The sequence below is a fragment of the Paroedura picta genome, chromosome 10, assembly GCF_049243985.1.
Source record: "Paroedura picta isolate Pp20150507F chromosome 10, Ppicta_v3.0, whole genome shotgun sequence".
NCBI classification, from domain to species: Eukaryota; Metazoa; Chordata; class Lepidosauria; order Squamata; family Gekkonidae; genus Paroedura; species Paroedura picta.
Window position 1 is genome coordinate 48,052,131 of NC_135378.1, and position 72,089 is coordinate 48,124,219.

The following is a 72,089-nucleotide window of genomic DNA, read 5'->3' on the forward strand; positions in this document are numbered from 1 at the left end:
AACAAAGGTGAGACAGGGTGAGTATTTGATTTCCTCCAGTTCCTGTGACTGCAGTTGTTCCACAGTATTCCTCAATCCTCTGAGATAGCTATTCAAAAAGGCTCAGGTAAATGCAGTGAAAAGTGATCAAAACAACAATATGTTTGCACAGTACAAGTGATTTCATCAAAGAAATCACTACTCAAAATTTCTGTATATAGAAGGGTTTACTCTGATAGTTGTGAAGAGAGGTCCTCTGTTCTCTGCTGTGATGAGTCAGATACCTTTAAATTATGTGGACTGCATTCACTCCAAGCGACAACATTGCCACCTGGAGTAGAGAAGGCATTTTAAAGAGATCTCCGTCTCCTTAAATGCTTGGGCTCCAAATTCACCTGCAACTTCCAGTATGCCCTGCTGGAATGCAAAGGTGGCAGCTGATAACTTCACAAGGAACAGCTACTTACCAGTGGTCGCTTTGACCCATAAACTATGTTGTGGGTTCAATTTAAGCAAGTTTTTCCATTGATGGGGATTATGCACTGTATTATCTATTAAAGAGCTGCCAAAACCAAATATTCATTCCCTGCTCTCCTGGATTGACTCAACAACAGTAAGGAAGGAAGTCAGCAAACATCATATATTTCTCTTTCTATAAAAATGTTTTATGAGGCACAGCTGAATTTCTGCACACAATTCAACTTTGAAGCAAGAGCTACAAACAGAATAGCACTTCATGCTCTTTTAACGAATTTCTGCTCCATGGGACCTCTTCCTGGTTTTAAAGGACAGTGCTAGATGTATTTTTTAAAATAATCATTCAAGATCTCTCACCGGTAAGACAGACAGAGGCAAAAGCATATATAAGTTAATTGCTTTGAAAGGATGGACTCTCTTGCTGCCACTTTGCTGGAGTCCAGATGGCAGCTCTTCTGTTTGAAGCTTTGTCAAAGGTGGGAAGCTGAGCTTGCAACCTGTCTGGGCTTGTTCTGGAAGCTGGAGGAAAGAAAGAAAATGATGCCGTGAGTCCTCCCCCACTCCCATCTGAGTTATAAGGATGGAAATGTCGATGTATGAGAGGTGCATCAGGAATTCTCCATGGGGCAGAGAAGAGGCATGTTCATGAGCTACAGCAATGTAGTAATGACCTAAAATAGTTCCAGCAAGGAAAAAATGTATACTATAGGGGTTTTGGAAAGGAGTACCATACCATGAGCTAAAATTGCCCTGATTTTCAAAAATTAATTAATCAACCAAGAACATAAAAGCGGGTCAATCCAGTGACTAAGATGGTATAATTGCCAATCACAGGCAATTCTAGTCTTCCTTAGATAACAGTGCAAGGAGGATCTTTTGAGTGCTATACTTGAAAATCTGAAAAGGACTGTGGGGAAGCTAAATATAATATTTCCTGCACTGACTTCTTTTGCCCCCCCCCCAAAAAAAATGGAATTTAGTAATATTTTCCTATTGTGTGACATAATTATGTTCTACATCATTGGCTGCCACTGATAGAGGCAAGGAAACAATAGTAACAAGAGTATTTTATAGTGTATTTAGTGTTCACTAATGCTTACCACAATCCTATGAAGTAAGCCAATATTAACCCCATACAAGGGTTGATACTGAAGGACAATGACATCCTTCAATTCCCCTCCCCAATAGGCCTTTGGCTGAGATTAATTTGAACCCACAACCACCCAGATCACAGCTCATTTGCTTAGGTACTGTGCAATGGTGGACAGTTGAGATGCCAGCAGTAAACACCAGCAAAAATGAGCAGAAGTGGAGCTAAGAAGCATGTGTAGTAAGAATAATATATGATGCTGGAAAGAAAATGGCACCATTTGTGCTATGCAGGATCCATGTCCTGGAGAACATGAAACACAAAGGAGTTAGAGGAAAGCAGTTCAGTTTTAACACACTGATATATTTTGATGTAGTAAGAAATTTCATCATCTGAAATTGGATGTGTGTGGGTGAGAAAGCCAGCTGAAGCCATGGGAAAGAAAATGATATATCCATTCTGTTTTTCCTTGTATTGTTTCTGTTTCTTTCTTATCAGACTATGACTTAGTGAGGAATAGGTTTGATAGCCCAGGGCCTGGTCTGGGCATTTTGGAATCATTTGCCTAGTGTGCAGCACCCAAACAGAGTGACCACTAGACTGGAAAACCTTTTCTAAATTTTATTCAACTGCAGCAGAACAAAATGACACAGGAGGGTTGTCCCAAAAAAGCCTGTGTATCAAACAAGGGATTACATGAGATTTTATAATATTCCATTGAAGGCAGGGAAAGATGATGCTTTTCAGGTCAAGCCAATAACCTGTGGTCTCCACCCCCTTGCACATCCCACAGGACCACCCCTTGCCATTATGCTAAGTCATGGGGAAAAGGTTACAAAAGGTAATTTCCCATTCTTTCTCAATCCTCTGGTAACATAAACAATGGCATGATATAAACAATTGTCTCTGGCCTTGAGAATAGAACATACCAGCCTTCGTAACATTCCAAAATACAATGAAGAACAATTTTCTGGGCCTTCTTTTACAAAACAGTTTGGTACACTACGCTTTTCTTTACAGAACAATAATAAAAGAAATATTATTTCATGCTCCTATACATCAGGTTCTCGCCTCCTGAAGGTAAAAGGAAAATATTTTTTCACAATCAATTTAATTGAAAGAGTTAAATCTGTTCCATGTTGCTACACACAACCTTTACAAGCAAAATATGACTTCAACGTAACACGTACTGAGCTGAAATGGCATCCATTAGAAATGTAGTGGAGACAAGTGGGGGACAGGATTCAGCCCCCTAAAATCTTCAAGGTTTATGTGATTTCAGCTTTAACAAAAAGTACTGTAGCATGCAAATCCTCAGTGGTTGGATCAGATGAGGAAACTATCTGGGTAGTGCTTGTTTACATGCATGACTCTCCCCACTCCCCACACACAGATATGCCATGCAAGGTGCTGTAGCAGTATGGAATCAACATAAACTGCTAATGACCATTTACGCACAGGGAACTTAACTGCCCCAGCTCCCATTCAGGAGCACAAATCAGGGGAGAATGAGGCGTGCCAGGCCAAATGCTCCCCCGTCTGAGTACAGGAAGAGGTGGGGCAACCTGCCACGACTAAAACTCCAGCCTGCAGCCCGGCATGAAACCTCCAGTGCATAAACAGTCATTGTGATTCCTATTGTCCTTATACTTTTTGAATGCATGCTCCGATCGATTCTTCAGTGGTTATGGGGATATGTTTTTTTCATAGATCCAGAAACGTAAGGTACTTTACAACTCTGCAGGTGGATTCCTAGTGCTCTGGTAATATTTTGCTTACTCAGGGAAGAGCCATAAAATCTCAAAAGTGTCAGCAAAAATGTGGATGTGTTTCAGTGAGAAGACTGTCATTTGTTTCACATACCAGGAAAGGCAGGATGGATAGCTATTGTTAAAAATAAGCTGGGTGTGGGGGCAGACAATCTTTAATGATTAGGAGATGGAAATTCACCATTCCAATGAGGGGGGAAGACTCCCTAGCTCTGGATTGGGTAAGCAACTTCTATCCAGCTAGGGATGGAAGGGTTAAAAGTTTTGAACAACCTGTTAACATAGTTCAAATGCCAGGTATTGGATTCCCCTGCATGGAGCAGGTGAGGTGTCAGAATCAGCATTTACACCACAAGCATCCTTAGGAGGGCATCTTGAAATAACTACTATATCATTAAAGTTAGCCAGAAGTTTGATTTTTCTTGCTCATTTGCTGGATCTGCTGCAGTTAGTAGATATGATAGTCATTTCCCCTTGTTGTGTGCTCTAGTTTGATAACCTGTAGTTAATCACGCTTTTCCTGATTAAGAAAGCAGACTGTGTCTTGACAGTCATGCAAGCATAGGGGAAAGGCTGAAGTAAACAGGAAAATCTGCCCGCTGTGCATGTTCAGAGGCAGCCTTTACTAGTGTTTACCAGTGTTTACCAGTGGTTCCTAAAACCACTGGTAAATGTGGGAGCCTGAATTTAGTTTGAGCTGGTGGCATAGCAGAACAAGCTTACAGAGTAGCACACAGGGTGGATTTATGACAATGTGAACCCTTAGGCTATTTGGGAAAATTTCCTGTGGTTTTCTTGAGTACACTAATCTTAGGGCACCGATATTTTGAACAGTCTTTATGTATTTTTTATTGTATTAATGCATTTTTATAGTGCCAAAGGTGCTCAGAGCGGTCTTTCCAGTTATTAATCAACTCTAGAAAGTCATGAAGACATGGCAGGAAGAAAAATACATTGAGACTCAAGCCTTATAAAATAAACACAGCATAAGAAAGGCAAAATGTGGTGGCAGAAAATACATATATTTTCAGAATCACAGACCATTCATATAAAAATGCGATGTAGGTGTGTGTTGAAATTACTTTAAAAATTCTCAGTGGTAAGAGTCCATAACGCATTAACAGAAGAAGAAGAGTTGGTTGTTATATGCCGCTTTTCTCTACCAGAAGGGAGTCTCAAAGTAGCTTACGATTGCCTTCCCTTTCCTCTCCCCACAACAGACACCCTGTGAAGTGGGTGAGGCTGAGAGAGTCCTGATATTACTACTCGGTCAGAACAGCTTTATCAGTGCTATGGCAAGCCCAAGGTCACCTGGCTGGCTGCATGTCGGGGAGTGCAGAATCAAGCCCAGCTCGCCAGATTAGAAGTCTGCTCTCCTAACCACTACACCAAACTGGCTCTCAACCCTGCTGCACTTCACCACTCAGTTCTGCCAAGTATTCTGGTAAATCCTTGCTGCCTTCCACCTAGGGCACATTAGACAGTTCTTTCTGGGGGGAAAATCACCATAAAGAAATCAGTGGGAAGGTAACCCTACTGCCAGTTTCAAAACAGTCCTGTTCATATTATTTGATCCAACAGATGGACCCATCAAGTAAATCTTGGTGAACATATACAAGGCCATATATGTCCTGATGTTTTTTTCAATCTTAATATCTTTTGAATCAATTTTTTTAAAAAATCAACTATGAAGCTCATTCCTGTCTCTTCAGTTTGCAGATACATCTAAGTGTAATCTCATCATCCATATTTTTCACTCAGAAAAGCAGCTGGATATACTTGGGTCTCTAGATAATTCTGGAAAATTCTGGAAATATTTAAAATTAGCCATAAATGTTGGGAGCCAGTGTTTTATGTGTTGGGCTTGATATCAGCTTGCCAGTCTGGTTATGCTTTCATTCTGTCATCTTAAACTGGGTGTGTTGATCTTTTAACATTTGCAGTGGATTCTTGGATTGCCTATTGTCTCAGATTATGTAATTTATGTTTGGGTTGAACAATTATCTGATTTGCCACTGGGTTGGATTCTCATGTGGTACGTTTGTTATGCTAGGCTTGCCACATTCTCCTGCAGTTCTGCCGAGATTCCCTGGTTGTATATTGGTTCTTTGGGTTTGTTGATTCTGTTTGGTTTTACAGGCTTTTGACCAGAGGTTGCTTTGCTTGGCCTTTTGTCTTTCGCTATGCTTTGCCTGTGAGAAAGCATGGAAATCCCTCCCCACCAAGCAAATAATGAAGGATAATTGGGGCACCTTGTTCAGAAATACAACAAATTAGACCTCTTGCTCCAATTTCCTTGAAATTTAGGAGCTGGTTAAAAACAAGAGACCAGAAGTTTTGCTGAAATTGTGGTGCAATTTGTTTTTAAAAAAATGCCCTTCCAGGCCTCTGGGATAAATTCCCCTTAGGGAATCATGGAGTTGAATAATATCAGAATCTCTAAAGAAACAACAATGAATCTGAATACCAAACTAGTTGTTGGAACTCAGGAATATCTTTTTTTTTTTGGCTTCCTGATATCTGGATCTGAAAAATACACTGCACGTTCCTAGTGAAATGTTACTGTAAAAATTATGTGTGTACTCTGGTTATAATGACTGTTGTAAGTCTTGTCCTTATAAGCAACACAGAGTATGACATTTTACAAAGAATTCTTGCTGGCTAGAGGGGGGTATGCATCCCAAAATTCCTGAACTGAAAATATACATAAAAATAATTGCTTTTGGTTGTTATGGTTTATGGAACAATAAACACCTCTCTTGGACTCTTAGGCATTATGTAGCACACACACACACACAAGAAAAAAGATGATATTTTTCATGTTTGGGAGCTTACTACCATGTTCATCAGCAACCACAGGAGTCTTCTCTCTTTTTTTGCAGATATATATTATTTTCATTTTTTAGAAAACAAAGCAGAGATGTCAAGGGGACACAGAAATGAAAAAGAGATTGCATATGATGATTATGTATATAAAATAATTATAAACACAGGGATATGAAACAGAAAGCATGTGCCCCCAGTATCCCCTGCATCATAATTTTCAAATATTTTCTATAAAGTACAATAATACTTCTACATTTATATTCAACAGTTTAAATTTCAAATTCCATAACTAATCTACGTTATTGATTTCATCTTTATTACAATTTGGTAATCTGTAACCGCTCCCGCGAAGCGGCTCCTGATTGGGCCCTCCAAGTGTCCATCCAGGGCCAAGCAGCCAATGGGGAGGCATGCGAAGCGCCTTCCTATTGGCCCCTCACCAGGACAGACCAAAATTCCATTCACCCAGCCCAGTCTGGCTGCCAGTCTGCTCCTGACCACCGCAGGGAGAGGAGATCAGTAGGGCTGCCAAGGGGGATGAGAACAGAGGCTGTGCCAGCCCTTTTCACCCCAAGGCTGTCCTAACTGTCATGTCCAACTGCAAATGGCCTCAGAACCCTGACAAAGCTGGCAGGAGGCTGCAGAGTGCTCCCCTCCCCCCCCTTCAGGCCTTCTGCGAAGGAGCCTCTGACAGGCCCTGACTGAGGGGAGGGAGGCCTTTCCAAGAGCAACGCAGCGGAGCCTGAGGGCCTTCCTTTTGAGGGGGGGGGAGGACTTTCCCCTTCTGCCAAACAGTTGCTTGACAAGGAGGCCATAGAAAAGCCCCTTTTCACTTAAAATACTGCTCTGGGTGGGGGGTTAGACACAGCCAAGCCATGTGTCTTTCTTCTTTGCAACTCTCTGTAGATTTGAGGCCACTGCACAGCGTTATTCTGCAAAGGAAACTGGCTCTTTTGTCTCCTGTTTCATCTGTACAACAACCCTGTGCAGTAGGCCTCAACATTCAACCCCATGCCCTTCCAGACTGGACAACTCCTCCCCTTCCTCTTCCCACTGCCAAGCTCTAGCGCCCGTTGTATTCTTGGAGATAATGGGCTTTGCCCCTAGTATTATATATACATACATACATACATACATACATACATACATACATACATACATACATACATACATACATACATACATACATACATATATATATATATATATATATATATATATATATATTTGTCACCTCTACCTACTCAGTGGAGAGGTTTTTAAGGTTTGCAACTGCTGCTCTGAGCTGGATGACATTTTCAGAGGAATTAATCTCACCCACCAGGAATTTTTTAAACAGTAGGAGTATATTGGACTAACAGTATGAAGACAAGGGCCTTGATTGATTCATTATATACAGTCACATGCATATGTATTATATTGGGGGAGGGAGTTGGAATCAAACTATTTTTAAAGATTGCAATGATATAATGTGGGCCTGTTTTCTTCAAAGGTAAGTCTTCCTTGGTTTGTGAAAGGAGAAAACAAACCACAAGAAAGAATTGTGGAAAATACTGAATTTTCAGTAGAAAGCTTTCAAAAATTGTGGTCAGTCGGCCACTGTAAAAGTACATAAAGAAAACAGATGCACCCAGGATTTTTTTTAAAACTCTGCAGCTGGCACTTATTTGACAAACAACTACCCCTTCACCCATAAGAGGTCTTTCTATTAGAGCAGTCTTGTTCAATGCGAAACCCCTGAAACAGGACTTCCAAACTTAACCTGCTATTTTACATGCTACAGCAAAGTATAAGAAAAATAAATTTATTCCTGAAGATTCTCTGTGTCCATTCTATTTCTTTCAAATGTATGAATACAAAAAACAAGTTGAAATTATTACCAAAAATGTTGACATGTCTATATTTTTCAAAAATAATTATAAGGTAGCCAAAACAGGGTCTGGATTAAGAATACCCATTTTCAAGGTAAGGACCCTTTCTTCAGTGGCTAGCTCCTCTTATTAGATTTTCATTCAGGTTTTTCATTAATGGTAGTCACCATAATGATACTTTATACTAGTATACATGGGCCAACCGGCTCTCTAGGTTCTGGGGGATCTATATATGCTATAGTCAAATTACCCCAAAATAGACAAATCAACATTTTTGGTAAGAATTTCAACTTATTTCTTGCATTCATACATTTGAAAGAAATAGAATGGATACCGAGAATCTTCAGGAATAAATTTATTTTTTACCTGTGCTTCACATTCTTGTACTTTGCTGAAGTTTGTGGAAAGTGTTTTTGGCTCCGTTGTACTTGCTACAGCAAATTACAGAAAAAATATACAATGGAAACCATATAACAAAACTGTACCATTATGCATACATCGAATCCCTACTTTTGGTTTAATATTTCTTGAGTTGTAATACAGAGTGATCACCAAAGCAGTGCAAGCCTATGCAGATTTACTCCAGTCTAAGCTAATCAATGATTTGGAGTTGCTTTGTATTGGATTGCACTATAACTCCTAGTTTGGAGTTGTTTTGTATTGGATTGCACTATAATTCATTATTGTTACACCATGAATTCAAGGTGATATCATGTGTGTTGGGCTTTGGGGAGCCATATACAGACAGTACTGTTTGACTCAGTGTAAATCAGCCTTTCTCAACCTTTTCACCATTGAGAAACCCCTGAAACATCCTTCAGGCTTCAAGAACCCCCAGAAGTGGTGTGGTCATGCAGAATATGGTCGGGAAGCATAGCTTTGTACATACCCACACTGGACCCTCCCCTTCCCACCCACTCCAGGCTCATCAATGGCCATTTTGGAGGGGGAGCAGGTCAACATGACCATATATGGTCATATCACCCAGGGCTTGTCAAAAAACTCCAGGGTTCATGAAATATTGGCTGAGAAACCTGATGTAAATGAAAGATCTGAGAGGGAAATGTTCCTTTTAGTAAAAAAAAAAGGGAAGGTATTTGAAGCAAAATGTGTGATAGTGGAAATGCTGAGGAATAACGTAATTGAGAAAGGAAACTGAGGTGACCATAAAGTCAAGGGACAAATAACTCATATCCATTCCAACAAAGTCTTTTTCAATGGAAACCATTCATACATTCAGTTATAGGCCAACAACTGAAAATAAAAAAAAAGACATAGAATGATGGATATTCATCAGCTCATCACCAGGAGTCAAAAGTACCCAGCTTAAATGTAGGATAAAGAATTTGCATTTTAAATGTGCTGCTGCTTCTATTGGCACATGCTGTGTTTAGAGATGAGAACATGGATAATGCCAAGAACATGGATAATGCCAAGAGCTCCTGCATGGATAATTGCGGGAGCTCTCAGTGTTCCGCAGGGCCTGCAAAACGGAGCTCTTCTGCCAGGTCATGGGGTGAGGCCGGGCCGCATGGAAGATCTGGCCCCCCTACACCGGCAGTAGCATACTCTGTCTGGCACTCTCTGTCCTCCCTCCCCCTCAATAGTGGGTACCAAGGGATAGAGTAGGCATGAACTGAATTTTTACCACATCTTGTTCTATTATTTTGGGATTATGTATGATATGTTTTATATATTTTATTGTATGATTTTATTGGGGTTTTATATGTCTGTAACTCGCCTTGGGCCTCCGGGGAGAGGTGAGAAATAAATCTAATAAATAAATAAAGAATAATTTCACACCTTTCTAAAAATGAAGAATATGATCCCGTTGTTTAGAAACTGAACACCCTTCTGGTGTATGCCTAGACATATTTTAGATTCAGACACCAAACTTAATTATATCTCCTGAGATATACCAGAAAATTACCCTTATTGTTTTAAAATGATTCCTTTCTCAATTGTTAACAAAGAATACAAACAAAAAAATACCTGAAGAAAAAACAATGAACAACTATTTTTATTCCAACAAACATATAGGGCCTGGCAAGATTAATTGTAGCGGGCTGGCTCTTTAGAAGGATTTCTGGAATGAACAGAATGTTTCATAAAGCAATGTGGACAAGTACTGAACGAATAATTAGATAGAACAAGTTTGTAGATTACTATTTAGTTTTCTGATAGACTTCAGTTTGACAATTGGAACAGTTTGGTAGTCCATCTTAAAGTAAGAAAACTATGCAATGATTACTATTGTCCTTTGTGATATCTATAAATAGATATTTGAAATTCAGCGGTACAACTAGAAGTACATGGTTATTTATTTACTTCATGAATACTCTCCCTTTCTTCCCAGTGGGAGACCTAAGCAATTTCTCCATTTTATCCAGTAATGTTACTTAGGATAAGAGTGTGTAACTGGCCAAAGGGCACCCAGCAAGCTTTCAGGGCAGAGAAGGGATTCAGACCTGGGGTCTCCCAGATCTAAGTCTGCCACTGTTACCACTTCAGAGCATGGCTGCTGTATATAAAGTGACATGCTGGGGAGAATCATCATTTCAAGCTGCTTGATCCTGCCAATTACCCGAGTTCCTTACTCAAAACCATGCATGGAGTTATTTTATTTTTCTGACCTAGTTATGGTGCCTTGGACACCTAAAAGCCATAAACCACTATTGAAGTATGAACTTGGTCTGTGTGTAATCTGTATTCTGTCAGAGGCTGCTGCAGAAAGTATTTGATTCTGTATGGACCCAGTATCAAGGACATCTCACCAATGACAGTACACCAATCATAGTTCTTTCCAGATGTTTTGAAAAATTATTAGCAAGTCCATTGTACCAGTAGATGACTGACTTAAAATTCTGAATAAGTAGCTGAATCCTCAGGATCTGTTCTGCTAAAAGTGGAACGTGCCTTTCCTTGTGCCAGAGAAAAATGTCATAAGCAGAATGGATCCATGGGATCCTGTCCAGGATATTCACATTTTCTTCAATAGTGGTATTTCTGCATTTCTAAGACCATGTTCACATTGATGTCTGCAGGGCATTCAAAGACATTTTGCTACATATACTATTTCTATGTTGCTATGTTCACGGTTCTCTAGCAACTGGTTCTGTCACATCCATATAAAGTTGGGCTCTCAATGACCGTTTATGCACTGGAGGTTTCACGCCGGGCTGCAGGATAGAGTTTTAGCTGTGGCAAGTATCCCCACCTATTCCTGCACCCACACGGAGGAGCATTTGGCTCAGTGCGCCTCATCTGCCCACGATTTGTGCTCCTGCATGGGATCTGGGGCAGTGAAGCTCCCAGTGCATAAACGGTCAATACATGATTCAATTGATGGTAAAATTATACACATCTCAAAATCATACAGTCATGGGATAGATTTTCAAAAACAAGAGGATGTGTACAATAACTGTTCTAGAAGATTATGTTTTCTTGTGAATCAGAGAATTAGCATTCATTGGATCAGGAACAGACTTGATTTTATTTGGATAAGCCAATGCAAATATATGATTTTTTTTTCTCCATATGGGACCCAAATGCAGGCCGCCTAACCATATTAAATGCCGAATTAACACCTGCTGCAAATATGGCATTACCTAATGCTTTCATGGGCTTAATTGCAGTTCATAATGATCCACTCAGTCCACATTATATTGTTGTAAAACAATTTAACTTTAGTGGTTTTCTTTCCACATGGATAGATTTTTTTCCTTATGCTTGTATAGTTCAGAGTAATGTAAACAGAGGGTTTTAAAACATTTTCTCTTCTATTCCTCCCTCCACCCCCAACAAATATCCAGTAAAACTAATGGCATATGCTGAGGAGCTCTGCGACTAAAGGATGATTTAGGCATGGACTAAATTCCAGATGGGGTCATTTTTACCTGCCAGCAGAAACCAGGAAAATGGCCAAGTCCTACCTCTTTACTTGCTTGTACCTTTTAATGCAAAGCAGGCTACTAATAATATGCAATTATGAGCACCCCACACCTTTAAAAAGTAAATGTGTCATATTCATATGAGGTGCTAGGCTTCCATATAGAAACTATATAAAGCCTTTTTCTATATATGATGCTATCTGGGCCAAAGTCCCACTTAAATGGAATGGCTGCTCCGATAACCTGAAGATATGACTCTTTCTTTCCAATCAAGATTCTGATATAATTGATAGGGTGGTGAATTTTTTGCAAATAACGATTAGGCTCTGACCAGTCTTACTGTTGTATGGAGATCTGCCAACTACTGAGCTTGAGGTCCGAGGCAGGATGTAAGCAGACATGCAATTGACCAATGCACAGCAAGGATCCCATCTGCTGGATCCAATTGGTTTAAATCAGTCTAACCCAATCTAAGATCTATTGTCTGCTATGTATTTATATGTTGTTTTCTGGGGGGGGGGGTTCAGTCTTGTTGCTTACAACAACTTGCATTCATGCTGAGATCACAATAAAAGAGCTGTTCATACACCCTGTAGTTGTGACTTCCTTCCATGAACCCATGGACATAACACATACCGCCGCAAGGCCTAGCGGGGAGTGGTGGTATACAAGTCCAAAAATAAATAAATAAAAAATACCTTGAGTTGTAACATTATACATTTTGTAAATATTGTATAGGTCAATAGAGTTATTTACTGTTATTTGCTTTATCTTCTCCTTCCAAAAAAAAGAAAAAGAAAAAGAAAAGAATACATGAGGCCAGTGGAGCTAGATGAGATTTATTAGATGTCCAGACAGTGTTGGCTCAATTTATTGGACACATGAAACTGCCTTATACTCAATCAGACCATTGATCCGGCAAAGTTAGTACTGTCTACTCAGCTGTTATGCAAGGTGTAGGGCAGAGGTCTTTCACATCACTCACTCGCTGCTGGTCTTCTTAACTGGAAATGGCAGGTATTGAAACTGGGTCCTTCGGCATGCTAAGAAGATGCTCTTACCTCTGCCCCTTCACCCATGCTTGATGTAAGCTGCATCACAGCTCATCAGCCTGTTCCTTGCAAAGACTACATGTATTCATCATACCTTTATAGAAATACAATTTTAACAGAAGGATGAGAAATAATGTTAAATTATTACATTTAGGCACAACTATTGGAGACATTCATTGCCCGGGTCTTGGAAGGGGGTCCATTTTTGTTACATGGCCTACTTATTTCATTTCAGAAAATACAGGCAATGGAACTGGGAGTAGATGGACACATTACAAACTTGTAATAGGCCCCTAGAAATGAAGTTCAGATTCCAATTATGTATCTAACAAGGTTAAAATATCTTACTCATATATTCTCCTAAACTTCCAGGGAATCTCCAATATTAATGTACAGCAGACAGAATGACGTTCCATGAAGAGTTAATCAATGATGCTACTGCATCATTTCCCTTCCAATTCCTACTTTGTCTACAGGAGATCCAATGATTCACAGATTTCTTTGAAATATCAGTAAATCTTTTATTTGGCATGTTGTAAATTATTTGAAATGCCAGTAGCTCTTCAGACTTTAATACAGCAGACTTGCAAGGGTCACCAAGAGGAAGAAATGGAATAAACTACCTTTAACTTCAGGTCTAAGAATTTTGTGTGAGAATGTTAAAGGAAATCCACATTCCCCCTATTTGTTCAGATTTCCTGTTTACTTTTCCAGCAGCAGATGAGCTTATCGTTTGTGATAAATGCTGGTACTTAGGAGTGAATATTTAAAACTGTATTTCACTAGGCATTTTGTTTGTGCAAAGCCATTTCAGTTTTTCCTTGTTATCATAGACATCCACATTTAAAGATAGCAAGTTGCTTTTCTACTTCACTGGTTCACATTTTGATACTGCTGTAATAATGTAACTCAAAGTCAGTGGGTTCAGTTTTGCCTTTTACCATTAGCATTAGTTTAACTTGAATTTTGTTTGCATAGTTTTGCTTCACTGTTTTCCCTAGTAAGCTTTAGCATCAGTTTGAACAGAAATTTTTATTTAATATGACATTTAATTGATACAGGATCCACAGGACCCAATCAACTACCATCCTGTCTTGCATCTTGTTTCTGGGGAAAGTGGTTGAGAGTGCTGCCATGGATCAGCACCTTGGAGGAAACTTTGACACTTGATCCATTCCAGTCTGGCTTCTGACCTAGCCATGGGGTGGAGATGGTCCTGGTCACCCTTATGGATGATCTCTGGCACCAGGTGGATAGGGACGAATTAGTGCTCCTCATGTTGTTAAACTTGTCAGTGGCATTTGATGTTGCTGACCATGAGTTGTTAGCACACCATCTTGCTGGGACCAGAATATGAGGGACAGCCTTGTAATGGCTGATCCCCTTTCTCCAGAACCATACACAAAGGGTAGGAGATGAGCAATCACATGGTTACCAATTTGAGTGTGGAGTCCCCACAAGGGGACATGCTCTCTTCCACATTATTTAACATCTATGTATGTTCTCTGGCTGAGCTGGGCTGAATCTGCACAGAGCTTTTATTCCAATCCCAGGTCGATTCAGTCCCTGCCATCTACACTGAATGCGATTTTCATTTTGATTTTGGGTAATTTAAATTTTTTATTTACAACAAGCATGATTGATCTGGAGTAACCCTACCTTTCCCCTGCAATATCCTGGAGTGGATATAACCCTTGATAGTTGAAAAATTGGCATGAGTAAAGGTGCAGCTCTCTGCTTTTCCTGAACTAACTTGCTGCCTTGAGCCTCCAACACTGTAGAAAAGCCCTGATTGGCCAGGGCGTCAGTTCAAGTCTTTCTCGTTGTCATGTTGCAAGGCTTCCCTTAAAGGGGAAACCCTAACTTCTCTCAGCAGAAGCTCCAGAAGACCTAACTTCTCTCATCAGAGATTTTCCTCTTGGATTTATTCCTCCTCCTCCTCTGCTGTCTCCAATCCTCTCCCCTACCCTTCAAGAAAAATAAGAGGCTCCTGCTGCGCTTGGCTCGCTCCCCTTCTGAGCTTCCCTAATCATGTGCAGAACACTTTTCTGTTTCAATGGGGGTGGGGGGAGATAGAGGAAAATCAGAGTTCAAATCAATCTGAATTCAGCTGGATTCACAATGGAATAAACAAAGTAAGTGCAGAATCAGCCCTGGTCTGGAATATGCTGATAATACCCAGCTCTCCTTATGGCTGGTCGGTCTTACTCTCCCTTATGGACTGACTGCCTGACTCTATTATTCTACTGCTTAGAATATTAAGGGGCATTGGTATGTATACATTGGCAATTTTCAAAGATATTGTAAGTAATACATTATGTGAAATGATCACAAAACTTTTCTGTAATTTGCAAGGTTTACTGTGCTCTGTGCTCTCCAAAATTTTGGCTTTTGAGTAATTAATAAATGAGTCTTCAACAGTTTCACCACATTTATCTTCATATGGAGCATTTCCGGAAATGTTATGAGACAGTACAATGGTAATGCTTTTTAAAAAAGAACAAAAGGTAGTATATTTACATAAAATAAATCCAGTAAGTGCTTGTTTACGGTCTAGTTCTCATTTAACTAGGAAGAGGGAATCCTGTTTCTGGGTGTATTAGAGCAGACTGCAAGTTTTTCTATACAACATATTTCCCTCACATGAAGAATCACCATGCCATGGAGAAGGCTAGGTTATAAGTCTACCCCCCCCCTTGCCCCATAATCAGTATTTTGAATTTTGATGAAGAATTCAACAATGTGATCATTCCAGTGGCACAACTATACATAAGTTTACTATACTGATGGAAAGAAGTAGGGCTATATTCCTCTGGATGATAACAAATAATGCATCAAGTACAAAGGAATGGAACAAGTGGGAGATAAGGATTCTAAGCACAATATATTCATTTTGAATATTTAATGCTGCTTCTTTTACAGCAGCTTACTGATAAAAGCTGATATATACATTTCATGCAAACAGCAGACTGAAATATCACATAAGTCAATCAGAAATTCATTTATTTAGAAAGTTTATTAGCCATCTCTCCTGAGATCCATAATCTCATAGTGCCATATCCTGGCTGCCAAATATGAGATTAAAAAGAGCTGGTGGAGAGGAGCTAGGGGAGAAGACAGGAATGTGTCTCTTTCAGTCCCCCTCCTGCCCTGGACAGAATGAGATGGAGGTTCAAGTCTGTGTTGACGGCAAGGCAATACAATTCCAGGTGGCTCAACTACTTAGTGCAGCAGCCAGCATACCAGCTAAGGATGCTGCATGAAGAGTGATGCCCCTTCATAACCAAGCCCTGAAGCAGACCTGACAGAGAGAACCTCATGTAAATGTATGTTGTTTGCTCAGTTCTGATGAATTTGTTTTTTGGTGGTGGTGGTGGGGGAGGGAGTTTGACCTATTTCTCTTTAAGGATTAATAAGGGAACAGGAAATAAGACTTGTAAGCTTAAGCAACTAATTAAACTGAGCAACTGCTTTATTAATATATAATTTGAAATTTTCTAAACAGCAGTTTATATAGAGGTTATGTTATCAGTTAGTCTCTTTCTTACTGGTGACTAATTTTATTCTTGTTGCTGCTAATTAACTAACTCAGGGGTAGTCAACCTGTGGTCCTCCAGATGTCCATGGGCTACAATTCCCATGAGCCCCTGCCAGCAAATGCTGGCAGGGGCTCATGGGAATTGTAGTCCATGGACATCTGGAGGATCACAGGTTGACTACTCCTGGTCCCTACTATTATTACTGTTACATGTCTGTACCAATTGGGGGAATTACTTATTGTCCCTAGAAATGAACATGCGTTATTGAAAACCATGTTTTAAAAGAGTGACCTTCCACATCTTCCTAAGACTGGGAAATAGCAGCTAGCAGACCATTGAGAGCAGAAGGCAGTTAGGGCGAGGGAAAGCCAACCAGTCACTGGCTGAGGAAAACTTATCTTGTAACAAAGACTGAGTCCAGTGGCACCTTTAAGAGCAAAGTTTTATTCCATATATAAACTTCTGTGTGTATGCACACTTAATCAGATACAGTGGAACAGAATATCCTCAACCATTACATATAGGTCAAGGGGGTGAGGCTAGTTGCCAGGAAGGGCTGGTTAGAGTGAAGATGCACAAGAGACTGGGTGACAATAGCCAAGATTGGATTGCAGCAGTAAAAGATCTGTGAATTGCCATGGATGATTATACATACACAAGAGTTAAGGAACAGACATGAGAAGTTTGAGGTCAACAAAGGTCAAAGACTTGGTGTGTCTTAAATGTTACATATAGGAAAGGGAGGTTAGGAGGGAGGGGCTAATTGGAACAAAGATACATAAGTGAACGAGCAATAAATACAGCCAACGCTGGAATAGCACATTTGGTAAGATATGTAAATAGCAGCAAATTGGAATACAGATGATAAAGGAATTACCAACAGATATGAGAACTGAGTTTGAGTCCAGTGCCAACCCCCCCCCCCCAATAAAACCCCAAGTTCAGTTTCTGGATACAAGTGAGAAATGACTTAGCACCTGCCATGAAAAAAGAAGCCAATATCCTGTTAAACCCAAGGAGTTCCATTGTCCTGAGTGTTGTAATAACTTGTAATTCAGCAATCTCCCGTTCCCGTCTGTTTCTGAAATTCCTTTGTAATAAACCAGTTATTTGTTTAAAAGAATGCAGTGGGAACTTGCATAGAAAAAGCAACATGAGATGGAAGCTTTGGAGTGAAAAAGCTGCCTTGGTCCAAACCTGTGTGTTCTATCATTGAGCTACTGGCCTTCGGCAAATGGGCTACTTGCTCTTAGTAAGTGCTCCTGCACAAATGCTTTGCAAGGTGCTTTGCAAGGATAGGAGATTATGGCTATGAGTCAAGGAACCATATGACGAGTCCCTGTTAAGAGAGCAGTCTTCAAACTCCAAGCCAGGTATCAGAAAGCTACCAGTACCTACAGTGACAGCAATCATTGTTAAGAAGCCCTCTGTAAGTACAAAACAAAGACAATTTAACACAGACACTGCTTCTCTACAAAGAGAACAATAAGCACTCACCTCCCCCAACTAATTAACAAACTTCACATTAGAGAATCATTCTGACAGCCCAACCTTTAAGCGTTAAAATATTTCCCCTTATTTTTCCAACGCAGAGAAATTATCTGCATTTCATGCAAAAAGATCTTGATTGACAGATTACCTCAATGGTGAAAATGATGGCATCTGTGATCCAAGAAAATCTACACTATTGAAGCATGTTTTAAATGGATTTACTAGTGCTGCCATCTGTTGGCTTAAATGATGTTCTTCAGACTTTGGAAAAAGCTGTGGAGAGTGACCCAGCCAAAATAACACAAAAGGCTATGAAGAGTAAAATGTAATTTCTCAGGCCCTGAGTAGATAAAGGAACACAGAGGGGAAAACAAATGAGTAATTAGCGTTTTTTAACAATATATTTCAGATCAGATATTTGTGTTTCTATAACCAGCCTGAGGGACCGCCTGTTGCACCCTATGCCCTCCACAGAGCCTTATACTCTGCCGGTTCAAACTTATTGGTCATTCCTGGCCCCAGGGGAAGCATGCCTGGCCTTGATGAGGGCTAGGGCCTCCTCTGTCCTGGCCCTACTTGGTGGAATGAGCTCCTGGGAGTGCTGCGGGCCCTGCGGAAACTTTCAGCATTCCACAGGGCCTGCAAAATGGAGCTCTTTCACCAGGTCTATGATTGAGGCCAAGGCAGTGAGGAAGATCCGTTTCGGGTCCCCCCAGTGTTAGCCAGCAGTTAGACCATTAATATCTTGGCCCCTCTTTCCACCCCCCATTAGAGATTGGTTGGGGGTTGGATGATTGAGGAATTCCACCATGCCAGTTTTGTTCTATGATTCTGTCCTGTTTTTTTAAATGGGGTTTTATTGTGGTTTTTATTGGACACCTTTTAACCCTTCACGAGCTGGTCTTGGGAGTGGTGGGAAATAAAATAATAATAATATTAATAATCAAAATATGAGGCCTACATAGTGTAGTGAAACTACCAGATCTAGCCAAATAATCTGGTTTTACACACTGATTCATAAAAACCAACATGCCTGATACTGCCAATAAATACAAACATTAGGAACATGGGAATGTAACACGCAGCAACATTTTAAATGCTTTTCAAGGTTACTCCTTCCTATGTTCACTGAAGTCAATGGACTTAGAACCCAAACCCATATATACTAAAGTCCTGGGAGGGATTTTCTACTGCACCATATCTAACACATATCACCTTTACTAAATTTCGATGGGCTTTTTTGAGGGCTCGGTTCAATGCATTTCCATTAGCACGGCTAAGTGGAAGACTGCAGCGTGTGCCTATAGAGGAACGACTATGCCCTTGCAATTCAGGTGCAATTGAATCGATTGCCCACATTATATTATATTGTGACTTTTATAAGATTGCCAGAAGCCGTTTAATCCTGCCCTTGCTATCTAGGTTCCCTGGACTTACAGATGATCATCTAATTAACATCTTGTTTGCTGATAAAGATAATTCTGTTTTTTACATGATGGCAAAGTTTTGCTACACTGCCAGCAGAGTGCGGAAATCTTTGGTTACTGTTGATGTTGAGTGACCTGACTGTCAAAATGCTGTATTAATGTTTTGTGCCTTTGATTACTCCCTGATGCCGAGTGTCCTGTTAAAACGCTGTAACAATGTATATGGTCTGTAGATACTTTGATGTTCGTCAATGACCGTAATAAATAATCTAATCTAAATGGACTTAGAAGTATGTAACTACCTAAGATGGCACTATTCATGATTATTTCTGTGTTTAGAGGAACAACAATGTCAGCAGCTGTTTGAACCGAAGGAAGCTTTGAGGGAGGGGGAAAGTGTGGGGAGTAAAGAAGTACTTATCCCTTCTCTGATGGCCACTGCTCCACCAGAACACCACTCCCCAGGGGCTCCAGATCAATTATTGTAAACTGCCACAAGGCAGCTTGGTCTGGGAGTGGCAGTCAATAAATCAAATAAATAAACAATCAAATAAAATGTCTGCCTTTGCAAACAAACATCTGGAACTCCTTGACAAAGGGGGCATGGTTCGGATGAAGGAATTTGAGGGAGAAACGGAAGCCCGTGGCTTTTTTAATTCCAAATTGCCCTCTTCCCTTCTTAAAGATATATAAAGATCCCTGCTGGGATCTTTATCTAGTCCAAGAGCTAGTATCTAACCAGATGCCATGGAAGAGGTACAGGGTCCAAAGCTTCCCTCTACTGTTTCTCCCAACAACTGGCATTCAATTGCCTATGAACATAGAAATCCCATTTAGCTCTTAAGACTCTTAAAGTAATTGATAAACTGGCTCTAGGTCACCCAGCAAGCTTCCAAGCATGGACATTTGAGCCACTGCCTAGTCTAGCATTCTAGTCACCACAGTACACTGGCCTATGAAGAGAAATGCTCAGTTCTCTCTGGAGCTGCCCCTGTGAAAGCAGTACAGTTTAGGCCGCTGCAGATCTTACCTTTATTTCTTTAAAGACCAGGACTCCCCACATGGCAGCTATAAAGCCAGGACCCTGAATAACAAGCGTAATATATAATAAATACTTCCAGTATAATTTGTTCATGAGTTAAATCATTTGCATTTAGTCTTGCATTCTTGTATTTGTGTGTTATACTGTTGCTCATAATCATGACAGGAATAAAGGAAATGCAAACCTTCTGAGGAAAGTGTATGGGTAAGACCTACGGTAGGGTAATTATTTCAAAAAGGTCAGCCCAGCAATATGTGTAATAATTCCTAGGAAATTAAAATGGTCTCATTATTTCACATGAATCAACAGGGTCTACATTATTCTCTGTTTTTAGCTTTCTCTTCCTCCATGGAGAATAGGGTGATGCGTATGGTCCTTCCCTCAATCATCTCATCTCAACAGTTCTTATTTTTATAGCCTGCCCTTTCTGGTTGGCTCAGGATGGATAACAATGGTAGACCAAGGAGGAGCATGGGCTACCTGTTTTGTATAAGCAGGCAGACATCATGCCAAGCTAAAGTTCAGTGTTTTGAAAAGAAACCACATTCTGTTCAAACAAAAGGTAAATGAAAAGAACTGACCGGAATGAATTTTCTTAAGGCTGCCTGCCAAAATAAAGGCAGCTGAATATGTGAGAGGAGCCACATTTTACCATATTATTTTATGAAGAAATGTATTTCAGAAGTACTTACCGCAGTGATTATGGGAAAGCTGACCACAGCACTGAGGTAACGATTTGCTAGGAACCAACAGCATGTAGCTATTGCCCACAATAAACCAGACAGAAATCCTAAAAACAGACATGAATACATTATACAATACATCTACCACTTATACTATGCATACTATGTAGCTAGAAAATACATGCCCCATTAACAAAAGAACACAGTCTTAATAGTGTTGGGGATCCTTTGGTATTTCTGAAATTCTAAGAAAGGGTAGTGGGTGCCAACTCAAAATGACTGCTACAATGAGAGGAAATCACAGATGTTTGGAGACTTATTAATGTATGCAGTCTTTCCACCCAAAGTATATATATTTTAGTAAAGCATACATACATGTACATAATACCACAAGCAGTAAGAAGAGTCTTTGGAGCTACACCAAACCAACACTTCATGCACTGGCAGAAGGCAGTGATAGAGGGAGATAGACAAATCTCCCTGGGGACAAAGTTCCAAATAGGCTTGTGCATCAGGGGACCGATCCAGACAGATTCAGCTTTGGTGCCCATTAAAGTCAATAGTGCCATTGACTTTAATGGGAATTCCAGTGTTCCCGCCTTTCCCTGGGCCTGGGGGGGGGGTCTAGTTACAACCTCCAAACTTTCAGAGTAGCTTTGGGAGGCTCTTCCCTGACCCCCCCCTCTGAATTTCACAACAATTGGACCACAGTTTCCGTTGTCCAGGGGTTCCAAAAGAGGGTGCCCCCATCCACTCCATTCTATCCAATGGGATGAACTTTCCATGAGGGCCAGTGTAAATGGAACAAGAGTAGATAGAGATGGTCTACAACCCTTTCCTGTCTATTATTTATTTATTTATTCTTATCATATTTATATACTGTCTTCCCTTTTGGCTCAGTCCACATTCTAGTCTCAGCATTTTGCACCAACTGTAGCTTCCAAACAGTCTTGAATGGCAACTCCACAGAGACCACACTGCAGTATTCTACCCTAGATATTACTAGGGGTTGCACCATAATGGCAAGACCCTTCCCACCCAGGAAGGGCCACAGCTGGCTCACCAGTTCAAGCTGCTGAAAGATACCACTTCCACCTCTCTATCCAACAAGGGACTTGGGTTCAGCAGCATTCTCAAGCTCCAAATTATATTTTAAATTATGTTATAAATGTGCAAGTATAAATTACTTTAAATGTTTAACATTTACCTGGTTTTATTACCAATGTTGTAAGCCACCCTGAGCCCTTGGGGAGGGATAATACAGAAATTGTACTGTATAATAAATACTAAAATAAATAAATAAACCTGTTCTTCTCGGGAATGGAACCCCATTCCTAAGTCAAACCCCCTCCCCCCAGTAACACCTGTTTTTTTTGGAATTCAGTTTCAATTTGTTAGCTTTTAGCCACCCCCAAGTCTACCCCCAAACATCTGTTTGTGGCTTCCATAGCCTTCCTGGGATCTGTGGGAATACGCAATTGGGCTAAATTGATATCTGAATATTGGAGGCAACTGAACTCAGATCTCCATATATATGACCTCTCCCAGAAGCTTTGCAAAGCTTTTGAAAAGCATGAGAGACAAGAAAGAACCTTGCAGAATCCTACAAGTCAAAGACCAAGAGGCAGAGCAGGAGTCTCCCAGCACCACACTGTGAAACTTGCCTTTGAGATATGACCAAAACCACTACAGAACAATGACTTCCAGTCCCAACTCTGAAAGTGTGTGTGGTATGGTGGTGGGGTTTTAGTGCTGTCTGATGTTTAAGTACATATTTGTAAGCCACCTTGCACCATAGGGAAAAGGTGTGCTATGAATGTTTTAATAAATAAATTAAAATAAATAAATACCCACACCAAGTTCAAGGAAACCTGTTTCTCTAGTCTGTGCACATTGCTGATTGGCTGACATCAGTCACAAAGCCTCTCCGCCTTCCCTTCTTAGACTGGTTCTTCAAACTAAAAGCCTTGTGCAAAATGGGAGTAGGCACTACAGAAATAATTTGCTTTGAAGGAAAAGGGACAAGGATCCTGTCTGAAGCATGAAAGGAAAGGCAAGGAGGAAGAGACAATCAATATTGTTTCTGGTTTCAAAGAACTCTGGCTTCAGAAGGATTTATGTAAACTAATAACTGTGTACAGAATTACAGATTAGCACACTTACATTATAGAGCTGCAGTAGTATACGTGATCAAAAGTTTTAATTACAGTAACAGAATCTGGATTTCAGAATTATACCTGGGAGTATGGCTTCGGGATATACTTTAGGATGACTTTTCATTATTGCACAGTAGATCAAAAAGTACATTGTACTTGTAAGGAAGATGCCACTAAAGTGCGCAAAGACGTAATCTAAATCTGAAATAGGAATATAGATTTTACACATTACATGAGTAGAAAACAAAATATATTTTGAGAATTCAACAAAGATTACACAAAAAAATCATACAGCCTTGAACCTTACTAGAAAGCATGATCACACTGTCAAAAAGGGTTTATAGATACCGATTTAAAGCCTTGGGTTTTTGCTAAATAAAGACGTTGGCTGAATCATACATACACGTCTGATGTATAAATACTATCATAGATACCTCTACTGTGACCGCAGTGTTATCAGTTGTAGTCCCATTTGGAGGAGAGGGAGTGGGATATAAATTTGCTAAATAAAAATAAACAAATGCTTCCATATCCTAAACACTACTATAAATTATGTCACCCGAAATCTTCTACAGCAAACTTGCTCAATATGGGGAGCTTCTAGGCCACAAAGATGTAAGTGATTGTGATGCCATGATCTGTCAGCACTATGGAAGCCACTTTCCGAGACACCTGCTGCCACCAATCAACAAACCAATTGTGCTGAAGGATATTTTGGACCTGGGAGTTGCTATGAGTCAACTGCTTGCTGTGGAGCTTACTGGCAGAGGGATATGGAGAATCTCTGCTGGTCCACTTGCTGCCTCTTTCCTTCCGTACAAATCACCACAATCCCTTTGTGTGTACATTACATTTTACATTACAGGTCTCATCCGCCTTTACCAAACTGACTTGCTCCGGTATATGTCGTTCCATTTCTTCTGCCATGATCCTTGATGTAAAGCACAGGCACAAAACTAGAACCATACAGTATTCCAGCTATCACAGCCAGTGAACAGCCTCTTAGAGAGAAAAAGAATACAAATATAATCCAAATTCATTTATTAGAGAGATAATGGCAACTATAATGGCAACAATATATCTGAATCTCAATGTGGTCCTATCTATGGATACTTAAATCTAGAAATTAGAACCATGAACAGACACGCCAGTTATTTCTATAAACTTGAGAAAAGCCCCAAGGCATTCTGGATAATCAAGTACTGGATAACAAAGCTTTTCCTGTAGGACCTTACATGCAATGGTGTTAAGGCAGGGTAGAGATCATTCACCAGAAAAACAATCAGAACTTACATGATTCGCTTTCTCGGCGGAGAAAGACTGTCCACCCACGATTCATCATTCTGGTTTTCAGCCCTTTGTTCATAAGCATTGATTGACTATTGATAAAGTGAAAGTCACTAAGAGTAGATTTCTGAAAACAATAAATCATGTGTACATTTGACTAGCTACTACAACAATCTTTTTGGATAGGTGAAACAGTCTTACAACTTAGTATAAATTCAAGTGGGTAGCTGTGTTGGTCTGAAGCAGACAAAATGAAACAAGGATAATGAGAGTATATATATAAAGAAAAAGTAAATTACTGGCAAATTAGTAAACTGTTTCATAATATCCAAATAAGTTCCAACTGGAACCCATGCAAATTTTCTAGGGAAAGATCAAAAGAAAGACATACTCCAGCTTTCAATTGCAGTTCTGACTTCCTAGTTTTTCTTCTTGATATTTAACTGATTTTATGACATATTTTATAATATTCTGCTTTTAACAGTTAGCTGGATCAGTGGCCCTCTTTGGGTTAAAAGGTGGGATATAAATTCTATAAATTCATTGTTACCTAGCTTTAGTGGATAAGAAGAATTGTACTGTGGGCATATCTTCATTTACTTTTGTGGAATTCAAAGTATACCTTCAGGCTCTGACACCTGTCTAGAGGAAAGACAGGGTCTTAAGAATACAGGTGGCTTCATCTAGCTCATGGTACCCTCACTAACTGCCAATTTCTTCCACCCTTTTCATATCCCTATGAAGAATTATCCATTTGTACTGAATTTTTTGAGAAATGGGAAGTAGCAGTGAATTATAGCCTCCAGAAGCTGCTTTGCACATGCATGTACATCACGTTTGCTCAAAACGTGAATATTTGTCACATGATGTGTGAACAACATTCATACAGAGGTTTTGAGATGGCAGTGGCCAACTCAGAAATGCTCTCAGCGGTGATTAATTCTGGTAATGAGCAGTTCATCTTTTGATGCTGCTTACAATGAATGTCCTTGTGAGAAATCGCCAGAGAAATTACTGAAGATGGACAGCACTTTTGTCAGGATATCAGATTAAAATATGCCCTCAGTACAACCTAAACTATCATTAGTCTCTTGAGTCAGAATATTAATTCATATCCAGTTTGCTATCCAGCAACTCTTTTGAAGAAGAAGAGTAGGTTCTTATATGCCGCTTTTCTCTACCTGAAGGAGCTTCTAAGTGGCTTATAATTGCCTTCCCTTTCCTCTCCCCACCACAGACACCCTGTGAGGTAGGTGAGGCTGAGAGAGCCCTGATATCACTGCTCAGTCTGAACAGCTTTCTCAGTGCTGTGGCGAACCCAAGGTCACCCAGCTGGCTGCATGTGGGGGAGCACAGAATCGAACCCGGCATGACAGATTAGAAGTCTGCACTCCTAACTACTACACCAAACTGACTCTTTTCAACAATGCAACAGTTTTATCAGATTTCTCTCATCCACGTTTCTGTTTTTGGCTTTTCCCTGCCACATGTACATTGGATTGTACTGGATTTTTAGCAGAACCATCTCTCTTTAACGTATTTTCTACTCATCTACTGTCTATTTCCACTGAACAATCAATGAAAATCAAAAAAGCATCAGACCCAGAACTGAGCCCTGCAGAACTTCATTTGAATCAGGGGAACCGGGAAGTTGGGGGCCTCCTAGGAGTTAACACAAAGCCTAGAAACATGTTGAATAATTCATGCATTTGTGCTTTCTTTCAGTGTAGACACATACACTCACTATTTCAAAGTAATAGCAAAAATTAAATACTTACATGTTCTCTTAGTATTGGAGTGCTTTCTGATGATGACAAAGAGCTCTGAACATCAGTTTTTACAAAAAGAAACAGGATAGTGCTGCAAAGGAAACAATTTCAAGTGCTATTTTCATAATGATATAGCAAAATATATATATATAAAAATTACACAGGCTGTATTTCAAACCAGTATCTTTTCCTCAAATTGTAGCCCATTCCTTTAGTGTCTATAAAATATTTCTCAAGCATAATAAATCTTTCACAAATATGTACACAGACTCTAAATATCAATATGATTTTTTATTTTATACATATTACATCTGATGATGTTTTAAAAACTCTTATTAATAAAAGGGAGGCTTTAAAAGATACCTTAACACTGAAAGTCCAGCTCCAACATAGTTTAAGACTGGATTTGCTACCATTTCTGGATCAATTCCAAACCAACCAAACCTGTTACAACAACAACAAAAATCTTCTTTGAAAGCTTTAATTAAATTGGCATAACAGAGGGAAGGGAAACACAACATCAGATTGAGCTATTCAGATTATCGCTGAGAACGGTCCTAAGAATGAAAGAAGTCTGCTGAATCAGGCCAGTGGTCCATCAAACAGCTGCCCACTTCTTGCCCTGCAGGACCAACAACCAGGGCACAGAGACTTTGCCGTTGCCTCCTAGCACTGGCATTCAGAGGTTTGCTGCCCCTGTATGTGAAGGTTCCCTTTATTCACCATGGCTAGTAGCCATTGTTGGACCTCTCCTCCATGAATCTGTGTAGCATCCTTTTAAAACCACCTGTGTTCAAGGCTATCGCCAGTGGTAGTAGATTCAACAAATGAATTACTGATTCTTTATGTCTTGGACCCAGTTTCAGGGGGCATAAGAGCTGAGGGAAAAGCTCCCTTCTTTCTACTTTCTCCACACCATACATAACATTTCAGTTTAGAAAAAAGCTAGAAAGCTAGTCCCAGAATCTTTACCCCTCCTTTCTCATAAGAAAGGTGCTCCAACCCCTTACTATCTTGGCTTTCTGCTCTGTACTTCTTTCCAACTTTCGCTAACCTTTTTGAAATACCAGGATCCTATATTTCCACTGCCCAACCTATTACAAGTATGCAAGTAGGAAAACAAATGCACCTCATAAGTATTTGTAGTAAATACTTAAGTTATTCAAAAACACATAAATTACTACCTAGTTAGGTATGCAGCAGTTTTACCTTGAACTTGCCCAGCCAGTTAGCAAGTTAAAAGAAGCCCAGATTAAGAGCCCAAGGCCCAGCCCAATGGTTTTAACAATGGGGACGACTGTTACATTACCTGCAATATGAAAAACACAAAAGCAAAATGTGCCATGTATTATTACACTGTTGATTATTTAGATGAAAAATAACAAGTTAGCATCTTTGTCTCGGGTCCCATTATCTTTTTTGCCCATTGAATTAATTCCCCTCCCTATTGCAACCTCTTTCCTACATGTTTTTTGGGTCCATGCAAGTCCCATAGTCCAGTGGTCCCCAACCCGTGGGCTGCGGCCCGGTGCCGGGCCGCAAAGACCTTGCCGCCGGGCCGTGGCTCCTTCTTCCCTCCCCCCCTGAAGCGAGAAACTCGCCAGGCCGCGAGCAAATCGGCCGCCAAAGCAACCGATTAGCTCGTGGTCCGGCAAGCTTCTTGTTTCGGGAGGGGAGGGAAGAGAAGCTTGCCGCGCCACAAGCTAATTGGCCGCTTTAGTGGCCGATCTGCTGGCGGCCCGGAGGGGCTGGGAGGGGGAGCTGCGGCCACCGGCAGCGCAAACGCGCATGCGCTGCAGTCCGCGCATGCGCGTTTGTGCTGGGGCTGCCACGCGTGCGTGGGCCCCTGGGCCGCTCTTTCCCCCCACTCCACCGCAGCGGTCCGCAGCGGCCGAAAGCTTGCGAACCGCTGCCATAGTCGCCATAATAGTAGATTCCCATCTCTCTTTCAATAACAGAATAGTGGGTTAGATCCAAATCTCTGATTACAAGAGGAAAGGACACGCAGTAATGGGTTTAAACTAGAAGTACAACGATATAGGCTAGATATCAGGGAAAAAATGTTCACAATCAGAGTAGTTCAGCAGTGGAATAGGCTGCCTAAGGAGGTGGTGAGCTCCCCCTCACTGGCAGTCTTCAAGCAAAGGTTGGATACACACATTTCTTGGATGCTTTAGGATGCTTTAGTCTGATTCTGCATTGAGCAGGGGGTTGGACTAGATGGCCTGTATGGCCCCTTCCAACTCTATGATTCTATGATTCTACAATACACATAATTGCAGTATTTCCCATATCTGGTCCAAAAACTACCTGCTTAATATAAACAAATTCCAGAAACCTCCAACATCCTAAATAAAAATATTATGTCATTTTCCCCACGCTATGCTAAAATGTTATCTAACATCCAGTAAATAAAACACAGAATCTCAGTCAGAGGGGAAAATGGCAATCATATCCATTCAACACACATCAGCACAATTTAGAAATATACAAGTAATTGAAAGTATGAAAGTATTAAGAGTCTCAATCATTAGGAAGTTATACTTCTGAATATACCTTCTTCATGCAATATAGTCAAGTCATAAAATACTTCAAGCAGACTTTCTCATACTGCATTACACAACAGTAATTAGGTAAATACAAGAACAGGTCACAACATTTATAATGTATTTTCTGTCTCAAAGTCTAGCTATTATATTTTACTGTGTGATGTTATACCACTCTGTAATGTAAATTTACATTAGTTACATTCCAAAAACAAGGATTGCTTCAGCATTACCTGTAGCCCATAAAAAGCCCCCAAGCATAGCAAGAGGCCAAAATTTAGGGCAGTTTTGAATGAGGTTGACGATTAATGAAACTATCCAGATAGATGTGCAGAGAATCCACTGGAAGAACATCCCTAAAACACAGAAACCCCTCCAAATAGTTAAGTTTTATAGATATCACAACATTATCATTCTACAATAAAGAATATTGAATCATACTGAATTTAAACCTGTATCATGAAATGCTAAGATATTTTGTGGTGTTGAAGTCCCTTGTAATGATCAATTAAGCAGATGTCATGGAATGTTTACGGACTGTTTAAAGAATTATGCCATCAGCAAGTCAACTAGCTGCTGGCCACAAATAACTGTCATGGTTCAATTGCAGGAGGTTTCTTGTGCTCTTACAGTCTTAGGTAAAAGAGAGTATTGTTATAGGTGCAATTTCTCCTAGGCAGCAGTTCCATGAACTGGCAATATTAAAAGAACAGTAAAGGCCACTGGTTATCACAAATTAATTAGAACTAAATTGCTAGTCCTTTGATTTAGGACTGTTTAACAGAACAGCAATGCTAAGCAGTTGTATAGTGCATTCAGTGTTCCAAGCATTTCACATACACGATCACTGTACTCTTTACTACATGCCAGTAAGGTCTTAAGGAGTTCTTTTGAGGAGAAAGGTGGGATACAAGTCTTTAAGGTACAATATGAAATAAACTGTAGATGGACCACAGCTGAGAGTGAGTGGTTTGCCCAAGGCCTTTGATAGCTAAAATGAGACTTGAATGACTAACTTTTCAAGTCACAGCGTATGCTCCTAACCACTAGGATACACCCACTCCATTTGCAGGGTCTCTTATTGCCTTAGAGACATGGGCCACTCAAGTCCATTGATACAATGACTCATTTTTCATTCTATTTATAATGAGGACTCTTTAATTACAACTAGTCCATATGGAATCTACTTAATTTATTTATTTGAAACAAGCTGCCATTTGTCAGTATGTGGAAATGACATGACATCTGTATGAACTACAAATAGGAGTCTTTAGAGTTGACACAAATTGTTTACCATCACCAGTGTCAAATTTCTTAACCGGTACAAAGTTTGACCCAAATAAGAAGACTGCTACAGCTGATGAGGTGAAACCAATTGTTATATCTGTCCCATTGCTGCTGGCGTTGCTTCCTTGCCAGTTGGCCATCTCTGCTCTTAGCAATGACATGACTTCTTTCAGGAACCTTCTTCAAGAACAGTTCTGATTCTGTTTCTTCCTAGCCGCTTCTGGAAGTAGAGAGAGATGCTAAACAAATGGTGTTCTTGGCCAAACAGAGTTGTAATAATCACAACAGTACTCATATATTCCCTTACACAGTCTACTGTACTGTCACAAGGATGACGACATTTACAAATTGTTTTTCCCATGACCCCTTGTGGGCCCTCATATTTTTCTATAAAAATGCTGCTCAAATTACTGTTGACACAATACCCAATAAGGGTAGTTTTTGCATTTTGCCTAATGAAATGTACATTTTCTATATTTATTATTATTATTATTATTATTATTATTATTATTATTATTATCATCTTTCGATTTATTGCCCGCCACTCCCTTACGGCTCGTGGCCGAAAGCTTGCGGACCGCTGCCATAGTCCCCATAATAGTAGATTCCCATCTCTCTTTCAATAACAGAATAGTGGGTTAGATCCAAATCTCTGATTACAAGAGGAAAGGACACGCAGTAATGGGTTTAAACTACATGGGTTTAAACTACATCTCACATTGTACTTCACTCTGTATTTTCTGGCCTCTTGACCCTGCTGTATCTCCCCCACCCCCAAATTTCCTACATAAATGACCACACTGAGAAAATCTACTCATAGTACCTAAGGAAGCATGCTCTTGTTTAGTGCATAATGGTATAAATTACTACAATTGACTAACCCACCCCTCTGGAATTTATGAACAATGGGCAGGAACTAGTTTACAGTGTGAACTAGCTCTAGAGAAAACAGTTTCACACAAAGTGTTTCCTCTTCAGACATTTTTTTCTTGGGGGGAAAATAAAAGATTTAATCCAGGATCGTTCCACTGCAATGCACACAGTGTATGCAACTCAGAGTAAACTAACAGAAATATACAGTCCACTTTAAGCACATTTATGTTGTTGGTTTCAGTGGGAGAGTAACTCAAAAGGACCTCAAATGCTTAACTGGAGCCAGATCTTTCCTAAGTAATAGCAACCATGCTGTCCTATCTGTGTGTGTGTGTGTGTGTGCATGCGAGGGGGAGGTGTGTCAGAAGCAAAGCAAGACAAGTAGGTTGTTGGGATTAAAAAGTGTATCCCCAAATACACATGATGAAATTAGAAAGAAAAGACTGCTAATTTAGGATGAAAGTATATATTACTATTTGCTAAAACAATGTACTGTCCTGGATTAAAACCCCAGTTTATGAGGTTTCGGGTTAAGCTTTGAAAGATCTATACCTCTGCATGCAACAAAAACCAAGATCTAAAACGTTAGATTTTATATGTAGTATCTTCTCCTGTACTGAGAGTAATGGGAGCTCACCAAGAACTGGCCTGTGAACAAATGGATTTAGAAATTAAAGATCATTATCTACTTCTCACTAACTCCCGCATAGGACATCATTCTGTTCAATTTGATAATCATTCCATTTCTTTTCCCCCTTACACAAGTTCTCACCCTGCTCAGTTCTCACCTCTGATCACCGCTGGTGGTGGCCAGCACCCCCCCCCTCCCCACACACACAAATTAAACCCATGGGGAGGTTAGATGAAAATGTACCGGTGCATTTTACGTCGAGGGAGGAGTTGCCTCTTTGGTTCTACTCACAACTCTGGGCGAGGGAGGCTCAGGTCAGTTTCATGGCATGAGGCGGAATTTGAAATCCGGGCGCCCCTGACTCTCCTCGGATACGCTCGGCGCCGCGGCTTCTAAAGAGTTTATTTTAAAATACAACTATAGTTATTATTTAATTTTGGCCTGCTGAAACGCTGCCTCCGACCGTTCTTTCCAGTTCTCAGTTCAGCGCACTTTCTTCTGCCTTTCAAAGACACGACCTTTCCCTTCTCCCCGGCAACTGCATTTCTGTCTCGACGTCTATTTTACCTGCAAAACTTCCCTCCCGACCCGCTTCCTGCTCTGATTTCCAATGCGGGACGTCGGGAGAGCGCAAAGAAGTCCTGCCCGAGTCTCCTGAGATGCAGTCCCCTCCGCCCCCCGCTTGCTTCGGAAGCCCGGCCGCCGAGGCTGCAGCTGGCACGCCGCGGGCCGCTCCTGTGTTAAAAACCAAGAGTGCAGCACGGAAGCCGAAGTATTATTAGACCAGTGGCCATTGCTGTCGCGCTCTCGGTGATCCCCTCCTCCCCGCCCCGTTTTCCCCTCGAAACTCCGCCTTCACCAATCATCCATGCCGGCCCGGATCACGGGATCTTGAAAGGAGAGGCTGGGCTGCTTAAGGGCGTCTGTCAGGCTGCAGAGTTTGTAAAGGGCGGCAGCCTCGCTCGGCGTCTTCCTTCGGATTATGAATACAAGAAGCCGCTCAAAGGTCATTTGTACTGAGAAAACTTTTAGTGCTTCTTGACATCTGCTTTGCATCCCGGCCATCTAAATCCGATTAGGTCTGCGGCACAACGGGTGCTCCACCTGAAGACTACAAACAAACTTCACTCCCGAGGAGTCACTATGCAAAGAAACATAATAAACTTAACACGAGACTCTTCTATACCTTCACTCTACCTAGTGAACATTTATCAGCTGACAAGGAGTGTTGGGAAATTCGCAAACTTGTTAATTGTATTGGGGGGGGGGGAAGGTAAAAGCCAGGATGGCCCAGAACAGGCCTGACCAGGTATTAAGCCCTCCCCCCCAAATTCTGGAGGTATTTTGGCCTGAAAAGGGTTAATCTGTGCAGAACATTTCTGTGTTTTCATTTCTAAAATATTGTTTCTCGAGCCTCTGTAATCTACCACACTGTTTTTTGAGGTCGTCTTCATTTGTTCAATGTCTGTTTGGGCTGGACAGACAGCTGGACTGGTAGTGAAAAAACATGTATTCCTGTGAGGGTTAATTTTAAAGTTAAGGTTAGGGTTAGTTTGGGTATGGCTGCGGTTGGCGGTCCTTAAGTTTAGCAGGAGGGCTAGGGGTGGAGAAGGGTAAGATACATAGCTAGGAAAGGCCATGGGATGTATAAATATTTTTCACATTATTTAACATTTAAAAATATTTTTTAATGTAGATTCTTGTGGGGGTTAATTTTAAAGTTAAGGTTAGGGTTAGCTTAGGTATGGCCCGTGCTGGGGCAAGGCCATTAGGCATAGGAAACAGTTGGAGACATGATTATGAAAGCCAATAAGATGTATTAATATTTTGTACATTATTTTACATTTACATGTAAAAATATGTTACAGAACATGGATTCCTATGGGGTTAATTTTAAACTTATAGTTAGGGTTAGCTTACGTATGGCTTGGAAGTGGCAGTAGCTAGGTTTAGCAGGAACATTAGGGGTAGGGAAGAGTTAAAGACTTGGTTAGGAAAAGCCATGGGAGGTATAAATATTTTTTTACATTATTTTACTCATAAAAATTGTCAGAACCCATGGATTCTCAAGGGGGTTAATTTTAAAGTTAGGGTTAGCTGAGCTGTGGCTCAGATTTGGCAGTTCTTTAGTTGAATAGGAGTAGGGAAGAGGTAGAGACATGGTTTGGAAAGGCCATGGAATGTATAAATATTTTTTACATCATTCTACATGTAAAAATAGGTTAAAAACAAGGATTCCTACTGGGGTTACTTTAAAAGTAAGGGTTAGGTTTAGGTTTGGGTATTTCAGATTTGAAGGTGGCTAGATTCAGAGAAAAGTTAGAGACATGGTTCAGAAAGGCCATGGGATGTATAAATATGTTTTTATGTTGTTTGACATGTACAAATATATTTAAAACTTGGATCCCTATGGCCTTTAGTCTTGAAGTTAGGGTTAGCTTTGGTATGGCTCACGTTGGGCAATGGTTCACTTAACTAGCAGCGTTAGGGGTATGAATATTTAGAGACATGTTTTAAAAAGACCATGGGATGTATACATATTTTTAAAATTACATTACATGACTCCGTTGGTTAAAAAACAAGGATTCTTACTGGCATTAATTTAAAAGTTAAGGTTACTTTATGTTGCACATTTGGGAGTGGCTAGGTTTAGCAGGAACGTTAGGGGTAGGGAAGCCTCTAGAGCAGCCTTTTTCAACATTTTTATCATTGAGAAACCCCTGAAACATTATTTTGGCTTCAAGAAACCCATGAAGTGGCACGACTGTGCTGAATATGGTTTGGAAGCATAGCTGTGTACATGCCCACAAGGCGCCCCTCTGCATCTCACTCCCTACAGGCCTATCATTGGGGGGGGGGGTGCTGTCATTCAGTGGGACTTACATTGTTATTAGTATGCTTATATAAACTTACAAACACCCCAAATTTTCTTTACAGGAAGGAATGTTATTATACTGTTTCAGTTGGCATACACTAGGGGGCCCTCAGGAGTCAGAAATAGAGATAACAGCCCTGTGCTGGTTTTGGAAATAAGACCGCATACTCTGCTTTTTCACTGCAGAATGTAAAATAGCTGTGTTTCCTTAATTAATATTAATCATAATCCAACATTCATGTAAACGTGTAACAGTAATCAGGAAACAACGGTCTTAACCAGTGAAAATGTGTAGAAAGGCTATAAAGTCTGTAACAATATTTCTAAAGTGTAGACTGCTTCCAGCTGTATGTTTTATGTTTTTGAACTTTGACAAACTACTTTGCATTAATATTAGAGATTTATGAGAACAAGAACTGAGAGAAAGAACTGGGAGAAGCTGTGTAGGTAAGAATCTGAACACACACAAGAGATTCCTCTTCTGCTGTAAAAAGCATTATTATGTTTGTTTATGTGTAATGTTCTATTTTTGTTTTAAAAAAACAGCCACTGGAAAAAAATATTTTGGCTATGCAATGTTAGTTAGAACATTTAGCAGCACACATATGAATCATGGGTACTAAATTTAGCCCAGTATTTGCTGCATGCATTTATTTAATAATGTAAGCATTGTTTGGTTTAGCAGATTTCTGACTTGTTACAGTAATATTTTCTTAGAATAATAGGAGGAAATAAACTATGTGATTTTACTGCATATATCCCTTGTAATTAGCACAGAGGGAAAAATATATCTTCATTAAATTTTAAATACTCATAGCTGATATTATATGCTTAGTTATTCTGGAACATAATTTAATGACTAGCTGTACTTAAGAGTTTTTTATATTGTTTCCTATTAATTTGATGTAAATAGAATGAAATATCTGGATCTTCTTTCCCTTTGGGTATGTATATAATAATTACTATACCTGTTAAATGCTGATGTTTAGATTGTTAGAACTAATTATGTGGATAATGACTGAAAAATGTTATTTATAATTCTTTCCCCTGTAACAGTGTTCCAGCCCAGGAGGGATTCCCAGACTTTTCAGACTGTGATTCAGTTAACTTTGTTTTCACAGCCGACTCCATCCATTCTCTGAAACAAAATCACACCCTCTGTGATGGCTGATAAGGGGTAGCCTGTCAGATTCATCATTCTCTTTCTTTGGTCATTCCCCTTCCCACACATGCAGATGGAAAAGGAGGAGGAGAAATCTGGTATTTTAGAAGGCAGGCATCATCCTTTTAGCTTGCAGCTACCCAAGTCTTCAAACTACTTTCATCATGTTGATTCACTGGAGAAATGAATTTCCTGGATCACATATGCCAAATTATAAACTGGGTCATTTGCTCTTTGTGCACACCATGTTTGCTGAGATTTTGGAGTGGCAGGTGCCCAAGGACAAGAAGGAATTTGATATTGGGCATTGCTTTTGTGATTTACTTGGGGTTCCTTGTCAGCCAAGTAGGTCATGTTCTACCACAGCATAGAGCAGGATCACCGAAAGCTAATTCCAAGAATCTCCAAGATGCTGTCCAGACCCCTTTCATTGAGATCCCACTGGATGGCACCCTGTCACCTCCTGATTTGCAACGACCCCTGATGGAGACAAATGATACTGCAGCACTGCCCAATGTGGTCTACATTACTTTGAGATCCAAGCACAGCAAACCTGCTAACATCCAAGGCACCGTGAAGCCCAAGCAAAGGAAAAAAGATACAGTACCTTTTCTCTATGGAAATAACAACCCATTAGTTTTCACTGTTCAGGAGAAGCATTTAGTGCATGAGTCACCTCATGGGACTAGAAATTCCATAGGACTGAAGAGAGAAGTAGTCCAAAACAAAGCAAGGCAACGCCAGAAAAAGGACAAAGAAAAAGAAATACTCCCAAATGTTAAGAGATATCGGCAATCAATGAAAATTCCAAGAGATGGAAATGTGCAGCCCAATACCCAGGAAAGCAATATCAGGATGTACAGTGAAAAGCCACCATTTTGGCTAAGCAAAGAGGACATCTTACATATGCATGTTCTGGCAGATTCCAAGATAGATACTGTTAAAGAAGCACCATCTCAACATGGAGTACTTCTGATATTTGAGAGGATGTCTGTTGTGAATGGATTAATTAAAGGTGATTCTTGCAGTCAAGGTTTTTGTGGACTCCTCAAGAGACCTCATGACATGAATGAAGTGTTTGCTTTCCATTTGGACAGGATCCTGGGGCTGAATCGGACCTTGCCAACAGTAGGCAGAAAATTAGACTTTGTCCAAGGTAACTGATTCACAAAATGCACGATAACTATACTAGAGCAGTTTATGTCTTTGCAACAATCAGGAATAAATATAATGTAAAGACTATATATAGAGCAGAATAGAAGAATTTTTTTATTGTTAATTATTTCTTTTCCAGTGACATTTATTCTTTCCTGAAGGTCACAGTTTTTCATAATTTATTGACTTTCCAAGTACCCTCACTTATTGTTAGTGCAAAAAACAACTATAAGCTAACAGTAAGTGAAATTCTGTGAAATAAGGGGTATGGAGAATTTATTTGAATGTTATTTCTAATTAACAAGAAATTATATCTTTTTGAGAAAAGAATTGATTGTATGACAGAATCTGAAAGTTGACATAAGACTAGGTTTGTTTGATCTTGTCAAAGTTTTGCTCAGGTGGGCCTTTGGGGGCTTAAAAAAAAATTGGCGATGCCAGTCCAGGGTATGGGCCACCTTATGTTTCAACTATGTAATTTCCATCATTTCTGGAGAACTTTGGTAAATATTTAGGATAAATTAGTAAAGTTAATGAAGATTCTGAGGCAGCACAGCCTGGTGTTATAAATCCTGGGCTTAACCGCCCTGAGCCGTATGGAAGGGCGGTATAAAAATCTAATAAAATAAATCAATTAAGCCTAGTAAACCTTCAAGGTTATTTGATGGCCATATTATACAGCTAACATTTGCTCCCTTTCCGTACCGCTAGATTAAAAAAAAACATTATCATAAATATGTAACAGTGGATTTATTTTGTTGCTTTGGCCAGTTTAGAAGAGAGCTATCAATAGTTTTTTAAATTATCCTTCCAATGATACAAATAAAAGCAACCATTAGCTTGCTTTTCATACTTATTGTTCATTGTGGCTACCAAATGTCTGATATACATTATTCTGCCAGTATAGAAATCCCAGCACAAAATGTTAAAATTAGACCAAATAAATGCAGTTTAACATCCCTCTTGTGTTAAACCGTGGCTTCAGCTGAAGAGTCCGGCACAGATAGTAGCTTGAAAAAGGCTGCACTGCATTTTAATGAATCTGTTAAAAATAGTTCACTGTTTTTCCTGGGGAGGCCTTTCTAGTGCAACAATTCCATTTCATTGTAAAAAAAATCAATTATCAGGGTAGCAAAACAAGCAGTAACAGCTGAATGCGGATATAACTGCAATCTCTGTTCTCAGAAACGATGATAGTGTCTGTAGATCCGTGAGAGAGGCAGTATGCTTCCTTCCTTGCTTCTTGGAGTATTAAGACTACCAGAACATGGGAGACTCATTATGCATGCATTATTTTGTTACTGCAGAGCTGTGAGAAAAAACCCAGCAGTTGAGCTTCAGGGATCTTGGGTGGTGGGTTCATACACATTATAGAACGCAGCCTTCCTTGCAAACAGCGCTTAGCCTAACCTTAGAAACAGTTGCTTTCAGTATGCATTCCCCTTTCAGAATGTCAGAAAGAAAGGAGAAATTCAGCCTTTGTCAATCTCTGTAATTGGTGATGTTCCCAAAGGCAAGGAACTGTTGCTAGGTGATGGAAAATGGGGAAAAGGATAGCCAGTTTTTCATTTTGGTTATTTTTTGCTGGGATGTTTCTTAGCTATGGATGAGATCAGAATGTGGAACAGCCACAGCTCTTGCTGGAAATGTTTTCAGTCCAATTTTAGCCACTAATGATCATAGTTACTTTGAGCAGACTCTGCCCTCTGAAAGCCCCTGTGAATTGGAGCTCTTATTATCTCCTCCTCCAGTCTGGCCTGTTCAGGGGCACTTCTCATCTTTGTTTCTGGTTTTTCCTTTGAGAAATTTAAATACAAACATCTTTTTGCTGAAGTGAAATGGACTGGCAATTCACCCTTCCCCAGCGTCATGCATTTTAGGTCAGAAAATCTTTTAGGTCAGAAAATCTTTTTATCTTTAAAAAAAATCTATCTGTGAGCAGTTGAGCTGCTTTAGAAGAAACGAATCAAGAATAAAAATTGGGGTTTATACCCCACTTTTCCCTAGATGAAGGAGTCTCAACGCAGCTTACAATTGCCTTCCCTTCTTCTTCCCACAACAGACAATTCGTGAGGTAGGAGGGGCTGAGAGAGCTCTGAGAAAAACTGCTGTGTGAGAACAGCTCTAACAGGATGGTGATTGGCCCCAGGTCATCCAGCTGGCTGCATGTGGAGGAATGGAGAATCAAACTGGACTCACCAGATTAGAGGCTGCCGTTCTTAACCACTACGCTAAGCTGAGCATTTAGTTCACCAATCATATTCACTGCTTGCATTTTCGCCCTCCCCCATTTTAGCCATATGTGTTCATATACATATTAGTTTCTACCATCTTGGTGACCATGATGTTAACACCTCGAAGGGTTTCTTTTATTTTGTGATTCTCACTCCTGATGTGATATAAAAGGGCAAATTTGCTGCCCAGACTTACCTTCATTTGAAAGCTCCCATTCATTTTGTGGAAGCCCCTTTTCCAGAGATGTGCTTAGTACTTGATATGAACCAACTATAGTTTGTGCTCCTCTCCCTCCCCACATTCCCAGTGATGAGGTTCCCAGCTGCTCTCTGTTTGCTGTTGCCCAAATGGAAGAATTCACATTCTTTTTGATACATCTGCATTGTCAGAAGGAAAAACTGGCTCTTAACAAGTTTTGCCTTATAACTTCATTGCTGTTGACCAAAGTTCAGATGTACTTGGGGACTGCAAAAGACAAACGTCGCCTGTAGTTTGGTTGGCAAAGCAAACAAAGCTTAATTTGTAATGTCAGTTGCAGACATGCAGCTTTTGTCAGCGAGTTGACATGTGATAGTAGGTGAATGAAGGGCCTTTATCCAAAGAGGTTAAAGAAACCAAAAAAACAGGGAGATCAACTTGTACAAGCACATAGATCTGTGTTTTTTGAGGCTAGGTTGTGGGGCATGGTAAAACGGCAAGGAATTTAGATGTCTACTGTTTACTTGGGAACATTAGAACTAGGCTTCAAAGGGCAACATAAACCCAAAGCCCCCTTGGATGTACAGAACAACTTCTGTGGCTGCTTGGATTTAGGCTTAGTTAGATTTAAGCCTTTTTAAAAAAGAAAGAAAAGGAAACACTACTATTACTCAGCAATGATGCTTACTCATCTTTAGTTAGATAGATGACAGGTTTGCCAACTTTGGGTTGGGATATTCCTGGATATTTTGGGGTAGATCCTGTGGAGGGTGAGGTTTAGGGAGGGGAAGGACCTCAGCAGGGTATAACGCCATACAGCCTGCCTTCCAGGGCAGTTTTTTTCTCCAGTTGTAAACCAGTTGTAATTTCAAGAGAATGCCTGGCCCCACCTAGTGGTTGACAACTTTTATATGGGATTTCTAATAATGGGGAGCTGAATCCTCAGTGGAAAGAAAGAAGAACTGCAGGTGGTGTCAATATGTATGTATGTGAAAACACTGCTTTTGCAAGCCACTTGCTGAAAAGCTGAATTAAAAAAATTAGAGTAAACAAATGCATGGGATATTGGCAGACCAAGTGCACTCATTATAAAGAGGTTTCCTCGTTACCAGCTGATCAGACAAACCACTAAAGTGGCACAGAAACATCGTTTTCAGATACTGGCACCAATCGTGATTGTAAACTGATGTTAGAATTCGCCCCTGAGTTTAGTCAGATCAGTGAGCTGATAACAAAGGATGGAAATGGGCAATAGTTTTGTAATGTGGTGTGATGGAGCATTGTTCTCTGTGATGTACATTTCTGCTGCCTTACACTTCTTTATGGTCGAGGTTTTGAAAGGATTATAAAAACATGCAGAACCTATCAGACGGCTGTGGGATAAGTGCTATTGTACCACCTTTTCATACAAAAATGAAAATAGCCCATTGTCTGTCTCCAGCCAAGTGCCCCACAGTGAACCCCTTATGCTGTCAGAACAGTTCCATGAGCACAACTTCAGTTGACACCACTAGCTAAGGGTCCATCTCAAATGTAGAGTTGCTCTGCTCTGAAAGTGTTGAAGAGCTTTTGACTTGGAGCCTCATTGTGTTTGCTCATTCCATGATCTGCCTTATATCAACAGAGGCTGGGAACGTGGCACAGACAAAAGAGGGAACACTGTTCATTCCATCTACCTTGTTACTTTTGCGATCTCAATAGGCTGATAAGTGAAGTGAAAATGATGCCTTAAACAAAGAAAGAAATTAAATGAATGAGACACCGATGATATTCTTTATGGCACATTTTAAGACTGTATCTCTGTTGGTAAGTCAGGAATGAGAAAACACATTCTGGCTGGTACATTCAGGTTTACTGCATGATGTTTAACAGAGCCAGCTTCTTCTCATATTCTACTACAGAAGCCTTCATTGTGGTGTCCCTGTATGCCATGCGCCCACTGCCAAAGGTTTTTACAAAGGGGGTGGTGTCAGGTGCCCACTGCCAAAGGTTTTTACAAAGGGGGTGGTGCCAGGTGAAGCTGTGACCCAACAGGGCTTCTGATTAGCAACTGAAGATCTGATTCCCTGTGCAGACCATTTCAAAGTTGCTTTAGCAGCTGCTTCCACCACAGCACATGTTCATTTTAAGAGACATCCTGTGGAACAGAGCTTTTGCTTCATATTTTGAAGAGTTACTATTAGAACCTTGCTCTTTGACAGTTTGTGATTGGCTGTGTCTTTTGTCAGCCATTTTGTAGTTAGCTCCTCCTCCTATAGCAGCCATTTCATATTCGGGCCCACAACATTGCAGATGTGCTTGTGGACTCAAAAAGGTGGAGACATCCCATGATCTAGTTTTGACAACGTGACTGGAAGGCAAAACAATAGTGTGGATAATAACCATCTATTGGCGAGCTGAGGTTTGTTTAAGAAGTGGTTAGAATCTACTGATGCTATCTCTTGATTAGATATGCCCTCCTACTTGCATTAATATTTGCATTCATACACAAAACAAGAATGTATCAAAATCCACTCCAGATTGTGTAGTATTTTTTTTAAAAGATGGTGCAGAGATTTAAAAAGAGCACTTAAGTTATCTTGAGATTTGGCTGTTGGGTTTGGGTGACTCACCAGGTATGAACTGTGACTTGTCAATGCCTAGATAAATCTCCCAACATACAAGATCCTTTCAAATGGCATTAAATTCTACAGTATATAGAGAGTTCGATAATGAGAACTTAATTAATGACCTGTTTCATATAGATAAACACACTGAGGACCCTTTCTTATTCTGTGTGTAATCATCTTAAAGGAGGATTTTTACACATAGCACGTGCAAAGGTATGGCAAAACATAGACCAAAACGATCATCAATATCAGGTTTTATGTTTTTTTCATATTCTAGAGTTTGTTATGCATGAATGAGGGGAAAAAACCACTTACAACATACCCCTTTTGTGAGATTCCTAGTGGTATCTTTGGCCAATGATCATTGCACAGTCTGGGTGAGATGGACCTTTGGTCTAAATCAATATAGAATTTCTGAACTCTCTGAGATCACAATTAGTATTTTCTGGCAATTTTCTGACGATGACATATTTGTCTTTTACCTTGCTTAGTCTGCATCCCCCCCTCAAATTTTCCTAAGTTAATGCATACACATTACATCTGTGGGTGTTCTGAATTATTTGGAGCTTATGAAATCTGTTTTAATAAGTAGTATGTTATAATCTGATGATTGAAACTGAAAAGGGGATGGTGACCAGGGGAAAGGAATCATATGGTACTTATTAAAAAATCAGACAAGAGTTTTAAAGTCATTTTTCCCCAGCTATCTAGCTCTGCTTATGCATTCTAATATTAGACATCTGGAGGATACATAAGTTGAGGCAAAGTACTATGTTGCTATGGAGATGAGCATCATCTAAGAAAAAAATGCTGGGATTTCACTGGTGCTGTGTTCATCTCTAAAATCAGTGGCTCTGAAACAGATGAGCATGCAACTGCTGATTCTCCATTACTGTCTGTCTTTTTTATTATGTTTTTTTTTAAATGTGTCCTCCTTTCAATCACTTTAGCTTCAATAGTTCCTCTGGTCTCCAAAAATAAGTCAAAATAGGAGCTGTTCAGCAACCTCCAGAGCATAGGCCAGGGCCGCATCTCCATGTGATGGAAAAGTATTGCAGAACTGGCCTGAATTATATTACAAAAGAGCAAAAGAGCCTCTTGTGGCGCAGAGTGGTAAGGCAGCTGCCTGACAGCTTTGCCCATGAGGCTGGGAGTTCAATCCCAGCAGCCGGCTCAAGGTTGACTCAGCCTTCCATCCTTCCGAGGTCGGTAAAATGAGTACCCAGCTTGCTGCTGGGGGGTAAACGGTAATGACTGGGGAAGGCACTGGCAAACCACCCCGTATTGAGTCTGCCAAGAAAACGCTAGAGGGCGTCACCCCAAGGGTCAGACATGACTCGGTGCTTGCACAGGGGATACCTTTACCTTTACCTTTATTGACAGAAGGGAATAGCAGACCTATTCCCATGCAGAACAAGCACTTCTATGGCTTCAGTATTAGTTCTTCTTCTTCCCATGCCCCAGTGGATTAAAAGAGGAGTAGTTAGTCTCTTCCTTTCTGTCCCAAAGCTGCAAAGCAGCTAGTTGCAGAGAGCTTGCTGGAAGGAGGACATGGATATACATTGATGGGGCTGATTGAGAGAGGTGAAACTCTTCTCTTGGGGAAGGAAAGTAGAAGGAGTAAGACCCTTTCAATAGCATGAGGCTTACTGAGATTGCCTTGGGATTTGTTTGACATTTTGAATAACAAAGCCATGGCAAGTTCATGCTTTGTGTGAAAAAGCTGCTAAATTAATTCCATGGCATCTCCAGTTAAAGAAATTTAGATAGTGTGCTGAGAAAGATCTTTCTCTGACTGATATTCTGGAAAGCATCTGGCAGTCAGAAAAGCTGTGAGTAGTGGACTTTGAGTGTGTTCATAGAGGGAAGAGGAGGCAGCTGATCAGACTGGCTATGAAATCTGAGGTGGTAGTGGTGGTCAGCTGTGTGTAACATGATTTATTGTTAATTCATTTTAGTAAAAAGTTCTTTAACAGGAGTGGGATTTCCCCCCTCTTTTTGTGGTATTTTGGATATATGTTGGCAGACTGGAAGGCCAGTGCACTCCAGATAGAATCATAGAATCACAGAATCATAGAGTTGGAAGGGGCCATTCAGGCCATCTAGTCCAACCCCCTGCTCAATGCAGGATCAGCCCTAAGCATCCTAAAGCATCCAAGAAAAGTGTGTATCCAGCCTTTGCTTGAAGACTGCCAGTGAGGGGGAGTTCACCACCTCCTTAGGCAGCCTATGCCACTGCTGAACTACTCTGACTGTGAAATTTTATTTTCCTGATAAAAAACGATGATATATTTCCTTATATTTTTCCTGATAGATATGGAATCGTAGGCAGTCATTTATTGGGCAAGAAGTCAGAGCAAATAAATTTCCAATTTATTCTAGATCTCTTCTATTAAGACTGCAGTGTAATATTTAATGCTTTTTACCTTGGTACGTATTTACAGGCAGAGTCCATTCATTTTAGGGGAATGTATTGAAGAGACCTCTATTTGGGGTGATTCATTTTGCTGTGTCTGTTTCCTGTGAATCACAAGCACTTCCTGTATTTAACATTTGTTCCATTTTGTTCTTACAGATAACAAGTTTTCCTGTCTATTAAAAAACAGAATTATCTCTCTCACCCTCTCTCAAATAAACCCATGGGAGGAAGCAGGGATAAAAGAAATCAGGAATCATTACATGAGGTTCCTCCTTTTGAAACAAAGAAGAATGGATAAGTTTGTTAAGGCTAGAAATACAGAAAAACAGTCACATATCCTTTGTTTAGATATAAAACAAGCACTTTGCTCTGCATTCCAGCATTATGCATAAATGCTAATTTGTTAAATTTCCTTTGAATTTCTTCATTTTGTTTTGTATGTGAATTATATGTGGGTTGTAGCACTTTAGACGGAAGGTAGAAACTTACTACTGAAATTCCTGCATGCTGATCAATTGTCCCATGTGTAAAACCATATGTCACAGAGAGAAATTCTAGCCTAATGTATTCCCTGACATGCCAATGTTCTACATACTTGTATTTTTGAAATGCTCACTCCAAACCCAACCCACCCTCTGCAATCTGAAATGATACATCCATGTTCAAGGAAAACGAGGCTGTAACTAAATCTGTTTCCAGCTGAAGAGTGAAATAAAATTAAAAAGAACTTTCATAAAATGTGTTTTGCGTAACATGCTGGAGAACTGCACAGAACATTAATAAAGCTTGGATTAACTTTTCTCTTAGATGTCTCACATAGTCTCATTATGATTTTAGATTCTGAGACATATAATGCAATCTTAAGCATATACAAAGCCTTCTAAAATCCATTCCAGTCAATGGGTTTAGAATGGTATGAGTCTGTGTAATATTGCTCTTCAAAATAGCCACTCACTCTTTATGTATATTTTTCTCTGTCTAAGTTATTCCTTAATTAGTAAGTCTTACATTAATAACTAAAGATGAGAATATTAATCTGCTTTTTGGATTCTGGACATCACTGCTTAATTGTACATCTATCATTAAAGGATGACACTCTCATAAATGAACACTGCTTCACTAAAATAGAATGAACAACAGTGATTTACACTCCATGATGATCTGCCAAACCATTTTCAATCCATTTCATAAATCTTCTCTTGTAGTATGGTTCCTTTTAAAATATTGCTTTTGTAGCAAAAAAGCAGCTGTTATTTTCAGACGTTGGAGACAATTATAGGTCCAGAGTTCTTCCTTCTGTGTAGTGTCTTCCTTTAGATGTGGCATATGACCACATTAACCAAAGGAAGAAAAATCAATGCTGGATTCAGATTCTTCCTACCACATCTTTAAAATGCCTTTTTTAAAATAAACCTTTGCTATTAAACTGTTATGACTTTATACATTGCCTATGGAATGAACAAGTGTTGCAAGTCCTAAATGCACTAGTGGCTGTTTCTCTTTTTTGTTGTTCACATTAGATAACCAACCATGTCCTGTGATTCTCTGGGATCCTTCCTTGTCCCAAACGGACAATGAGACACACTCTTCTTTGAAGCTCAATTGGGGGGCCTACAAACAGCAACTAAAGCAGAAGTGTTGGCAAAATCATAAAGTGTCCAAAGCAGAATGGGGATGTACAGATGTCCATTACCATGAATGGTCCAAGATGGCTCTCCTTGATTTTCTCTTACAGGTAGGAAAAAAATGGCAAGGTGAGACTGATTACCAACATATGAAATTTGTTTTATCTACCTTTAAAAACTGAGTGAATCATTATCTGATTATATTCCTCAGTGCTTGCATTAAGAGCTCTAGAAGGGACTGTGACTGAGAATTCTATGCCAACAAAAATTTTAAATTCTCTGTCTTTAATCTTTAGCTTTAGATTGAAGTCAACAATTTTCAGAGTTTTAATTTAAATATTCCATGCATTTTACCAGTTTCCCTGTTTGAAACATGAATCCCACATACCAAAATCTGATTCAGAAACTCTGAAAATTAAATGTTGTAAAGAAAAAATGCGGGGGTGGGGGGAGGGGGGGAAGGAATGACTACCATACAACTTGGCCTTTCCAATGATCTGAGTGAGCAAAATTTGTGTGTGTGTGAGAGAGAGACAGAGAGACAGAGAAATCAGTTCGATTTGCACAACATTTTGCAACATATTAGGGGAAGAGTTCCACTGTATTTAAATATTCACACTAGATATGAAATCAGTTTGTCTTAAAAGTCTCTCTTTTAGGACTCCTCACATGATGAAGGAAAATGTTTATGGCTTGTTTATGCCACAAAGTTAAATGAGCTTCTCTGTTGACAAGACAGAAAAGGTGCCATGTCTTATTCCATTTTCAGCAGGTATTTTATAGCAGTTTTGTGGCAGTCTACAACATTGTAAGTAAGCAGAGACAGACTGCTTTCATTTGCAGTCAGCTGGCTACCAGACTCTGTAGTATTCCTTGGGTAGCACCTAGAGATCTCCTGCTATTACAATAGATCTCCAGATGATAAAGATCAGATCCCCTGAAGAAAGTATTGCTTTGGAGGGTGGACTCAAATTTATCTGGACATAGATGTAGACAACATCTCTAAGTTTTCTAAGCATTTTAAGTTTTGCTTGGATTTTATGTATTAAAACATTTATAAAATGATTTTTGAACTTCAAGACCTTTCTATAATTTAGCACAGCAGTGTTCAGTGTTGTGCTGTTCTCACAACAGGAGCATCATATTCATTGTCAGTTTCCTTTTGGCCATTGGGGCACCATTTTAGAAGGCCGAATAGATAAGGACTGGTTACAAGGGCAGGAGGAACCTCACGCAATGGGAAACATTTGCTTCATGAAACAAAGATGGTGTCTGGTGATATGTATTCTTAGAAATCTGAATAGTGCTGTCAGCAGTTCAGGAAGCAAAGAAATCTCTGGAGCCATCCTGGTGTTACACCCCTCTAAATGAAAGGATATGAATGGACTTAGAGAGGATTCACTGTGGTTAGGACGGCACTGACAAAATGGTGGAATGGGCTAAACTGCCAGTTTTAATTAATAACTTTACCAGGATCCATCATTTTTAAAGTGTTTAAAGAATAAGACAACACATGACTGGTACCACATGATGAGTGACTCATCTGTTATTTTAAAAGCACAACAGTGTTCTAGTCTCAGACAGAAAAAAACACAGATGCCTGCGATCCAGAGAAAACATTAAATAATCACAGCAACAAGAACTTCCATTCATTTCAAAGGCACATACCGTACTTTGCAGAGTCTATCATTTGACTGTTCCCATTTTGGTACCTATTTCTAAAAGCTGAGTTGTTTGTACAGGTCTCCTTTTATTCTTAAAATTCACCCTTGCATATGTTTGTTAGAATTATGGAGATGGTTGTATGGCCTATATTACTCTTCTTTTAAAAAAGAGGAAATCAATGAGTCCTTTTATTTAGGTTGCATTTATAGCACTTGTACGTGGTAATTATAGAACATTATATTTTCCCTCCTAAAATAGGCTGTCCTGTCTATTAATTCTCATTACTTCCATAATTGTGCAATGCTGAGCATCTAATATAAAGTCATAGTTGTAGCCTTTCAAGAATAGCTTATTGCTCCCACATTTTGGAATGGTGACATGATATACAGATATGGGTTAATTAGGTTGTTATTGAAGACTGATCTAGGCAAGTGAGATTTGGTTCAGGTTGTCCTAAAAGTACTTGAATCAATGTTGATTAGAACACTTTTTGGATGAATTCAGACCAGACCTACCTTCCCCTGAAGTTAAACTACCAGAATCAGCCTTATCCGAATTACTGAACTGCAATTTGGATGTGATTGGGCCATGTAGGTATTGGGTGATTTATATTTAAAGGGACCAAAATTTTTCCTTTCCATCTATTCCATAATCTGGGGTGGGGTTTGAGGTAGAGGCACCAAATTTGCAGTGTAGCTGTGGGAGCCTGTCCTCAAAAGAAACCCCAAGTTAAAAAAAGATTGGGCTAGGGGGTCCATGGGCACTCAAATAGGGTGCCAACATCCAACCTACATTGTTTCCTGTGGCAAGACAAGAACAGAGAACCTTTTTTCCTCATGCCAAGCTCACTTATTGTAAACAATTCAGTCATTAACATCCTTGACTAAAGATTCCAGTCTGGCTTCTGACTTGGGTATTTTGCCATCTATGCCAAGTCCAAAACATTTTTATCAAAGAATCAATAGAAGGGAAGGAAAAGATAATAGAGAGGTCAGTTTAAAACAAAGTTCAATCAAAAGTGTAATTAGACCACTCAGTGTGGGTGAGGGGACCAGTACCAGCTATTGATAGACAAAATAGGATTACCATGGCATTGAATATAGGAAAGTGCATGAGGAAACAGTAAGCAGATCCCATTAAAACGTTACACTGGTAAAGCCAAATAAAGGAGTGGGATATGAAAGATATTAATACTTGTAGCAAGTAAGAAATCCAGCATCCTTGTTATGATCTAGGAAGAGGGAGATGGTATTTATCTTCTGGGTGAATATTAATACAGTAATTTTGTGTTGGATTCTCTCTCACGGTGGACTCCATTTTCACTTTCAGATCTATCACCGGCTGGACAAAAACTGCTGTGGATTCAAACCACGTAAAGAGGATTCTTGTGTACAGAAAGGACTGCATCTGAACTGCAATGACCAGGATAGCATTGCTTTGACTCATATTGTTCAGCGAAAGGAGGATCCACGACATTTGGTCTTCATAGATAACAAAGGGGTTTTTGACAGAAGTGAAGATAATCTAGACTTCAAAATATTGTATGGCATAAAAGAGTAAGTTCTGTGACATATGTGTAAATACATAAAGGGGTTCAGTAGCATTTCCTCTGGTTCTTCACTTTAGATCTCCAATGTCTTTTACATGGTATTTCCATGGTATTTCCATGCAAAGGGGAATTAGAATTAGAACTACTGTAAGTAATTAAGCTTGCGGCCAGTATCATCAGCAGTTAAAAATCAAACACTGGTATTCAAAAAACTGGATGGAAAAGTATAGGCCTAAGGTAACTATTCAGCTAGTGGCAGTAGGCAGTCTCCCAGCCCTTTCTATCAGTTTCCCATTGGGTTGTCAAATGGAGCCTGGCGTCTGCCAGGAGGGATGCAGGTGAGAACATGAGAAACACAACATCAGCTACATTTCTGCAACACTTGCAGGAAAACATATGGTAGCTCTAGAAATTGTTCCCTGGAAGTGATATAGCAATGCACTCAACATCACCGTTTAAAAATTCTCCCATCATTTCTTAGAGCAGTAGTTAGCAAGTAGGACTACCAACAGAAGGCCTCCTGCCATAGCTGACTTGGCAGCCCTAGTCCCCTGGCCTTGCTATTTTGAGAAATGGGAGGGGGGAAATGGGAATAATAGTAATGCTTGTAGAATTTCCTCCAAATGAAGTAATAATACATAAATCTGCGTTAAAGATCATCACATTCTTTTTTTATATATATATACATATTTATTTTCATAAAGATAAAATATAGAAAAAGGACAGATAATATAAATTGTTAATACAAAGAAAAATAGATTATGCTCTTCATTTGTTACACTTAAATCCCCTCTGTTGTGTCCCCTTTTACATCACATTCTTGAAGCCAATGTAGGAATTCCCCCACTCTCTGTGGTAAAGAGGATAGGGGCAATCCCTAGAGAGCATCCAGAAATGCCATCACATTTCCCTGACACTTCCCAGGCACTGGCCCCAAAATCTCCAACCACTTGCCAATGCAGGGCTGGCAACCCTTCACAGCCTCATTGGGGCCAAGTTTTACTAAGTTCTTTGTTTTAGTCTGCCGTTGTTTTGACTCTCTTCTATTTTTACTAGCAGCCATTAGGTACAGTTAAAACAGAATAATAAATTTATGAAAGCAATGTTCACCACCTTACCTTTTACAAGAAGCACTCTTAAGAGGCTTCTGCTGAGAGATGGAAAGGATGGGGATCTCCAGGACAGTATGCCAGATGAGCATAGTATAAGCTGCCCTGAACTCATTGGAAGAAGCAAATAATGATAGGCAGAGACAGGAAATGGTTACAACAACCAATGAGACAAAACACTGTGACAAAGTTCTCTTTGTCATAGCATATTTCATATTTTCATGAAATATGAAAAATACAGAAAATACAGAGCCATTATAACTCCTAGAAGAACTCCCCATGTATTTAATACCTTCCAAATGCTTAACAACATAGACAAAAGTTGAAACTCCCAAGCAGTATAGTAAGCTGCTTTACGTGGATCCAGTCTGGACCCACATTACATGGACCCACAAGCCACCACTGTAAAATATGTCTTGGCTAATAGTCTCCAGCTGAATGGAGTAAGAGTTGAATGTAAACAACTAAAGCTTTGGCTGCAATCAAGCTGTCAAACCAATTGTCATTAGATCATCATTGACAGCTGTCAAACCACTGACTCATCAGATCATCTTTGACTCATCAGATCATCAAGATACAGATACAAGATACAAGATATTTTCAAAGGTTTTCGATTTTCTTTAACAGGTCTCCAATAATACAAAAAGAGATACTTATAACTATGAAACAGTCATGACCATTATATACCATTTATAAAAAAACCCACTGAAAACAATTTCTGGATTAAATCCTTGAGGCACCAAAGTTCCAAGAAGCTTAATTAAAGATTCTTCTTTATGTAAGAGTAGTTTGGTAACATCTTAATGGATATAATGTTGGGAATAATGTAATTTTCAAATACATAAATAATGAACAAGGTGTCCAGTGTATGTCCTGCCTTTGTGAAGTGAGAAACAAGAGGAAATTCCAAATGTCCATGTCTAATTCTGGACTGGTGTTCTCCAACTCATGTCTTAATGGGTGTTCTGCTGGTATCTTTATATAATTTTGGGCAGCTCCATAATACGCAACATACAGATTTTTTTGGTTTGCAATTAGAAAAATGTGTGAGATCTTTAACAAAGTTAGCAGCTGGCAATTCACATCACAAAATTATATTATGTAGATCTCACACATTTTTCTAGAGATTTGAGAATGAACCTTAGGGAGGACAGGGATCTCTGAGAAGCACATTGTCATAGAGTCCACCCTCCAAAGTGGCTATGTTCTCCAATGTAAAGTGGAATTCTGGGAAAACCCAGGTCCCATCTGGAGACTGATACTTGTATTGCTGAATCATATTTTCAATTAAATTATATCACATCAAAACTAACATGTATATTTACTTTCAGGTTCCCTGAATCTGCAATCTCAGTGCTGAAAAGCCAACATTTGCGAGAGAAGCTTCTTCAGTCTTTGTTCCTTGACAGAATTTTTTGGGAGAGTCAAGGAGGTCGTCAAGGGATTGAAAAACTCATTGATGTGATAGAAAGAAGGGCCAAAATTCTTCTTACTTACATTGATGCACATGGGGCAAAAGTACTGTCAATAAACAAGTAAAATTATGTAGGGAAAAGGCACACATACAAAAACAGAAAGCCTGCCATAGAGTTTACTGGCAATTACAATTTCCATTTCTTTCACTTTCAGAGAACCAAGAACAAATGGTCAAACAACATTTTAAATTGGATATTCTATAGATGTAAACTGAAACACATAAATTGAATTGTTTTAAAGAGTTAAATATGAGGGTAAAAGTGTTACAATTTGCTTTATTTTAATGAACATAAACTTAGAGATGTTATTAGCTTTGAAGTCCAAAAAGGGAGCAACTGCCCAAATTATTTATATCAATGGGACTCTTCTATAATAAGTGGGTGTAAGTATGGCTGCAAATAATTGCTTTTTTCTAAATTATACAGGGATTTTTCTTTCTTTCAAACAAAAAATGACAGACCTCAAGTGTTGCTCTTATTTCTGCTATGTGTCGAAAACTATTTAGACAAATAACCATAATCATTCTTCATGGACATTCCTTTCATTTCTGGATGCACATAAACATGCCATCCAAGGGACTGAGTGAGGAAATGTTACGTAATTGCTGCTGCTGCTCCTTCTTGTTTATTTATGTTATCATCCACAAAATTATTTGTCTGTAGAAAATTCCATAGGAAACTAGAAGTTACTACCATCAGTCATTTTGTCAGATTCGATTTTTCAGGCCATGGCCTATTATCCTCCTTCCTTTACCTACTATATCTCTTGACTAGCCAATGTAGATTCCTCTCTGTCCTTGTCTTTATCACAAAAATCCTTCCTCATTTTGTGCTTTGATGAGCCCTTTCTTGTTTCAGTTCCAAACTTAATTCTCCATCAACTGGTTCTTCAGGTTTATTTTTGCTTGCATTCACAATGATGACTATTCTCAGTTTTGTTCTGGCTGCCACTGAGAATGAAAGGCATTGACATTGGTAACAGATCTCTTGTTTGTCTCTAAGGTGCTACTGGACTCAAATCTAACTGTGCTACTACAGACCTATTTGGCTACTCTCTGAAAAGATTTGCGACAAGAGATTTTTCTGTACCTTGCCCTCCGTCAATTGCCAATTTCCCTACTGTGTCAACAGACTACTTGAGGGTTTTTTACTATTTGGCAGTTACAGTAGTACACTCTGAAAATGGCACTAATATGGTTGGGACTTTGGAAAATGCACACTTTCCTGTGCAGATGGTATGATGGACTGTGCACTACCCTCCAAAATTGTTGCAAAGTTGATTTGGGGGAAAAAAGCATATGAAGGATGCAGAAAGAATGGTTGACTCACAATTGGAGTATGATGTCATGAAAAAGAATTCAGTGTTTCACTTTGGAAGCAAAAAACTCAGTAGACAAGCAAATGCCGTTTTAATCAGTTTCCACTCAAAATGTAAATGAAAACTGTTCACAGACTTGCCTCCCCTCTACCCCCACTTTAGCATGTGAAGAATCCCAGTTAGAAGCAAACCCAGTCAACTTGTGGCATATGAATGCAGGTGCACAGGCTATCTGGAGCTACCTCTCTTCCTGAAAGATGGGATATTAAAGTCTGATTTTGAATCCCAATTTATGGGGGGCGGGAGATAACTGGATTATCCTTGTGCCTGCATGTATGTATCATGTGAAATTAGAAAACCTTTAGGAGGGGAGGGGAGAGGCAAGTGCAGAAACCATGTGCTATTTACAAGGGGCATCTGAATGCAGATTTCTCAGTATATTGCCTGCTTTGCACCTTTTAAAGATTCCTTTCTTGTATTCTCCCATGTTTCCTAAAACATGGTTCCCAGCTGCCCTGCATGATACTAAAATTATAATCCTAAACAAATTTACAATTCACCTTTCTCGTGGGTTACATTTTGATCCATTGTCCTCACTCAGCCAATCTGTGTCAGAGGCTTCATTGGCATGAGCACAATGAAGCCTAGATTGTCTTTAAAAATTACATGTTGATTGTGTCTTACTTCAGATCTATAACATTGGAGGATTTAGATGCAACATGTGTCCACCTCTGTACAGTCTTCCTGCCATTTGAGTGATGAAATCAGGTTTACAGTGTAATGTACTGCTGACTGTCATTTTAGTTCATCTTGCTATGAGAATCCTGTTGCTCTGAAAACATTCCTTCCAGTAAAAGTATTGCAAAGGATCAAATGGCTGTGTCCTGTCACCATTATACTGACAGATAAGGCAGGAGCAATCTCTCCTGATTCCCTCTCTCACTGCAGCGCCCTGACCTACATGCCTTTTTCTGTCTGTGACAGTCCAGCTGCTATCATGCTTGCCTCTTCAAGGGAAGAGGAAGGCGTGAAATAATGTGTTTCTGCCTGTGGAATGGCAGTAGGATACGGGCCTTCTATCTTGTGGCATCTTATAACTCATGAGAGAGTCAAAACTCTGGCTCCAAAATACTAATAAAAATGAAATAGAGGGGTGGATGGATACAGCCAGCTTTTTCAATCCATCTCACCCAATTTCACTCCATCTCACCCAATTTGCCTCATTACTACAGTGACCCATCCTCATGAGTTTTGTATATTCAGGCTCTATGATTCTCACCATAACTTTTCTGGGTGGTCAAGGAGGATTCCCACTTCCTGTTTCATCAGCAGAAATTCCGGTGGGATCAAACACTTAAAAGGGATTTGAAGATCACTATTGCCAGTACTATAGAATGTTGTCTTGAACTGTTTTCTGCTTTTCTCATGTTCGTCACCCCAAGGGTCAGACATGACCCGGTGCTTGCACAGGGGATACCTTTACCTTTAATATGTGTATAAAGTTCTGGACTCACAGAGGATCATATGCCAAGTGCTAGGCCATAGTGTTACAGAAAGATTTTGTCTTCTGTGTCCTGTTGTTTGGCCTTCAGAGCAGCTGTTTGGCTGCTGTGTGAAGCACAATGCTGGACTAGAAGGGTCAAGGGTCTGATCTAGTGGGGCTCTTTTTGCCTGCTTATACTGAGCAATAGTTCTGAGTTTCCTTGGGGAGGTAGAATGGATATTAGATAGGTTTGTGGTGTAGGTCTGCTCTTCTAGGCATCCCCTATTTAGCATCCCCTGTGCATATGGATTTTTACCATAAATGCTTGTGATTTCAGAGATTTTAATGATTCAGCTGTAATTTGTATACTAAAAAGGGAGTTAACTGCAGGAATGTCAAGCACATGAAAAAAGGCCATCTCCCAAACTTATCATGCTGCTCCTCTAAGTGGCTGTTTTTCTTTTTTCTTGTTTGCCCTTGGAATGTCTGAGACTGTACCAAAGTCTGGTTTTGTTATCCATTCACAATCAGGAGGGTTGAATAAATGGGACTACTATATAGGAACGATGGCATATTCATCAATGAAAAGGATAGTCCCCCCCCCCCTTATCAATAAATCCAGTTCTGTGTGCTTCAAGTGCCTTTCCCTGCTGCTGTGGCTCGTGCCAAAACAGGCATTCTGCAAGGCCATTTATGTGCAGTTAATTATTTCCTTAGACCTCAACCGCTGGGGCAAGGGTGACAGCAAAATTAATTTCCTTGATTTTAAAGCCTCAGGTTTACCGCCCCAGGGACTCTTATTCCATTCTGGGGAACAGGACAAAATGAATTAGAAGCTGTTCATTATGGTAGTCTTCCAGGCAAAGAAGGAGCTGTTTACCCTTGTTTTGTTCATGTCTTTTGTAAACAGCTGTACTGAGCTATTTTCCATTTATAGGCATATGGGACCAGAAATATTTTCACGTCCCAGACTAGTCCAAAGGGAGTAGAGGAATCCAAGAGTTGTGTGTGGGAGAAATGACTGTGTGTTAAAATTCTTGGGTGCAATGCCAACTTTTTAACAACCCTGAATATTTTTGTAGCAGTAGAAAACATGATGCTGGCTTGTTCTCACACAAAGCAGGAATCTTTTCCCAGCTCCATTTAATAGGTCAGTGCAATAGATCACAGCAAATTAAAAAGTGTATATTTTCTTTACATTAAGGAGCAGTGCTCTAACTGAGAGCCTAACAGAACTTCTGTGAATGCCATCTTCCTCATCCATTTCAACAGAGATCAGCAATGGCACCCTTTTGCACCCATTCTTCATAGGAGTTAATAGGAAGGCCCTTGTGTGCTCTGGGGGTACTTGAGTGCATTCTCCTTGTCCCCCAAGCGACTACCTAGTTGGGCTGACAGGCTCTGATCACCAATAAAGAATGCTGTCCATTTCATACCTTGATGGAGTCATGAGCAGATGCAGACCAATGCAATTCCACTTGGCATCAATAAAACCTGATAATTCAAAGAAGTTTCCTTATGGTCAACAGTACATGTAAAACTTGCTATGTAAAATCAAGTATTGGATTACTCCATAAACACAACTGAATACAATGGAAGCTACAGTTCAAATATTAATCTAAAATATGTCAGTAATGTGAAACTCCAAAAATGAGAAGAAATTTCCTGTTGAATTTAAAAAGTGAAAGTTAAAACCGTTTGTCTTCTAAATATTAACAAGAACCATTAGAATACTGAAAACAAACATCAAGGGTACAGTTGTGACATTGTAGTTTGTTTTGCTATTCAAAATCGCTTCTTAATGTGGGGTTTAATTTTATATATATTTGCAGCATTAACATATTGGACATACATTGCTTGTTACCGGTAAATATATTTTAATTTGTATAAGGTTTAGCTTTTTCATCTATTCTCTGTGTTGCTGTTCCCTGTAAAATAAACAATAAAAGCAGTATCTTCCACATTTTGAACTGAAGACTTTACAATAAAAACTTTGATTTGAAGACTTTGAGTTAACTCTATTGTGAAGTGCAGAGAGTTTTGGAAACATCTTATAATTTTGACTGCTGTTCTCGCAAAACACACACACAAAACCCACAACAGGTTATGTAACCTTTGTTAGCTGTTTTCTCATCAGACTTCAAGCTCTTACCAAACTGCTTGCCTTTAAAACATCCCCTGACTATATGTGTTTCATAGGCAAACCGTATGTTAGTTCTTCTTCTTGTTTCTATTTAGCATACAGTTGGATGATGTGGGCATTGGGGCACTGTTGCACTACAGAATGTAGGTGTGTTTGTATTTTATTTATCATACTTATATACCGCCCTCCCCGGAGGGAGGGGTTATATGTTTTGACCCCTCCCCCCAAGTAAGAAAGCTCCTTGCACATAAATAGCTTGCCTGTCTGAGAGAAGGGAAGAAAAGCTCTTTCTTCTTTCTCGCCGACATTCTGTTTTTCATTTGTAATGATTTTTTAAAATATGGGGCAGCATTAAAAGTGCATTCTTTCACCTTTTTGAAGTGACTCTTTCCAAGAACAGCTGTAGGGCATCACATGACTAAACGTACAGATTGAAAGTGAAATATAATTTACATTATATGTACAGGTACAAAATCTGTTGCAGATGAAATACTAAAATGGACCTTTTCTGCCTCAGTCTAATTTTGAAATTCCTGTCCTGAGTTTAGACTACTTACAGTGCCATCTTAAGTAGAGTTATACTCTTCTAAGCCCATTGGCCTCAATAGATTTAGAGGGGTATAATTCTGCTTAGTGCCATTCAAATTCACATTGCTTCTTGCTCGAGTGGCCTCTATTCCGATCGCTGTAGCTGCCATCTAGTATAGTACATCACTTATCCTCAGTCCTTTGTGCTTCTCAGTGACCTTTAGTTCCAGCTCCTCTGGGAATATGGGGCATATTCATATGATCAACCCTCCAACCTATGGCCCACTGTCTACCCTCTTCCTTCCTAGATCACGTCAGTCACATTCGATTTTCACTTGTTTTTTTCTCTCTTAGCAATGCAAATACCTGCATGAGGGTGATCTTGAGAAGGGAAACCTTTTGATGCTGCCTGCAATACCACATCCTACTCACAAATCCTGGCTAATTAAATCTTACCCCAAAGGCTTCCCATTCACTATGAAGCAAATGCAAAATAGAAAGATTTCTCAGAAATGTAGTGCTTACAGTACCTTATAGCTCAACTGTATTGGTTGGATAATGCTACCAGGAATAATATGGGATTGAAAAGGCCATTAGAAACATATATATTTCAAACAGTTGAAACGATTATTACATGTAATTAAACAAGTCTGGTATTGGATTCATGGTGCGTAGCATTTCTGATGCATGCATGTGTTATGTGGCAAAAATTTGTGGATTTTCCTTTTAAAAGATACCTTGTTTGCAAGCAGAAATCTTTGCAAGCTTTAGCTCCATTTCATGGAACAGCTGCCTGTATTTCAGAGAAGCATACAGAGGTTTGAGACAGGGGAACATGACAAGCTGAAGGCAGCTGTTATTTTTTTTATGCTGTGCCAACATTTTTTTTGTGCTTCATCTCTGACAAATGGATTTGCATTCATAAGAATGACGAGAACTGCCCTTCCTGAATATATTTGGTTCTATTATCATTTGAAAGGTACAAATAACTTTTAAAAAATGGATTGATATTTCAGATTGGAATTTATATTCAGCCAGATCTTTGTTAACAAAGTAGGAATGTGGATCAAATATGGGAGCAACTATTCACTGGCCTGGAGAACAGGGGTAGTCAACCTGTGCTCCTCCAGATGTTCATGGACTACAATTCCCATGAGCCCCTACCAGCAAATGCAAATGCTGGCAGGGGCTCATGGGAATTGTAGTCTATGAACATCTGGAGGACCACAGGTTGACTACCCCTGCTGGAGAATAAACTGACCTAGGGGAAGCAGGTTTTCTCTTGCTGCTGTCTCTGCTTCCAACACATTTGGGCAAATGCAGATATCTGGGGTGGAGCTTGTCATCATGACCCTGTCTTTTCTTACACTGGAAATTCTTTGAATCCATAATTTCACTTTAGGTAGGTGTGGGGAGAGTTTATAGTGAGAAGCCTGTATTTCTCCCCCAAATTATAGGAGGCTATATCAAAGGGCTTTCATAGAACTTTTATCAACTATTGCTAACTTAGACCTGGAGATACCAAAGACTGAACCGAGGACCTTGAAGATTAAGAGCCAGCACTCTGCCAATGAACCATAGTCACTCTCAAACTTCAAGAAGCTAAATCCATGTCTGACTCTAGTCAACAAATGAGCTTGACAGATTTTCCTCTGGAATGACTATTGGGAAGATTTCTTGGTTTGAGTGGCTACCTCTGGAAATGGTCTCTGTTGAGATAGCTCCCAGGGGGCTCCAAGGGCCAAGATCCATAATGTATGGAAATTGAGTCTTGTTTTTCCTACCCACTGTGAATGATCAAAGCATCACATTTACTGAACTCTAACAGGCGTTACTACAAGAGACAGTCAGATTCAGTATTTCAAAAGGAATTTTCCTCACAAGATTTTTGGACTGTATTTGTCACCTCATTTTGTCATATTAGCATCATCTGAAGAATGATATTTACCCACCAGGAATCAATCTGGCCTTCCTTGGAGACTGTCTAAGCAATACAAGCATGACTTACCGGTAATCGTCTTTGACTAGTCTTATGAAATATGTCCAGATTTGAAAGGAATTCATAACAAATGCTTACTGATAATGGTACTAGTATTTTTTTAAGAGATGTGTGAAGTGTGACAACCATGTTTGACAGATGGAGAAAGCTGGCTAGGATCTGAAGCTCTGGGGAATGTTAAGCACAATAACAAAGAAAGCCTCCCAAGGACTAAGTAACAGAAAAGAGACATAATAATTCAGTGATATAAAAAGATGCAATACATCCCATGAAAATGCATACAAATGCATAAAATGAAAAATACCCACAACCTATTTTTAGAGCTACAATGACAGAAAATTCAGCACCCTGTATTAACCCCTATAAGCACATATTAAAATGGGTATACTGTATTATGTTAAAGAAGCTTTATAAGAACATCAAGTGTCTCCCACTCCCATATTCTCCCACCTTCCATACACAGTTCCGGCATCCTTTCTCCCATTTCCTGCAGCAACCTAAAATGCCATCTTAACATTCCTTTTTCCCTTCTACCCCCCTCCCATTTTTAGATTTTTCTACAAATCTCTGACTTATAGATATTATCTAAATCCACAGAAGCGACTTCTACCAGAGGAAAAATAGGGTGAACCTTCTTTTTCTCCTAATCCTGTGATTAATAAAAATAAAAATATAAACTCACTAATAGCAACAAGAATAATACAAGTCAATTCAATACCTAAATAGTATAAATCAAAATAGATAAAATAGTCATCATATAAAGTAAGCAGCATTAATTTTAATTCCACAGTACAATCAATAAAATCATCCAATAATAATATAGTCTAATAGTTTATCATGCTGATAACTGATTAACTCACTCAACCAAGAACAATAATAGAAGTAATATAAAGCACAATAGCCAATTTTTTTTTAGGGCTGCAAGCGAGTGTCCAGCAGCCAGGATGGACGAGATGAAGAGACGGGCACCTACAACATCTCCTCCACATGATTTTTATTGCAGTTGAGAGGCATGGAAATCACAGGAGAAGACATTTGTCAGCCCACCACTGTGCTGACGATTAACATCCAACTGCTCTTGAAGCAACTTTGATGGCAGGAGTTGTTTTGCTCAAAGATGGAGGATCACCACAAGATGAGATGATGTACATATAACACATTTTGTGAACTGCCCTAAGCCTGTGCGAGGAGAGGGATGGCATAGTAAAACTAATAAATGATAATATTTTAAATTATTTTTCAGGTTGCAGTAGAACTGTGATGATAGATAGATGGGACCCCACATGAAGGTAATGGAGGCAGTGAGATGGTTAGTGCCAGTTCCCCCCTTTGTTCCTCTCTCAATCAAGGACCTCTGATTGTCATACCAACAAGACACTGGATTTGCAGTTGTCACTGCTAAAGGGCAGTATAGTACCAGGGAAATATACCTGCCATTCCTGACTTCATCATAAATGAGAAGTCTGATCAGGCAGGACATATCTGGTAGGGCTAGTGAGTCCTAACCGGTTGTGTTCAACAGAGGGTTTGTTTAACTGCCAGGCTAGATAGTAGTCAGGGAGAGGTGTTACATAATACCACCTGTGCTTTTGCTTCTAGCTATGTGCAATAACATAAACAGAACTTAAGATGATAAATGCAATGCATATGGAGAGACTGTGGATATATTGCAAAGGCTCACATGGGCAAAGAACTGCAAATGTTAAAGCCCTCCCATCACAGCTTTCTACTGTATTTTACTTTGTGAGCAGATATATTTAAACTTCAACTCTTATATTGCAAGTAGATCCTATGGCTGACTACAGCTTTTGTCAAGTAATTAGCACATGTGCATTGAAGCAAGAAATCTGAATGGGAAAGAACAGCAGACCAAATGGCAACACCACCGCTGGGGAAAAAAAAAAGATCTTATCTTTCACACTCATCCAGTATGAGTGATAATAAAGAAGATAGGGAACAGTTGACAAGTTTTTATTACACTATTGGCTTCATGCTTGTCAGCATTATTCTTCTATGGTATTGTGACTCTTCAACTTATTAATGGTTTTATGTTTTCTGGTATGCCAGGATATTCCAATATATCATAGGACCACAACTTTCATATAAAAGTTTGATTTAAATTTTGTTTCCCCAAAATCATAACTCTAAGGCCTGTTAATATAGCACTCATCCCTAATGAAGGGCACTACTTTTGTACAATGACCAAATATGACCAACAATCACCAAGTACTCTCATCCTTCATGCCAAAAAAATAAGGCCTGCAGAGGGAATGGGGCTTGGCATAGAATAGAAAGAGGAGAATGCTTAATATCTGAGGGGAATCGCTATGAGATGTGGTAAGAATACGTGAGCTTCCAGTATTACTCCCATGTGTTATTTATGTTCAACTCTTGATTGTCTGTGCCCTGATGGCTGCCCAAGTAGACAAATTACTGCCTTCCTGATGCAATGTTCAGCACAGCATACTAAAATAGAATAGAACAGCAAAGATTTCCACCATCACTTCATGTGTAATTTCCTTTTCAGGCCACTGTCTTCACCTCCTGCACTGGTTTTCAAATTAAGGTTACAGATGGAAATAGTAAGTTTCCTAAGTGCCATTCTCTGCTTCTTTACTTCTAATTCTAAACATGTCCCCCCATTGCCAGCTAAACATAGCCCTTACCTAGCAAATATTTTTTCTGTAAAAGCTGTGAGCATTTTGTACATCAAAGAATATGAGTTTCAAAGCTTTAATGTTTATAACATGGGCAAATTGGGTCACCATTCACTTATCAGCATTATGTATTTTATTTATTTATTTAGGATAGGATATTTCTATGCCATCTCTTCAGAGTTCTGGTCAAAGTAGCCAACCATTAAAATGTAACAATAGAAAAACAACCCATAAACTATTGGACATAAACAGCATAAAAACTATCCATAAAATAGAAGCAGTCAGTTTTTTTAAAACCCAGTAAAATAAAACTCTTAATTATAAGCCTGGGGAAAATATGTGTGGGCCTGATGTGAGCTTGGTGAAAATGAAATCAGGCATTTCATAAAACATATAATATAATGGGCTAGCTGCTGTACTGTGTTATGCTGTGGTACAGCCTTCAATCCTTGCTCTGGTAGAAGAAAGTTCCGCCACTAAAGAAGTCAAAGGATCCAATGCAATGGAAACTAAATAAAAAGTACTGGTGGGCAGAAGGGCTGGAATAGAGGGGGGTGGCCCACCCAGAGGAGCCAGGCTATTGAGGCTGGTACAGTGCCACAGAGCACAGCTGGCCTCCCCCCTCCCTGGCTTACCTGCTGCTGGCTCTTCCTGCTCCCCAGGGCCTGGAAGTGGCAGTAATGAGGAAGAGGAGGAGGAGGACCAGGGTGGGAAACGTAGGGCGATGATTGGCTCTACTGAGGGCCAAGTGGGTAGGGTGTGCATCATGACAATGATATGCTTCACAGGAATCAAAGAGTGGTTTTTCGGAATATTTTTAAATAGATTAAATGATTAAGTAGTAAGGATAAAGAAAAAGAAAATGGTTGCTCTTATCTCAAGGATGAGGTGGTAATGTGATCAAATGCCTTAAATCTATTAAACTTTCTGGCCCAGATCATTGAACAATATTTTTAACATCAATTGCTTTAGTTAAGGCATTCTGGGAATAGCTACAGAAAGGAAATTTCCAGAAACTTTGTCAGAAGGTATTATTAGGAGAACTGGGAAAAGGTGAAACAGATGTTATATCCTATTGTCCAATATCTTTATTGGATTATGCTTATAAAATCCTGGCAACCTTCCTAGCAATGAGGTTAACACAAATAATAGGAAATGACTTTATTGCTGAATAGGATTTTATAATCTGACATAATATCAGGAAGACATTGAATTTTATGCCTTAAATGTCTTTTGTGATATTGAATTTCATGTCTTCAATTTAAGTTATGTGAAGAGGCTGACGTATAGAGCAGATCCTTTGCATGTTGATGGTTTCTGTTCCCATCCACAATATTTCCATTTAAACAATGATAGGAGGCAAAAATAGGGAAAGACCTTAAGACCTTAAAGAGCTTGTATCAGCCTGCACAGACAATACTCAAATAGACAGACCTGATGAGGTTGTTGTTAACAAAAAAACTCATATCTTGAAGGCTCTCTTGGAACTTGGCACTGGCATTAAAAGCAAATTGTCCAAGAAATATTGCACATGAAGAAATTTCTGTTGCTTATTCCAGTTATAATATACCAGATCAGAGTATTGAACTTAAGACCAAACAGGCCCAGTCAACCATTTAATATGTTGGGTGAAATTGGGCAAATTATCACTGAGCCTACCCAATCACATATAAAACTGTTTCTATGATCAGCCTTCAGTAGCTCCACACTTCCCAGCTGGGGCGGGGGGGCAGAGATAGACTGGGCAGGAAGGGACCGATGCCTGCTGATTAACAGCAAAATTGCCTAGAGTTTAGCATGCCTGTGAGCATATAGGCACGGGAACCCCCATGTATGTCTACGGGATCTTCTTATAGGTCTCAGCCTTACTATGGTAGGAAGTCACATTCTTTGGAATCAAACTTGCATAAGGCTGTGCTGCCAACCAGGCACATCACAAAAAGACTCAGCGGGTAGAAGTGAAGGAGCCTGAAGAAGAAGCAAGTCCGCAGTGGGAGGATAACCTTCTGGGTTGCCAGCTTTCACAGTCAACATACAACTGGACAAGATAGCTGCCAGCTCAGCTTTTACTTGAAGGAATGTTTCACGCCTATATAGAGACAGATGGGGCTGGCAGTAAATGGTGGGGTGGAATCCGTTGATCACCGGCATTGACAGTCTTATTTCTCATAACTACAACTGAATTTGAGGGGTCTAATTGGCTGGTTTAGAAAGAATTATCATATGGCTGAATTTGGATGCTATGACACAGTTTACTAATGTAACAGGATTAACTTTTGCTTATCTATTCCAACTGTCATGATGGTCAGTTCATAGTCTGAGGAAGAGTGCTTGCACTCGAAAGCTCATGCCTTGAATAAATCTTTGTTGGTCTTAAAGGACTCTGATTTTATTGTGCTACTTCAGACCAACACTGCTACTCATTTGAATCTATCCATACTTCCTATTGTTGTATTCATTCTCTACTGTGTGTGTCACATGTTTCTTATAGATTAGGCAATGCTGTTATTTCCAGTGAGCTAGCTCTACTCTCAGGAGGCTTCCACTGGTTACTTCCTAAGACTCAATGACAAGGGAGTAAAGAACTCAGCAAGGGATGACTTGTGTAAACTCATTTCAGTAAGAGAGCAATTCATAGAATCATAGAATCATAGAGTTGGAAGGGGCCATACAGGCCATCTAGTCCAACCCCCTGCTCAACGCAGGATTAGCCCTAAGCATCCTAAGCATCCTAAAGCAATTCTTCCTGGTTCTTCCTGGTTCTCCCGAGTGAGGACATAAAGTTAGAACCCAGGACTTAAAGGTTCATGATGCATTCCAAAGGAGCTTATATGTTTCTGATTGTTTTGTTTCTTAGAAGCAATTAATATGTGTATTTGATCTTATGATGGCCTGTGCCCTGGTGTGCTTGCTTAGAAGCAATTAATATAGGAAGAATAGTCTGTATGACTATCACTGCATTCAGCTGTATGGATGCAGTAATTTGTACTGCTCTAATCTATATTTCTTCTGACAAACAAAAGTTCCATATAATATTTCTGGATCTCCTTCACACCTCATAAAATATAAACTTCACATTTATATCTAGGATGATAAATACACTACCCCCTTCACTAGATTTTCACATAAGCCTGGTCAGTTTAGAGCAGATTTGAGATGATGGATATTCTGCAAAAAAACAAAAAGAAAAACACAACATTAAAAGATTGTGAATATCTGAAGGACTATTTACTATTGAGACAACATTTCATTTCTCCTCCAGACTCTCTCTGGCTAAGGTCATACATTTGGAATGACTATTTCTATACAATTAAGTTGGAGAATACAAGGGTGGTTTTATTTTCCTTGTGTTGATTGCGTTTCTAAGGTAATCATGAGGTGTGACAAACTGGAAGTGATGGAACATTGGGAGTAAGAGAAAGAGCTATGATCCATGAAGTCTTCAATGTAAATCATAGTTTTGTCTTTAATTCACAGGTGGTCTTAGGCAAGATGCATTTCTCTCACTGGAGCTTAAATCTGAGTTATTGCTGCTACTCAATTCCATTTAACAATGGTTAAAATAAACCATGGTTTCATGTTATGTCTGAACCAAACCAACGGCTCTGTTGGATATTCCTCACTGATACAACCATATACTTTATCCTGCAGCATTTCAGCCAATACCGGTCCATCAAAGCCAAATGAAATGTGACGGAGAAATTGTGGGTGCCACAAGTTCCCTGCCACCATTTTAAAGACATCTTAACATGCAGCAAGGACAGGCTCATGGTGCAGAGCTCTTCTCTCGCACTCCATGCCTTTTCAATTCCCAGAAGTGCCATAAGGGAGGATGGGAACAGTACATTTCAGCTCTGACAGGACTGCTCTGTGAGAACAGCTCTAACAGGACTGTGACTAGTCCAAGTTCACCCAGCTTGTTGCATGTGGAGGAAGAGTGGGGAATCAGACCCGGTTCTCTGGATTAGAGGTCACTGCCTCTGAACCACTACACAAAGCTGGCTCTCTTTTTCCTCCATGTCGCAATCCAGGCAGAATAGTACCAGGCAGACCTGGTTTTAATTCCCCACTCAACTATGAAATTCATTGATTAGCCATGAGGCAGTCACTCTCTCTTCCTACCTTATTCTCAAAACTGCAATGGCTATCACCTTATAAGGTGAGATGGAAGAGAACAGAACATGATGCCCTGAGATTCTTGGAGGAATGGCTGGTTCCGACAGAATGGAAAGATAAAAATGTAATAAATAGAGAATTGCTCTACAGCTGTAAATAAAATATAGAAAGACATAAATGGGAAGAACACATGAGACAAAACAATAGTGAAAATGTATCACTGGATTTAAAGAAGCAGCCTTCTATATCTCACTTTGAAAAGAAACAAGTATGTTAACTTTGATTTATCAGGACACTTTAACGTTTATATTTCGGATATCAAAACAAAAATAATATATTCAAGGAAGAAATGCAGAGCTGTAAACTTGAGTGATCTGGGGGGGGGGGACTGAACTTCATAACTGATGAGGCTCCCCTTCTTAATGCACAAGGCCTGACAATTACAACTACTTGGTATTGTCTGGATTCTGCTTCCATCAGCTCACTCAGTGCCATAACTTTTGACATTGCATGATCGCATCAGTTGCTGGCAGAATTCCAAGCATTTTGGATCAGGCTTTTTAGGGAGAGGATGCATCCATGTCCATATTGGCACACAATCAAAACAAGAAGTGTTTGTACTGCCTTACTTGAAGGTGAATGGAAACAATTTGTGAAGGAGCAATATAGTGTACTAGGACTTGCTCTTGCAGGCATATGCAGGGCAGGAAGGAAAGTCTGGATCCTATTGGTGAATTAAATCATGGAGAAAGCCTTGTTCCCAGCGTTTAAATCACAATGGTTAAGTTAAGCAAAACACTTTTCATTGTTTGTCTTTACTGAATAATACTGGCAAGGAATTATGCTAGAAGGAAAGAAGAATGTAAATGGGTGGGGCTGGAATTGGATTCCTTTTGTTCTTTCCCATACATATACTTTGAGATAAATTATTTTTGCATCAGATGTTTATTTCTACCAATGTCTAACAAGCATTTCATATCATCCATTGATACTGAATCATACAAGGTAGTTTGTCTTCTAATTATATTGCGTAATGATAAACGTACATTGATGGTCTTGCAACACCAGATTTGCTTACCTATTTCACATTAAATGATGAGCTTATTTCAAGACACTAGAGTTGAGAATAATTCTCTCTTCACCTGATCATCTCAATGAAGGCTTGCATGTGTTTTATCACAGCCACAGCCACAGTCGTTACCGAAAGCACTCTTTTGTACTCTGATTTTTGTTGTTGTTTTCCCATCAAGCTTCAGCCAATTTACAGAGACACCATAGGGTTTTTAAGGCAAGAGAGGTTACGAGATGGTTTGTCATTGCTTGCCTCTACATAGCAATTCCAGTATTTCTTGGTAGTCTCGCATCCAAAAACTAACTGGGGCTCACCCTTAGCTTCTGAGATCTGATGAAATGAGGCTGTCCTGAACTATCCTGTTAAAGACCCTCAACATGAAGCTCAAGACTACATGGGAATTCCACCCTGAGGCAAAATGTTGTGCTATCAAGTAAATGTCTTTGGTTGCTGAAAAAACATTGTGAAGGCACCAAGATACTGCTCCATAAGCAGTTCCTTTTAGAGCTCTTTCTGTCACTCTGCAGTTCACCTGTTTCTCCTTTCCCTTGCTGGGAATCTATTACAAACTGCCACTTTCAATAAATATATTGCAGGGCATCCTAGAATTGGCCTTGCAGGGTGTCATAAAGTTGGCGTGTTTGTACCACCATTGCAAAGATCACTGTAGGTGTTTAAACTCCAGGCCAGAGCTACACTGAAATAACTATTATTAAATGAGAAAAGAAGAGGCAAACACTAGAGAGTTGAAGAAAGCACTGAGGAGAGAATTGACCCTTCTGTGTAGATGACTCATTACTGTGCTGTGATGGGCAGGGACATATCAGCAATTTTCTGGAGCTCCTGGGACCCTGACAAAATGCAGAAGTTTAACTCTATAGCCCATACCAACTCACATCAATCTCCATTATACATCCTGACTTCCCATGCACATCCTTTCTCTGTTTCCTTCAAACCAGTCAGGCAACTCAGATAGTAGCAAGCCTCCTGAAATCTGTTCTTGGCCCTGGCCTCAGTGAATTCTCCTTCAAAGTTTGAAATAATTCTGGAAAGGGCCCTGCCTCCCCACCACACCTTTCATGGACAGAAATGAAGACTAGATGGCTGGAAATTCTGTTGTGGTTGCTGGACAAAAACTACAGGTGGTGCTTCTATCATTTTGGAGGATTTAACCCCCATTCATTCATTCATTCATTCATTCATTCATTCATTCATTCATTCATTCATTCATTCATTCATTCATTCATTTATAAAGATTTTTCTGCAAACCTTCCTCCCCCCCCACCCTCCCTGGTTTGTAGAAAGATCTGCCTTGTCTATTCACAGATCCAGCCTCTGGATTTATGTAGCCACCGATTTGTCCATGTTGGGAATTTAATGTATTGCTATATTTTATTATCAAATTATACAGAGTTTATCTAATGTTTTAGTTTACATGACTCTTATTTGCATTGACTGTATCTTATTTTGTTTGGCAGTACTGAATATGTTCCGAGAATAGCAAGCTGAATGCTTTCCAGACACATTGTAAGGAACTGGTAGTCAAATGTCAAAGGGCAGAAAGCTGTCATTGGGTCAAAAGGGCGGATAACAGAGAAGGCAGAACAGAAAACAATGTAACAGTTGTAGCTTCACCTCTGGTTTGCCCTCGTTTAATGGGGAATTGCATTTAAATGACAGGGCCAAGCCCAGCCATTCTTCTGCCATTCCTTCTTTCCCTCTAACGTATATGTCAGGGTTTGTGTTGCTGACGGTTCCCATTACACAGCCCCTTTTATAAATACATGGCCCATTTTCACACAGAGGTCACATTCCTTATTCCAGAAGATTACTGAACACTCTTTGCTTTATCATTCCATATAAAGAATGCTTTTGCTGCCAGAATTCATTGTATCTAATTTTGCCATATGTAGTTAGCCACATCTGTTATACATAGCAAGGATTCCATAAATCTGAAAAGAGACAGAGATAAATGAGCACTGCCAGAACTCACATAAGCTTTATGTGTGAAGGAATAACTGGGTATGGGGAGGCACTTAATTTTTTGATCTTGAGGGAATTGACTCTTGTTTTTTTGTAGGGGAAAAGGTAATTGAAAGAGATACAGGCTAGGTGAAACTCAGTTTGTTTATTACAAGCACTAAACTGTTAGGCCTACGAGAAGATATTAAGATAACCCACTCTGAGTTTCTGTGATATGGTATGGCCTAATTCTCCTATGCAAGTAGGCTAGTGCTTAAAGATCTTTAAGCTTTATGTATCATAGCATCACTCAGATGAAAACCAGGAGAGGTGAGACACCACCTACCAGACATTCAGCCAGGAACAGAGTTCAGCAAGAAAAAACAACAAATGAACAATGACGAAAACAACAAATAGAACAATGTGCTTTTGAGTTACATCTTACAGAAAGTGGACCTTTTCTCAATCTTTCTGGAATGATTTTTTTTGTCAGTGTGAGTCTCTGTCCTCTCATGCTCCCTGATAATGCACAGGGGGTAGGTGCTGTCCCTGAATCCCAAGTCAGTTCCTGAGTAGATCTTGTCTTGCTACTGTGACATATTCCCAGACCATTTCCACATGGATGGCTAAAACGTGAGTGGCCTCCTGCTTGCAAATGCAGGTTGGTAAACCTCGCATTTACAGCCCTCCTCACGGGCCACCATTCCCACGTTTTCCCTCTTCCCCATTTTTGACTCCCGAGGAGGCTACAAGGGAAGAACTTCTCCTTTCTACTCTTTGGCTTGACAATCAAAGCATGCTATGAATCACAGCACTGCAGTTCTCTTGTGGGCTGAAACTTTCTCTCTCCCACCCAGCCCTGAAATTAATTTGTTTTTTAAAAAGGCGGCTCCATATTGCTTTGTGGTACAACACTGATGCATTTTAAATACAAAAGTAGCACTTCCGTGTTGCTATGGAGAAATGCCAGAACGATACAGCATCCCCCCCGTTTTTGGAATTCATGGTGTTTTGGACTCTATTTATGTTTGGGTGGATTTGCGAGAGGTTGAACTTGTTAACTGGAGCTCAAAGAGTGCTTGTGTGTGAATGGTAGGCTTTAAAACAAGCAGCATACACGCCTAGATGAGCGGGAGAAGGCTGCTTCAACCCACCCTCCCTCTTTCCCAGCTCATTCCCCACCTTCAGAAAATGGAAACAAGACTCTTTCCTGCCTGAGTTGTGAGAAGGTGGAACATGGTCCCAGGAGTCCAAAAAGTCATTTCTTGTATATGGTTGGCTTAAAAACAAAGTACTCAGACCTTCCCGGCTCATTCCCTGCCTCCAGAAAACAGAAACAGGACTGTGCTTTGCCTGCCTCTTCCCAAAAAGACCATGGACATTTTAAATAAGATTTTATTTTACCTTTGACAATGTAGCTTTGCGGTGGCACGGCAACATGGACCACACCATTAAAAAAAAACTCAGAGCAGGAAATGGAGAGGGGAGGGTGGGACAATGCTACAGACTATCGTGCCTTTCTCCCTCCAATACGGGCTTGCCCTGGTTGCTCACCAATGGAATGCGAGATAAAAGGTGACAAATCCACTTTTTGCAATTTCGCTCATCCCAAGACAAATCTGGGCAAAATGCGAGCCAGCTCCTGGACAGCCTCGGGATGCAGGCGACGTCATGTGGAGGGGGCTCTAAAACCCACCAGCAACCAAAGGCTGTCCAGTGGCAGAATCCTCAGGCAGAAATGGTCCCACTTTTCTTATGAATGGACCTCAGATTGGAAATGGAAGTTGGATATCCCATTCACCTTTTTCTTCTTAGGATTGAGCAGAATCAACCTTAAATACTCCACCATAGTCCAAACATGCACCCTGATCCAGGAAATCCCTAGGATTCCTGGGCTTGGAATTATATCACCACAATTGCAACAAGTATTAGGGCTCCATCACCTGTCCAGCTCACTCAGATTCCATCATGGAATGACCATAGCAACTTCTTCCACTCCAGCTCTTAGTTCTGAGTTGGGTTCCCCTTGTTTAGAAATCCTAGAACTCTTTGTCAGCCTGAAACAGACCAACTTAGGTTTTCTGGAACTAGGGATCTCTGTATAATCCATTTTCTTTGAGGAGAGCATGGAGCTTTCAGGTACTTCATTCCCTGAAGACATTTCAACCCTGCATGGCATATAAATGAGAATGGAATTCTCTTGAAATAACTTAATCAACTAAACTATAATTCAACATATATTTGTCTGGGATGTACAGTTTCTTTTAAAGATAACATGATGAAGTAAGTTCTCCAATAAATTACCTGTGATTCTTGTTCCAAATAAATATGAAATAACTTCATGATCACTTGATTCCAGGGTATCCAAGACTCAGTCTACACTTGTTTCTGGATTGGCATCTTGACAAATACATTTATCATCTTGCACATCCTTGGATAATCAGGCTGCATTACAGTTAGCCACATGAATGTTCCAATTTATGTATGGATAATTAAAGATTTCTATCTAAACTTCTGCAACTATCATTTAAAAGGAATCATGAACCATTTTTTCTAGGTATAATCCACATTCTGGCAAAGCCAGTAGAACAATCATTGGTATTTCTAGTGGTGTGAAACATCTGAGAAGAATGTAGAAAGATATCTTCAGGATGCAATGAATAAGGCAGGAACTTGGCACTCAGCATCAACAAGGCAAGACTTATCCTTTCATAGGACAATGCCAGTATTTTGCAGGACTTACAGATATAAGATCAAGTTAGAAATGAGACACCTTCCTCTCATCTGCCTTGTGTGCTGTTTTCCTCAAAGGATTATGACTAAAGAACAATTTTCTTCTTTTCTCTGTATTTAATCTCTCTTCCTGTCTCTTTCCTTTAAACGGAACAGGCAACAGCTTTTTTGGCTGATGAGTCCTAAAGATATGGATAAAAGCATATGAAGATGCAAAAGATACATTTAATGCATAATTAAATACATTACAAGATGGTCAAGAGCTATTTACTTTTGACCTGTGTATCCTAACAACTTGGCAACTGCACTGGTATCTT

The 72,089-nt window shown here is 39.8% G+C and overlaps 2 protein-coding genes across 11 annotated transcripts; one reads left to right on the forward strand and one right to left on the reverse strand.

The window, feature by feature from the left end:
* Positions 1–16,917: 16,917 nt before the first annotated feature.
* On the reverse strand, positions 16,918–32,522 carry TMEM144 (transmembrane protein 144). 8 transcript variants are annotated; one of them, XR_013224729.1, is made up of 13 exons: positions 31,929–32,522; positions 30,189–30,401; positions 29,128–29,250; positions 27,558–27,657; positions 26,712–26,792; positions 26,358–26,439; positions 24,586–24,706; positions 24,175–24,291; positions 23,374–23,493; positions 21,146–21,243; positions 20,442–20,495; positions 18,133–18,324; positions 16,918–17,887 (listed from the first exon to the last, which is right to left on the reverse strand). XR_013224729.1 is itself a non-coding variant. In XM_077300012.1 (13 exons), exons 3-13 carry the CDS (start codon positions 30,340–30,342, stop codon positions 18,241–18,243), a joined length of 1,134 nt encoding a protein of 377 aa, XP_077156127.1. In that variant the 5' UTR covers positions 30,343–30,401; positions 31,977–32,077; positions 32,253–32,522; the 3' UTR covers positions 16,918–18,240. The 8 variants fall into 8 exon arrangements, 6 of the variants coding, with proteins under 6 accessions (XP_077156127.1, XP_077156125.1, XP_077156128.1 ...); XR_013224728.1 differs by having other exon boundaries at positions 16,918–17,920; XM_077300012.1 differs by having other exon boundaries at positions 16,918–18,324; positions 31,977–32,077; positions 32,253–32,522.
* Positions 32,523–34,695: 2,173 nt separating this feature from the next.
* GASK1B (golgi associated kinase 1B) lies at positions 34,696–56,565 on the forward strand. 3 transcript variants are annotated; one of them, XM_077300008.1, is made up of 5 exons: positions 34,696–35,007; positions 35,617–36,737; positions 45,859–46,073; positions 48,958–49,184; positions 51,618–56,565. In XM_077300008.1, exons 2-5 carry the CDS (start codon positions 35,906–35,908, stop codon positions 51,823–51,825), a joined length of 1,482 nt encoding a protein of 493 aa, XP_077156123.1. In that variant the 5' UTR covers positions 34,696–35,007; positions 35,617–35,905; the 3' UTR covers positions 51,826–56,565. The 3 variants fall into 3 exon arrangements, with proteins under 3 accessions (XP_077156123.1, XP_077156120.1, XP_077156121.1); XM_077300005.1 differs by having other exon boundaries at positions 34,700–35,007; positions 35,617–36,878; XM_077300006.1 differs by having other exon boundaries at positions 34,700–35,007; positions 35,682–36,878.
* Positions 56,566–72,089: the final 15,524 nt, after the last annotated feature.

What these genes read in the sequence shown, in the direction of transcription:
- GASK1B (XM_077300005.1), top strand. Translation starts at nt 35,906, where the DNA reads ATGAATTTCCTGGATCACATATGCCAAATTATAAACTGGGTCATTTGC. An exon ending in AAAATTAGACTTTGTCCAAG is followed by an intron (nt 36,879 to 45,858) that starts GTAACTGATTCA and finishes TGTTCACATTAG; the next exon opens with ATAACCAACCATGTCCTGTG. An exon ending in ATATTGTATGGCATAAAAGA is followed by an intron (nt 49,185 to 51,617) that starts GTAAGTTCTGTG and finishes ATTTACTTTCAG; the next exon opens with GTTCCCTGAATCTGCAATCT.
- TMEM144 (XM_077300013.1), bottom strand. Translation starts at nt 30,342, where the DNA reads ATGTCATTGCTAAGAGCAGAGATGGCCAACTGGCAAGGAAGCAACGCC. An exon ending in ACTGGCTGGGCAAGTTCAAG is followed by an intron (nt 26,793 to 27,557) that starts GTAAAACTGCTG and finishes TTGTTGTAACAG; the next exon opens with GTTTGGTTGGTTTGGAATTG. An exon ending in CTCCAATACTAAGAGAACAT is followed by an intron (nt 24,707 to 26,357) that starts GTAAGTATTTAA and finishes TATTGTTTTCAG; the next exon opens with AAATCTACTCTTAGTGACTT.